At 35.5% G+C, this 61,247-nt stretch overlaps 1 protein-coding gene across 1 annotated transcript; it reads left to right on the top strand.

The window, feature by feature from the left end:
• Positions 1–30,239: 30,239 nt before the first annotated feature.
• Positions 30,240–60,741, top strand: LOC129261178 (transient-receptor-potential-like protein). Its single transcript, XM_054899240.2, has 13 exons — positions 30,240–30,333; positions 34,823–35,054; positions 35,800–36,036; positions 37,856–38,312; positions 43,066–43,238; positions 43,575–43,905; positions 45,967–46,081; positions 49,018–49,174; positions 53,385–53,599; positions 54,527–54,734; positions 57,822–58,040; positions 59,041–59,207; positions 59,516–60,741. Exons 2-13 carry the CDS (start codon positions 34,875–34,877, stop codon positions 60,153–60,155), a joined length of 3,099 nt encoding a protein of 1,032 aa, XP_054755215.2. The 5' UTR covers positions 30,240–30,333; positions 34,823–34,874; the 3' UTR covers positions 60,156–60,741.
• The last annotated feature ends 506 nt before the right edge of the window (positions 60,742–61,247 follow it).

Consider the following 61,247-nt stretch of genomic DNA (forward strand, 5'->3'; position numbering starts at 1 on the left):
GTTAAACTAACACTGTCAATTTAACACCGGTGTAAAATAACTGGTGTGCTCCTCTATGTACACCGGTTACACCACAGTTTTTGCTGTGTATTACAAACCCACGCTAACCTGAAGCTGATACACGAAATATGGAAGAAGATACATATCTCTCCAATGACCAAAATAACAAATTATAAACCCGAAGTGGCGTTATCGAACATTATCTCGTCCCAAGGGTGGAACCTGATTAAATGAACTTCGAATTGGCCTGGTTTGACAAAAGACCGTTGGCAGAAATCAGACGACCATAGTCCTGAATTGGTTCTAGATACTTCATTTTGTGATTTTGGAATCCGAGATGATATTTGTTTTGATGATTGCGCAGAAGAAACGCACACTCAAAATGAGTAATATTATTAGATTTGAATTCGTGTCTCGGCAACAAAAGTCAATGAATACAATCTTGATTTATTAAGTCATGTTTTATGTGAACTGACGAATACGGTATACACACTCGCCATCAGAGGCGTCGATCCTGGGGGGGGCAGGGGGGGCGATCGCCCCACCAATAAAATATTGGGGGGGGGGCAAACATATCGTTTTGCCCCCCCCCCCCCCCCAAATAATTCCGCATGTGCAAAAAATAAAATAAGATTGTAATGTTACACAGAAATCAGCAAGCGAGATTGATATACACAACTCGTTCTTTATCTAAAATCGTGCTCAAAATGTCCGATTTTCAGATTGGAATATAAAAAGATTTAGCTCGCGCTTCGCGCTCGCATCGTTTCTGTAGCAAAACCCATACTTTTCATGATTAAATAGGTGAATAGAATGTCCCTTTTTCAGTTCTAGACCTCAAAAGAACTCCCACTTCGTTTTGCAATAATCTTTTGTTGGATATATATCTTGTTCTTTATTAAAAACGTCCATTAAACTCAATTTTTTCAGATCGAAATATCAAAATTTTCAGCTCGCGCTTCGCGCTCGCATCTATTGTTTTTTAGATACCCATCTTAATCATTAGTACCAAAAATGCTTAGAATATCAAGCTTTCAGGTCAAAATATAAAGAAATTTCAGCTCGCGCTTCGCGCTCGCATTAATTTGTTGGTGAAATATGTGTCTCTATCTCATGAGTCATATATATGTAGGCATATGTGTGTGCGAGTTTGTTTGTTTTGTGTGATCGAGTGCCTTTGGAAAGTTGATTCATGATTTTGCCCCCCCCCCCCCCAATCTAAAAAATGGATCGACGCCCCGGCTCGCCATTATGTTATGTCGTATAATACTAATATTAAGTATTGCTTATTACTCATATATTGCTTATTACTCAGCCAATGTTTTATCTCTCGGTTGATCAATGCGAATACATGCTCATGCCAATGTCAATAGACAGGTCTGGTGTGTAGGTCCTATGTTCTATCGTCTCGCCAATAATCATTCTGTCATTTCAATGTTTCTAATAATTATGAGCAGGATCATTTTATGATCGGAATCAGTGAGGTTTCTAGGAAAACAGTGTCAAGTGCGACCTCTGAGATGGCACCCCCCCCCCCATATTGGCGGGGCAAAAAAGGGGGGAAGAAGGCAAAAAAAGGGGGAAGAAAGAAAAAGGAAAAATAAGAGGAGCCAGGAGGAAAACGGGTGAAAAAATAAGATTAGGCTTATGAGATTATTATATATTTTTGTTGATCTATAAGAATAAAGCTAAGAAGTTACTATTTATTTAAAGGACTACCCCTTTTAAAAAAATCAACTTCGAGCGGTCAATTGGGAAAAATATGGCTGAAAATTTTCCGTCCCCTAACCCCCTCCTGTTGGCGATGGCTGGATCTGCCCCTGGGTGTAACGATCAAAACTTTTACATTATTTCCAATGACATGGTCTATCTATCGGTTTGGAATGGATTGTGTTGATGTGACTTTACTCTCTTGTGTTCTTTTGCTGTAAAGATGAATTCGTCATCCGCGAATCAACCAAGAGCCATGATATACCTGACATTTTACCATTTGAGTCCTTAGGGGGTTTACGATTGAATAGACCCTCGCGAAGCATTATGCAAAGCGGTATAGAAAGCTCGCTGATGTGTTTGTAAATGTCACCATAAGCAGGGGCGCCTTCAAATCCAATGTAAAGAATTATCTTGGAACCAAGATGAGGTTTTCCGTTCAGGTTACGTATTATTCTGCGCCTGTGCTTTGATAATATACCGTCCCTATTGCATCAGTGTCAGCAGCGAAATGAGCTAAAAAAAATTAGTTTAAAAAATGTTGAGGAGGCGCATCATGGGTATTGGGAAACTTGCTTTAAAGTCGCGAGCGAGCGAAAATTTGACCATAATTTTGAAAATGAAAATCTAACTTTGTGACAGATTTTGACACGTTAATCAGAAAGTATACTGTCATATTTTAACCATTTCTTTTCAATTTCTTTCTTTTTCTTATTATTTGTGTTAGTGAAATTTCGGGGGCAGTGCCACCAAGCCCCCTGCCCCATCCATACGCCGGTGCAATGTGTCTATTATTTATTTATTTATTTATTTAAAAATCTTTATACAGGATAAATATGTTCAGATAAAATATACACTGTTTTTTCAACAAGGTCCTGTTGACATAGTAAATATATAACAATGTACAGAGAAAATGCATTAAACAATTTAAATTCAGATATAGTAGATAGAAAAAAAATGAGTGACATAGGTATTAACAAACATAGATATATCAAAAAACAAAAGATACATGTGCACTGGGTGATGAATACCAAATTGAAAGTTGAAAACATAAACTGGCATAGCTTTGTATATAATGGAGAGCGGAGAGAGTGTTACGAGAAGTGTGTTTTCTTATATTTCCTTTTAAAAGTATCAATTGAAGTTGCATTCTGAAGTTCCGAATCTAAACTATTCCATACATTCCCCCCTGCATATCTTAAGCTATTCTTAAAAAACTCAATGTTCTGTTTAGGTATAACAACGTTAAGCGAATTGGCAAGTCTTGTATTCATTGGATGCCTATCAAAACCCATATCAATAGAATTACATAAACGTACCGGAGCATATCCATAGACACAGTTATACATAATACATGCAAGGAAATAATTTCGTCTTTTTTCTAAAACCTGCCGTTTCAACCGCTTAATAATGTCAATACCATTATGAGGATAATCAAAATTCTTTTCTATTAAACTCTAGATTCTCCAGGTTGTATAATAACTATGAAGGGATCAAGGCAAGAATAGGCCAAGGTTGAAAATCTATATAAGATTAAAGAAGTCAGTCTTATTGATTTTAAAAAGTGTTGAAGCTAAATCTGGTTGCGGCAATAAATAACTAATGCACTATTCAGTGGTCAATCCAATTGTTTTAGTTATTGGTAGAAAAATTTTGAATAAACATAATTTCATATAATAAAATACAAAAGAACAAGTGGGGATATGACATTATCAGAGTACCTAATGAATATTCATAAAGACATGCCTAGAACTGTTTCACCGGAATAATGCAAATCTTTAAAATTCAATAACTTTGTTATTTGTTATCCGATTTTGATCAAATTTTCAGCATTTTGCTCTGTGAATTTTACTCTATTTATTGATATATTAATATTTCCAGCCTGGACCATCCCTTTAAGATGTTGTAACGACATGGAATTAACAGTGAAGATCAGTCTAAAAGTATTGACCTCGCAGCTATGTGGAATCTGCGCGGCTGATACGTTCAATTATACCTTAGATATGAGTTTTCTTTTCAATATTATTTTGCAAGTGCGATGAGTATAATTATAAATGAAAAAAAAGTAAAAAGCAAAATAGACTGGTTTAATTATATTTCGTGCAAGGAAAGGGAATTTTAGATTGGTATATATTGATATTTAGATCATTATTTGAATTCAACATAATGTATTTTAAAGAGCATATATCTGTAAAGTGCCTGCTGTCGTTTCGACGTATTAAGCACTATAAGTGGAATGTTAACAATATAATAATAATATTATTACATTGTTATCGTTACTTTTGTGACTACAGAGGTATCAATTAATTACCCCGGATAGCATATTTGTGTTTGATAAATGTTTTTAAACGCATGTGTTTTCACATTATCTACTATACACTGCAAAAACACCGGTGTTGAATTAACACCAGCCCGGTATCTATATCGGTCCACACCAGAGAGGTGTTGAAACAACACCAGTTAAAAATCAAACCGATATTGGTTTAGCACTAATTGGTGTTGCTTAAATACCACATTGGTGTTGGCCTAACGCCAAACCGGTGTTGTTTCAACACCTCTCTGGTGTGGACCGATATAGATACCAGGCTGGTGTTAAATTAACACCGATGTTTATGCAGTGTACGATTTGACGGAATTCAACACTATTTCCGTGATGACAATAAGAAATGAATCATTTTGGTATGTTTTAATCCCTAGACACCGTCAAATGGGTTTTCCCTTAATAAGGGTAAACTGCTATAGTGCAGTTATTGTGCAATGGCGCATTTCCATCATGTTCACTTTAACGTTCGTTACGTGTGTGCGATTTCATACTCGGTAACGTATAAAGTCAAGGATGTCCATAATTCGTGTTCATCGCATGTCCGACTGTTGATATTGTGCCATTATCTCCTCATATTGAAAAATCAATTAAGCGCTAATAAAGTGTATTGCCATTTTATCACCCATCAGCAGTCACGCGACAGAATGCAGCATCATAAACGTGACTTTTTAGCGTGCAATTTGCATGGATTACGAGGGTATATCGGTACAGTATAATACTCCTACAGAATGGCGACATTACTGTACAGTGCGTCCCAGAAAAAAAAAACCTCCGATAATTATCAATGATTTATTATAACTAAATCACAAATACAAAATTATTATACAGCTTAGCCTTCTTCTCTTTAATTTTATTATCCTCGGTTTCGTTTTTGTGGGACGCACTGTAAAATATTACAAGTTTTCTATTGCTCTTCATGATACTTTAGAACTATGTTGTTGGTGTACAGAGAAGATCACGTGGATCATTTTTTACACCGGTGTCAAAATTTTGGTATTAGCTCACGCCCACGAGTGTTATATGACAACACCGTTGGTTATTACCCTAAACTGTTTTTGTTACGTTGGAACTTAAGGGTGTAATTTTAACACCTTCGGATACCAACTGGTATTAAAATTAACACCCTAGTTTTTTTAATGTTAATGTCAAATTCTTTTTAAAAAATCCAAAAACAAAAATCGTAAATGAAAATTCATGACCTTAAAATCCACATCTATCTTTCGATAAGTCATTTACATTTGTCTTATTAAGATTCTTAGGGGGGTTTTAATTACATATTTTTTTGTTTAGTTAGCCTTACAGGGCCTTTTACACAATGCGATATTTCTGTTAAGTGTCTATATTTTTGGTACTAAGTAAACCTACATTTATATTATAAATGTTTTTTTTTTCTTATCATTCATATTCTATAAACTTGTGTTTATGTATAATTCATATACTATTTTCGTTCCAAATACACATTATCTTTTGGTACCAGGTAAACTAGATTTTGTGCTTTATTGATCGCAATATACAAATCGTACCATATTTCAATCAGAATATTCTAATTATTTTTACTAAATTTGGTTAATGATTTATTTTTAATTTATTGTTTGTGTGTGTGAGTTTCAGTAATTTACTTCCCCTGTCGACTCTTTTGTTTCATTTAAGAAACGTGTATTTTTCTGGAGGAACATACGGAGATTGTTATACAGATTTAACCAGCAGGTGTAGTTTAGATCCAAAATAAATAAAAAATCATTATGCCTTGCCAAAGACAGCTGAAATTTTTAATTCAAAGGCGGAAATGGGCGTCAGGAATCATGCAATTGCTTTTGATTATGGTAACCTCGATATGACAAATCATCGATCAATAAATCCAAGCACCTGAATCAGCAAAGAAAAAGACAGGTTTTCATTTTCTTACGAGCAGAGGAAAGCAATTGTCCGGTTCAATGAAGATTGTATTCAAGTTTTGTGCATAAGGCAGTGGCGTAAAGATGGGGGGGGTGGCTTGGGGTGATTGCTCCCCCCCACCCCCCATTTTTCACGAACAAGTTCTAAAAGAAAGAAAGGGGGAAAGAAAGGAAAGAGGGAAGGGTGAAATCATGATAATATTTCCTGAATGTTATGTCAAAATCTATCACAAAATTTGATCTTTTTGTAATAAAAATGGTTGAAATTTTCGCCCATTTGCTTCGCTCGCTCAAAACTTTTTATAAATTTTGCCCGATACGCCATATCCGACCCCCTCAAAGTTTTTGACTCACTACGCCACTGGCATATGGAGGTTTTTTTTTAAGTGGGACTTCTTTTGTCTGTCAGAAAAAATGTGAGTGCTAAATGACGATTTATTTCATATTCTTTGTAATTACCATTTTCATGCTGCACTCAGATACAAGGCAAGATCAATTCCTTAAATTCGCAGCACTCGAAATATCAGATCTTGCGAAAGCCTATATTATATTTTGTATATACATGTAGTTCATATATTAGTTATTAGAGTGATGGCTCTGCAATATCATTGTTATCATCCTCCTCAATAAAATAAAAATGCATCCACAAATTTTTGTACTGAAAAGGCCTACGATTATTTTATGCAATTAGAAAATACAATATAATTTACACATGATAATATATCCAACATCTTTTTAAACACTTCGGTGCTTTTATGAATATATCCTGTTGACGGCAAAGTACACTGCAAAATACGTCACAGAAGGAAATCATCATCATCCGTAAAAGTACAGTTCACCGGGTTGGTGTATCGTCGTACTTGTGATGGAATATAACCAACCCTGACGAAATTATGGCGATAAATTATATTCTTGTTTTATATCAGTGAGTTTGAACAAAATTAGGACGATTGGCAATTCTGATAATAAAAAAAGGATGCATTAAGCAATTATTATCAGAGTAGGAATGGCAGGGTGATTATCTCTACCCCCACCCCTACCTTAAAAAATTTCCTACTTTCATTCGAGTATATGAATATAAAAAAGGCCCCGCTCTATTGGAGGTCATTTCGAGAAAATCGAAAAAAAAATGGATATTTCTTTAATTTGTGCATTTAAAGTATATTTAGCCAAAAGACATCAGAGAACATCATACAACAAATACGTGTACATTTTTATGAACATTAATATTCACGTTAGTTGTTGGAGGGGCCTTTTGTCTGGTGGACTTGGGTCGTTTTCAGAATCATATGGACTTGGGTCATTCTTACATTCATATGGTAGACTTTAATCTGTAGTAGTAGAAGTAATGAGAGAGGGCGCTATGACATGAATGTAAGAAAAGCCCAAGTCCTGGACTTGGGCATTTCTTACACCCATATCAGATTTTCCTCTTTTATTTCAGGTTTACCATTTATACACAAGATGAGTAATTGTATAAGGAACAATTTCAAATATTTAACTCAATTTCGCAAAAAAAATGGACTTGGGCCATTTTTATATTCAGATACTCATTTGTCTTTCCCCACTCCCTATACCCTAAAAATGTCCTACTTTCATCTGTCTTTCCCCACCCCCTACCCTAAAAATGTCTTACTTTCGTTTGTATTTCCCCATCCCTACCCCTCGAAATGGCCTACTTTCATTTGTCTTTCCCCATCCCCTACCCTAAAAATGCCCTACTTTCATTTGTCTTTCCCCACCCCCTACCCTAAAAATGTCCTACTTTCATTTGTCTTTCCCCATCCCCTACCCCTAGAAATGTCCTACTTTCATTTGTCTTTCCCCATCCCCTACCCTAAAAATGTCCTACTTTCGTTTGTCTTTCCCCACCCCCTACCCTAAAAATGTTTTACTTTCGTTTGTATTTCCCCATCCCCTAATCCCTAGAAATGTCCTACTTTCATTTGTCTTTCCCCCACCCCCTACCCCTAAAAATGCCCTACTTTCATTTGTCTTTCCCCACCCCCTACCCTAAAAATGTCCTCCTTTCGTTTGTCCCCCCCCCCCTACCCTAAAAATGTTCTTCTTGCATTTGTCTTTCATAATTATACCTACACCCAAAACGTGTGTCACATTTGGGTATGTTCGCGAGATGCGTTACACTTCGTACTATCTCTCAAGAATGTTTGTCCGTTAAGCACACTGAAATAAATGTACATTTACAAGTGCGATCTCCTTCCGGAACGGACATTGAAACAAGTTAGTGTTAGACAGAGAGATAGAGAGGGGGTGTATACAATAATATGGGGCCTGTGACAAAAAGCTTAGAAACCATCTTAGAAGAATATCTTTACGATTGATTGCATTGACTACAATGTACAATTCATCGTAAAAATCAAGCGTACGGTTAATCGCTAAACATTGTGTGACGGGACATCGTCATTATTTCGGGACAAGAGTGGGTCTAATATGGTGTGCATATCATAATATCTCATGTGATGATTATTAATTAGTCTCCCAGTTAAATTCCCAAACTAAAGTCAACAATTCAAGCTCTTTGTAGCCTTTTCCCCCCATAATTTCTCTTGATAAATTAATTTCACATACATAATGTGTTAACATATGAGTTATGTTATTACTTCATTTTCTTTTGAAAAAAAATCTGAATCGATTCATTTTGTGTTGAGATTTATCTTGAGGAAAGAAATTAATCAAACATTACTATTTATGCCTATTGTAAATTACTCTATTATAAGGAGTGTCTTACATCGCATTATGTAGTATATTTGCCACATTATTTTGTGTGGGACATCAAGAGATTGTTTCAAAACATTGCGTCGTCCGAGAGGTCTCACAACCTTTTTTTATTATTATTTTTTTGACTGGCCGAGAAGAAAGGGTGTCACACTGTTACCATGGTAACTGATGGTTAAGCCATTTATCAAGTCCTTTCATGAAACACTTCCCTGGAAACGTTGTTGCTTTTATTTTAAATAAAATTCCTCACGGAATAGACATGGATTGAAACGTACTTGTTGGTGTTTTAGGAATTTTGTTGTTCACCATTGTCATCATAAGCGTGGGCTCAATTTTTTTTAATAGAAATATGAGGTATGTTGTATCCATGGTAACACAAAAACATGATTCACGTAATGTTTTTTAAAGAACTGCGGACTTTCCGCGTTTTTTTATGGCGATAACTCCATCAAACATTACGGTTGCTTGGCGAGAAATGTCTGCGGGGAGAATGAACGTTTCTGGCAATCTTATCAAATTTGGCAATCATGATAAAACTGCTATATTTCTAATACCTCACTTGGCTTTTAAGCTAAGAGGAAGGGAATAAAATGAATTTGACAGTTAAGAAAAAAGAAGAAAATAATTGAAACAGAGTAGAGGGTTAGAGATGACAATTTTCTTCGTATTTTAAAAGTTTCAATCGATAATAAATTTATGAAACCAGGTCCCAGCGACGAAGCACGCCGTTGCAGCGGATCATCTTCCGTAGATATGGAAGTAGTAATTTTGGGGAAAGCGTTTCATGAAGGGAATTTCGCTGACAAACTGTCTCTTAGCCAATCAAATGGGACAATTTCAGTAGCTTATGACAACCGTAATCGATAAGAGGTTTCGGGGAACCAGGGCACCGTGATACAACCTGCCTCGGCTAAAATCATCTTCCAAAGATATGAACGTCTTATACCGTTTCACGAAATTTCTATATTCAAAATTCGAAATGTTCGAATTTGCCCGACAAATTTGCTTTCAAAAATTCAAATCGCCAGAGTCTCAGAACCTCATAGAAGATATTTTAGGGAAGGCCCGAGAATACACCCCTACGGCTTTGATTCATCTTCCGTAGATGTAAAAGTATTAGTATTAGGAGAGCGTTTCGTAAAATATCTTTTCACTGATTTTCGCTGACTAATTATCTCTAAGCATATCAGATGAAGACATTTGTGTATTTTGCAATCAGGTGGTGGTATGTTACACTATAAAAACAAATAAGTAAAAAATGACTAGTTAATAGGGTCAGCTGGGTGCAACTGTTATTTTAGTCATATTTGACTATTTTCTAGTCGTATTCTACGAGAACATAGTTATTTCTGACTAGAGTATATGTCAGAAATGTGACAAGACAAATCAGTTGCACCCAGCTGACTAATGGTTTAGTCAATTTGATTAATTTGTTTTTGAGAGTGTAGTTGTTGACAAAATAAAGCTATCGATATATTTTTTTAAATAAGGCCTCTGGAAATGTAGGAAGTCATATATCGTAGAGATATGAAGGTATTAAATTTTCATGAAAAATTATTGTGACTTTTTCTGACAATATTTTCTAAGCCAGTCAGATGTAGATGATTCAGTAGCTTAGATCATTCAGTTAAAATACTTGGCTCTTTTTTTACTACGCTTCGCTCCACTTCCGTTTTGTTTCCACATCCTAAAAGCCGATTCCCTTTCATGGCTATCAGCTTATCCATATAGGTGATTCCAGGATTTAGCAAAAAGGGGCGAGCCCACGAGGCCACCCCCCCCCCCCCATCACCCTAATTGAATTCACCTAAATGTGCTCTCTGAATTACACGACAAACCATTTAACAAGGCTATTTTATTGTCTCGCAGGGGTATTTCTATTGATAGACAACTGAGGCGGTATTATACCAGAACTGTTTAATTCCAAATATTTTTTGGTTATTTGCTTGTTTCGGGGTTTTTTTTATACTGAATTCATTTGTGACCTTTAAGGAAATTGGGCACAGCAGAAAATGTGCGATGATTCGCTTAATTTCACCACTTATTTTTCCCCTTCTCGTCAACGAAACGCTAGCCGTATTTTCGTTGAAGTGGAACGAAATGTTAAATTTGTTTTGTTGCTGCTGTTGTTATCTCCCTCATCCCCCTCTCTTCCTCTATCTCTCTCTCTCTCTCTCTCTCTCCATATCTTGCACGGAAGGGAAGTGACGTCATGCAAAGGTGTCAATCTGCCCCTAATACAACAGTAGAAAACTTAGAAGAGATGGTTCGTAAAACATAGGTGGGCCTATCCTATTTTTCTTATGAATTGTAAAATGTATGGATTATGAATGGTTAGCCTATACTTTAGATGTTTCTTTTAATGGAGGCTCTAGGCCAACCAAGTCGAACAATAAGCAGGCCTAAAACAATCTTCTTCATTATCATTATATTTCATTATTAATACACTATTTATACATTATATATATATATATATATATATATATATATATACCCTTGCTTGCCATGTGTATTGTCCCGTTACACGAATCTTTGATGGTGCAGCGTTTAGTTCTGAATCATTAAATTGTGGTCATAATTTTGATGTGAATAAATATATATAATTATATTCTTGACATATAAATGAAATGCCCCCGATGAAATGATCTGAAATCTTGTTCCATAAAGTCAATAAAAAGTCACTACTCCATTTGTCTTTACCTGTTTAGCGTGTGTAATTCCTTGTGCAAATGGGACAATATTATGGCAAGTGATGGTTATATATTCTCTAATTCATGATAATAACGATAATACCCAATATTTATAACGCGCTTTTCCTTTCTTCCTGAAACGTATCGTCAAAAAGTAAAACACAACACCTTATATAGTCTAAAACTTCCAGAATTATTAAACATTAAACAGATCCCAATTTGTTTTTAAATCCATGAAATCCATCGTACATTACCCACCAATTTTGTATGATTTCTTTTATAATATTACCATATCATACGGGTGATTTGTCGGTTCTTGGCAGAAAGGTTCTGTTGTGGCCGATGCACTAAATCATTCCCCGACATGGCATGTTAATATGCCGCCTGTTGAGTCGCTAAAGAGGAGAAGGGAATCTGCAGTTTCCATGACGACCCATCTACTTACGCAGACACGTTGTTATCGGGACTTTTGATCGAGCCAATGAAAACAAGACTATACGATGTGTGTAAACGTCTCGTGAGATATAACATCGGGTTATTACGGTGAAAGTGATACACCTTTTACGACTAAGTAGGATTATTCAATAGAGAAAAGGCGAAGAGAGACACAGAAGGAGATAGCTAGACAGAGAAAGAGAGTAAGTAGAATTATTCAACAGAGAAAGAAGAGACAGGGGGCAGAACAAGACAATTATGTAGAGAAATAGACTAAGAAGAATTATTACATACATAAACGAAAGGAGACACAAAAGGAGACAGCTAGACAGAGAAAGAGACTAAGTATCGAGTGCAGAAAGAAATGACGAAAGACAGGAGAGAGGAGATAATGAGACAGCAAGACAGAAAAAAAATAAGACTATTAAAACAGTAGAATTATTCAATAGAGAAATAGAATGAAATGAAGAGAGGGATGAGACAGGGAGGCAGAGTAAGACAATTAGACACAGTAGAAATATACAATAGAGAAAGAAGAAAAAGAACTAAAGAGACACGGGGACAGAATAAGACATTAGACAGAGTAGAATTATTCAATAGAGAAAGAAGGAACTAAAGAGACATGGAGACAGAATGAGACAATTAGACACAGTAGAAATATACAATAGAGAAAGAAGAAAAAGAACTAAAGAGACATGGAGACAGAATAAGTCAATTAGACAGAGTAGAAATATTCAATAGAGAAAGAAGTAAAGAGAAATGGAGACGGAATAAGACAATTAGACAGAGAAATAGACTAAGTAGAATTATTCAATAGAGAAAGAAATGAAGAGAGGGTAACAGGAGACAGACACAGAGGGAGGCAGCGAGACAGAGAAAGAGACTAAGTATAAATATTAAATAGAGAGAGAAATTAAGAGAGACGGAAAGAGACAGTGAGACCAATAAAGATAGTAAGTAGCATTATCCAATAGGGAGACTGGGAGACAAAGAAAGAGACATAATGGTGAGGAAGGAACAATCATAAAGAGAGCGGGGCGGATGATAGAGAGAAAGAGACAATGGAAGTGCATAGGTATATAAAATGAGGTGAAATGGCATGTGATCAAGGGTGTCGATCCCGGGGGTGGGAGATAAAGCCCCCCCCCCCCAATATTTCAGAGTGGAGGATGGCCTGTGTTATCATCCCCCCCCCCAATAATTTAAGGTCGAACATTATATTTAAATATGATGAATCATATGACATATATGATAATAATAATAACAATAACAATAAAAATAATAATGACGATGATGATGATAATGACAATAATAATTATTATAATATAATAATAGTAAAAATAAATAATAATGATAATAAAAATAATAATGATTATGATGTTGAAGGTAGTGATGGTTATATTTGGATGTTTCCATAAATATGGGACTCATCCATTGGTATCTACCACGGTGGGGGGGGGGTGGTGGGGGATATATCCTCCCATTTTAGGTGGGGTGGCGTGTGTTATCACCCCTCCCCCAATAATTTACCGTCGATCATCATAATATTCATGACGAATTATATGAAAAGTATGATCAAAATAAGAAGAGTACATGCCGACGGATAGTAATGGTAACATTGATTGTCGTACATGCGCATGATGACGATTTTTTTTTCTCTCTCTCTTAATTTACTTACGTACAGTATAATGTTATTGAATAAAACCATTCATTTCAGATATTATTAGAAACAGATATAATGGAGGGAAAACCCAGGGTGAAATAAAATAACATGTTCATGTTTTTATACATGATATTATCTTTTTAAAATTCATCCCTCCTCGCAACCAAGCGTTTGGTGTGTGCCCCGTATGTTACACCCTTTTGAATTTCGCTTCATTTTTCGGTAGTATTCTTTATCCCGGTATATGATGTAAAATAAGTGGAGAACATTATAAAAGAAAGTAGAATCGAAATCTGAAAGAGTTTATAAGGGCTAATAACTCTGAAAACAGACAGAGGGGCAGTTCCCCACCCCCCCCCCGGAATAAAACAAAATAAAAATTTTGTACAGAGAAATTTCACAAAATTAATCAAAAGTGTGCACGAAAACCTTCAATTTCACTTGAGAAAATGCAAAAGCACCCCAATATCAAGCTCGGTTGCGTTTTGCTCCCTTGCTTTGGAGTTTCTTTGAAAAATTTTACGCGTCTAACACCCCCGGAAAAAAATCTGCCTACAGCCATGTCAACCCTCAACCCCCCCCCCTCTCCTCCCCAACGATGAACACCGATCGACACCCATGAACGTGATATTTTGGGAAGAAATTTGGGGGGAAAGGGGGTTACAAATTACAGATTCGGTAACACAACGCACAGAACCAAAAAAGGGGAAAGATAGAAAAAGAAAAGAATCAGGTGAAATGTGATGACAAACTATATCACGAAATTAGATTCAAATGACAATTTTTCGAGAAACTTTGCCCCATACGCTGTGTTGTCCCCCTCAAAACGTTTAGCTTATTACGTCACTGATGATGAAGACCAGGTGTGAAAATAAATTATATGATCATACGAAGGAGACAACATAAATGCGGACCGTGGTACTAAATACATGTCTCATGGTAATAATAATTGATAATAATAATGATTATAATAATAGAAAGTCAAAAAGGGGCCTAAGCTTTCGATCCTAGCAGAATCTTCGTCGGAGGCAAAATGACAAACATATAAAGTGGAACAACCATAATATAAACCACAAACAAGCTACAGCAACACTAGAAACAAGGAGACAAAAAGGACATTAGTGAGTAGAGAAGACCAATCAGGTTAGTGAAGGGGATGAAAGAAAAGGAGTAGGCAGACACAAAGGGAAGTTAGTGTAAGTAAGGCCAGTAAAAGACCTCAAGCCAAGAGGGATTAAAATAATGAGGCAGGCAACATCAAACAGGATCTGGAACAAAACAGTGATAATGGGATGAAAAACAAGAGAATTAGTGAGAGGTGGGTCAAACAGGTTACAAAGAAAGGCTTAATAAACTGGTGCATAAGAGTGGGGGAAAAAAAGAAAAAGAATGGGGAACAACTGATAATGTGCAAAAGACATAAAAGTATATATGATAAAGCATTAAACAAACTAAGAGAAGAAGGTAAGTGTAAATATGTATCTATAAGTGATATGTATATAAATATATCCAAAAAAGAAATGTATATGAAAAAATATATAAATACACATATGGTGTAACTGATATTGTAATCCGCTAGGTGTGACGGGAAAAAAACCAGAAGATTATATAGTAGGAAAAAAAAAGAAGAAAAAAAAAAAAAAAACCTGTATATGTGAAAAAGAGGAAGCAAATTGCCTAAAAAGGTAAAAGCAAATATAGAAGAGAGGGGGTGTATTATGAAGAAACCATAGTATACATGTAAATAAGCAAATGTGGTAAATCTAAAAGAGGTGAGTGGAGGAAAAACAAATATATATATATATATATATAATTATTATTATATTGCCTGAATAAGGAAGGAAAAATTGGAGCTGAGCTTGTATGAGATATGGGAGGAAAGTAGAGTAAGAAACTATAATGTAACTATTCAAAAGAGCTGAGGGGAAAAATTATATGTATATATAAATTGAAAGTGGATAGGAAAGAAAAATCAGTCGTTCCCCTCTTGGATGTTCAGGCCATGAGGTTGGGTGGTGCGAAGTCGTCTCATCCAGAGCTTCTCCCTGCTAGTACGGACTGAGTCAGGACGGGTACCTAAAGATTCGATGCCCTGTAGCATCATGTCAGTGATGGAGTGGTTGGGGAGGTTAAAATGGCGGCCAACTGGAGTGTCCAGCTTTGCTGTGTTGACGGTGGATCTGTGCCCGTAGAATCGTTTCTTGAGTGTGGTCTTGGTTTCCCCTATGTATTGTACCCTACAAACTCTGCAAGTGATGAGATATACAACATTAGTGGTAGTGCATGTGATGTTGCCCTTGCTTTGGTGAGACAGGCTGGTAGAGTTGCTGGTGAAAGTATCGCCCTCGTGAAGGTGTATTTCACATATGATGCACCTGTTGCTGGTGCATTTGAAGGTGCCATGCTGTATGGGAGAAGAATGGTTAGTGAGGGAGGGCACTTCAGCACGAACAATGAGGTCCCTGAGATTCGGTGGGCGTCGGTATGCTAGAAGGGGAGTATCGGGAACGGCCTGTTGGAGACGATCAGAAGTGTGTAAAATGTGGTGGTTATCAAACAGGATTTTGCGGAGAGGGGGTAGATTGGGATGGAAGGTGGTCACAAGCGGTATTCTGTCGGTGGTCTCCTTGTCACTTTTTGGTTTGAGAACTTCAGATCTGGGGAGAGAACGAACTTTGTTAATTGCCAGTTGGACTGCCCTGGCCCCGTGGCCCCTGGCACAATATAATAATAACAATACTTAAAATGATAGTAATAATAACATTTATATAACACTTAATACTTTATGCGTAGTTCCAAGCGGTTTACATCGTATTTATTGGAATGATGATTACGTTCGTGTAACTACGATAATTGAGTAACTCCGTAATCAAAATTAGCTCTTTGATCAATAATGCCTTGTCAATAATTACATATGGCATGAATTAAATGGCAAATGGAGAGAAAATGTATTTATGTAGAAAATGTAATCATGCATGTTGCTATACGCTCAGAGAATACACTCGATCAAACTCATTCAATTGCACTGAAATGATTATAATTATATGCGGGTGGGCAGAAATTATGAGAATATAACGGGTCGAGTAATATTTTGACAGTGCATGCTATACCGTCAAAAAAAAAACAAGCAGAAGTACAACTGAACGAAAAGCCCAAATGTGAAATTCTGGATCCGCCCCTGCAGTGGGTGTCTGAAGAGGTATACAAGATAAACAACGAAGCATACAAAGAACAAACTAGTCAAATCAATATCAATCCACTTGCAAATATAGATATGCCAAGACGAGAAATCATTTGACAGTTTAAACTTATGAAACCGCAAGATAAATTGTCAAACCCTCCTGTATTTACAAAAACTCGATTCTGCCGTCTGCATGGATCAACAAGACAGAACTTAGTAAACAAAAATGAGGGGTGTTTTTGAAGTGTGAAGTAGCAAACTATGTTGTATCAATATGCTTGAGAAGATCTTTTATAGAGACATTAATATCATGAATTCGCAGTTATCAAAAATAATAACAGCTTTAAAAAATGATAGTTATTAAAAATGAAAAAAACAATTTACCCCCAAAAGTACATGCATAGTATACCATCTGATTTTCTGGAATATATTTTGCACAGTCTTGTATGAGGCGCCGAATGTACCAATATTATATAGAACAATTATTTGTTATATAATCATTATTTATTAAATAATAACTATTATTTATATATAATTTACATTTTATTTGTAAATAACTACTATTATATAAAATATCATTTCTAATTATTTATATATAATTCCAAGTAATACTTCATTATTTGTAAATAATAATAGTTCGACATTCCATTATTTATAAATAATGATTATTTGTTTTTCATTATTTACAAATAATGATTATTTGTTTTTCATTATTTATAAATAATGATTATTTGTTTTTCATTATTTACAAATAATGATTATTTGTTTTTCATTATTTATAAATAATGATTATTTGTTTTTCATTATTTATGAATAATGATTATTTGTTTTTCATTATTTATAAATAATGATTATTTGTTTTTCATTATTTATAAATAATGATTATTTGTTTTTCATTATTTACAAATAATGATTATTTGTTTTTCATTATTTATAAATAATTTGTTGAGTTTTCCATTATTTATAAATAATGATTATTTGTTAAATAATGAAAACGTCTACTTCATTATTTATAAATAATTTTTTCGAGTGCTAAATTATTCTCATTATTTATAAATAATCATTATTTAATGTTCGAGTTTTCCATTATTTATAAATAAAGATTATTTGTTAAATAATGAAATATCTACTTCATTATTTATAAATAATAATTTTGTTTCAATATCCCATTATTTATAAATAATCATTATTTATAAACAATTTTTACAGTTTGCCATTATATACAAATAATCATTATTTATATACAAATAACCATTATTTATTAAATAATGCCATTATTTATTAAATAATGCCATTATTTATTAAATAATGCCATTATTTATTGAATAATGCCATTATTTATTAAATAATGGAAAACTCGCTATAACATGCAAATGTGGGACCGCCCATGATATGAATATTCATGATGCGATTTCCTTTTTCGTGATTTTCTTCACAAATTTTTGTCCATTTCCTCTTCATAATAACATTTCTTGAAGCAATTTTCTAGGGATATGGTCTGATTGTAATATTCTTCATTTTCTATATAACTTCGTCTTCGTAGAAATATCAAAAAGTGTAATTTTATACGATTTTTCCTACAGTTCACAATCCCCATAGGCGCGCGTGTATCGTAGGGACAACCGGTGAATCGGCGGAGTGCTCTTCATCGAAATACTACGTTGGTTGGTCCCCGGAAGTGGCGGGCGGAATTTAGCCCGAATCCTCGATGGAAGTCGATCAAGTGCATATGAGCTGAGAGAGTGAAATATCAGTGTACTTGTACAGGCCCTTCTACTTTTTATAAATATTTCTTGTTGCTTTTTTTGTTAAGTTAATTTTTCCTGGTGTAGAGATAAGTTCCAGTTCTAATAATGCACTTCAAATACATTTTGGAGTGTCTGTTTGAGGCGTTTGGGGCGATTTCACCCTGGCCCCAAAATGCTCGCAACGACAACGGGGGCATGATGACCCCTAAATTTTTAAAAACTTATTTTTCTATTGAAAATTATCACAAAATTCACCAAAAGTGTGCACGAAAACCTTCGTATTTCACTTTTAAAACTCCAAAAAGTGCCCAAATGACAAGCTTGGTCGCTTCGCTGTGTCGCTTTCAACTTGAGAAAGTTTACGCGTCTGCTTCCCCCGCCCCCCCCCCCCCCCCTCTCCGAAAGAAATTCTGTATACGGCCATGCTCTAAAGAGCCTGGCACATTGATTTATGTATACTTTCATTTTCATTATTTTTATCTCATCATCAACATGGCCTTACGCAGAATTTTTTCCAGGGGGGCCGGGGCCAGAGCATGACGCGCGTAAACTTTCTCAAAATCTTGAAAGCGAGACAGCCACGGGACCAAGCCCAAATGACAAGCTTGGTCGCTTCGCTGTCTCGCTTTCAACTTGAGAACGTTTACGCGCGTCTGCCCCCACCACCCGAAAGAAATTCTGTGAACGGCCATGCTCAAAAGAGCATATGGCACATTGATTTATATGTACTTTTCATTTTCATTATTTTTATCACATTATCATCATGGCCTTACACAGAATTTTTACCGGGGGGGGGGGGGAGCAGCTAGGACGCGCGTAAAGTTTCTCAAAAAAATCTTGAAAGCGAGACAGCGACGCAACCAAGCTCAAATGACAAGCTTGGTCGCTTCGCTTTTTCAAGATTTTTATGAGAAACTTTACGCGCGTCCTAGCTGCTCCCCCCCCCCCCCCGGTAAAAATTCTGTGTAAGGCCATGATGATAATGTGATAAAAATAATGAAAATGAAAAGTACATATAAATCAATGTGCCATATGCTCTTTTGAGCATGGCCGTTCACAGAATTTCTTTCGGGTGGTGGGGGCAGACGCGCGTAAACGTTCTCAAGTTGAAAGCGAGACAGCGAAGCGACCAAGCTTGTCATTTGGGCTTGGTCCCGTGGCTGTCTCGCTTTCAAGATTTTGAGAAAGTTTACGCGCGTCATGCTCCGGCCCCGGCCCCCCTGGAAAAAATTCTGCGTAAGGCCATGTTGATAATGAGATAAAAATAATAAAAAATGAAAGTATACATAAATCAATGTGCCAGGCTCTTTAGAGCATGGCCGTATACAGAATTTCTTTCGGAGGAGGGGGGGGGGGGCGGGGGAAGCAGACGCGTAAACTTTCTCAAGTTGAAAGCGACACAGCGAAGCGACCAAGCTTGTCATTTGGGCACTTTTTGGAGTTTTAAAAGTGAAATACGAAGGTTTTCGTGCACACTTTTGGTGAATTTTGTGATAATTTTTAATAGAAAAATAAGTTTTTAAAAATTTAGGGGTCATCATGCCCCCGTTGTCGTTGCGAGCATTTTGGGGCCAGGGTGAAATCGCCCCAAACGCCTCAAACAGACACTCCAAAATGTATTTGAAGTGCATTATTAGAACTGGAACTTATCTCTACACCAGGAAAAATTAACTTAACAAAAAAAGCAACAAGAAATATTTATAAAAAGTAGAAGGGCCTGTACAAGTACACTGATATTTCACTCTCTCAGCTCATATGCACTTGATCGACTTCCATCGAGGATTCGGGCTAAATTCCGCCCGCCACTTCCGGGGACCAACCAACGTAGTATTTCGATGAAGAGCACTCCGTCGATTCACCGGTTGTCCCTACGATACACGCGCGCCTATGGGGATTGTGAACTGTAGGAAAAATCGTATAAAATTACACTTTTTGATATTTCTACGAAGACGAAGTTATATAGAAAATGAAGAATATTACAATCAGACCATATCCCTAGAAAATTGCTTCAAGAAATGTTATTATGAAGAGGAAATGGACAAAAATTTGTGAAGAAAAATCACGAAAAAGGAAATCGCATCATGAATATTCATATCATGGGCGGTCCCACATTTGCATGTTATAGCGAGTTTTCCATTATTTAATAAATAATGGCATTATTTAATAAATAATGGCATTATTTAATAAATAATGGTTATTTGTATATAAATAATGATTATTTGTATATAATGGCAAACTGTAAAAATTGTTTATAAATAATGATTATTTATAAATAATGGGATATTGAAACAAAATTATTATTTATAAATAATGAAGTAGATATTTCATTATTTAACAAATAATCTTTATTTATAAATAATGGAAAACTCGAACATTAAATAATGATTATTTATAAATAATGAGAATAATTTAGCACTCGAAAAAATTATTTATAAATAATGAAGTAGACGTTTTCATTATTTAACAAATAATCATTATTTATAAATAATGGAAAACTCAACAAATTATTTATAAATAATGAAAAACAAATAATCATTATTTGTAAATAATGAAAAACAAATAATCATTATTTATAAATAATGAAAAACAAATAATCATTATTTATAAATAATGAAAAACAAATAATCATTATTTATAAATAATGAAAAACAAATAATCATTATTTATAAATAATGAAAAACAAATAATCATTATTTGTAAATAATGAAAAACAAATAATCATTATTTATAAATAATGGAATGTCGAACTATTATTATTTACAAATAATGAAGTATTACTTGGAATTATATATAAATAATTAGAAATGATATTTTATATAATAGTAGTTATTTACAAATAAAATGTAAATTATATATAAATAATAGTTATTATTTAATAAATAATGATTATATAACAAATAATTGTTCTATATAATATTGGTACATTCGGCGCCTCATAGTCTTGTTCACATTATTATCATTGCCATTGCGTAATAAATAAAAGGAGTGTGGAGAGATAATGAAGATGGGAAGGTCGTTGGGGAAAATGACGAATCGAGGTGGAAGGATAAATAATTGGGGCGGGATTAAATTGGCGGTTTTCTCCTATGCAACAAAACAATAATGGGTGAAGGTATAAATACAAATTTAGACAAAGAAATAAGAGGTGGAGTGGATACTATTAAATCAGCCTCCCTTAAGAATGATAAATTTCACCTTGGTGAATAATTGTCACCCGCTGAGACATTAGCTTTTAAAAATAATTACAGCTATCAAAAATTAAAAAAGTAATTTACCCCCTACCCCAAAAAAGTACATTGATAGTATAATTATTATCCAATCTTTCAGGAATATATTCACAGTGATGTTAACAAAATTATCATTACCATGACTGGGTAATAAATAAAGCAATTGTGGAGAGACAATGGATCGAGGATGGATAAGGGTCGTGATTGAACTGACCGTTTTCTCCGGTGCAACAGGGACCCGTTTCACAAAGAGTTAAAATTATGGTAACTTTGGCACTATGGCAACTACCATGGAGACCTTGATTATGATTGGCTGCTGAGCCCTGTTACCAGGCATGGTAGTTGCCATAATGGCAAAGTTACAACAGTTGTAAGTCCTTTATAAAACGGGCCCCTAAAATGATAACAATGGGTGGAAAAAATAATGAATTATGGCAACCACACAAATTTTGGTTAGTCGAAATATGAATTTACGTATTGTGTTTTCATGATGATACAGAATTGCATGTAATAGGGATTGAGAACTATTTTCACCAATAACTTGTTATAGGCAGGGTGGTGCCTTTTGATGTAGGGCAGGACGGCCGCCTTTTATGGGTTGTAAAAAAAACAGAAAATGCGAAAGGGGCAGGGGAAAAGGGAAAGGGGCATGTAAAAAAATAATCTATTTTATCTCTTCTTAAACATTTGAACAGCATTTTTGCAGTGCGTTTTAATGTTGGTATGTGTTATTTATCTTTTCTGCATATTTTGAACTGATTTGTGTTAAGTCATGGTCATACCCCACCTACAAGTTTTTCCTAAGACTTTCAGGGGCTCACAATCCCATGTTTTATCCAAATTTGTATATTTATATAGATATATATCTGTATATATATATGTATATATATGAGTGTGTGTGTGTGTGCGATGGTGGGTGTGTGTGTGTATGTGAAGGCAATGAACTGTCAAGCATGACGCGGAGTTACACCTGGTTGCAAGCTTTCGGCAACATAACCGTTGTTGGTAGATTCTTACCATCACGGGTTGAAATAAACTTTTTAAGTGTGGTTATCGGCGGTACTTTGCATCAAGAAAACGGGAAAAGAGAAAGGGAAATGATATGTAAAAGAGGGACTCCCGATGAGGCGGGAGAGGGGAAGTAAAATCAGTAAAAAAAAAAAAAACATATGATAGAGCAGGAAGGGCAAGGTGGAGCAACATGTGTAAATGCGGCCTTCTTGGGAATTACTTTTTTATCTTTATCATGATCGACGCAGCATGGTGGGTGTCAAGAAAAAGCTTTTAGTTGCTACGCGACGTGTTGTAATCTGTACATTTTTTATGGCAAAAGAACGGCAAGGTATTATCCAATTGGGTTTGTTTTGCTGCATTTGTCAATTCAGAAAAAAGCTACACAGTAAACTGGGAAACCAAAAGCAAGGAGGGTCATTCATCACACACACAAAATAACTTTGATGGAAAAGGAATTTCAAAACTTTTTATTAAAAAAATGTATAATCTTTCATAAAAAAAGTTAAGGGTTTGATTACGACCAAAATGACTCGCAGTAAGTATGGATGGATCGGGTTTTGTTCGCCAAAACCATTGAAAATCTTACTTAGCTGTAAAACATGTATGAAATGCAACACCTGCACTATTCTATTAGAAATCGAATTTATACATTCACTGCATGCAGGCGTTCAGATGATGAATGTTTTATGAGCGATAACATGTTTTGACACACGCACGTAATGAATTTGGCCCGTTTGACCGTGAACAACATGTAAAGTGTTTCCCTGTAAAAACCCCCAACCAATTCACGGCAGATGATTAATTGGTTCCGAATAGGTGTTTCTCACTGATCAGGATCGATTGCTTGCAATTTTTTAGCGATGCTTGAATTCGCCAACTTTTTAACGAGTGCTGCTCACGCTCACATTTTGTTTGCGGTATATACCCTCATCTCACTGACGGTTGGAAATAATATTTTCATTAAATTAAAAGAGCCAAACGCTTTAAATCTATAGAAAGGATTTTTTTTTAACTTTGTGATTGATTTCGAAATATACGCAAAACATTGACTTTTTTATTACAAAAAACGCTACGCGGATTATTGTAATACACGTAGTAATTAAAAGAATAACAGAATACATGGAAAAAATAAATGCAAAAGTACTGCAGCACATGGGTCCCTTTTCTCGCCATGCATCCGTGTGTAAGTATTGGAGGCAAAAGTATATTTTGAAAAGGCAATACGAGGGAGAGTAATTGTATTTCTCATAGGACTGAAAAGGCCGATTACCCCATTCTATTCCTTTTTGACATTGTCCAATTCATTTTGTACTTCATTTTTTTCACACCGCATTAGAGTTTTCAACGAATTGCCAGCAACTCTGCCCTTGAAAGCTGGCATTCGCACCTTTGCTTGCGCCATTCCTCTTACTATTTATTTGAATTCGTACATAATCCTTCATAATAATGCAATTTTTTTAACCCTATATGCAAATAAAAAAAGAACCTCGCAGCACCCACCAGTTTCCATGGTTACACAGCGGATTCATACATCACTTTCTGTCATCAGTATTCAAGGATATTTAACAGAAAGCCCCTTTTCTCTAATTAGAGGTTGCCTTTATTTCTGTAAATGCAGATGGAAACCCGAAGAATTGGACTGAGGGTAATTCCACGTTGTTCATAATACATCAAAATCTTGCTTTGAACACGCAAATGGAGTATCAATTGGAGATATACCAGTACATACATGGACACACACACAGGAGATGAATATTGTTTTAGCAAGAACAATATTCTTATATGAGAATCACATAGTTGATGATCGTTTCTTCTTGCCCCCCCCCCCCCCCATTGCTTCAGTTGTCTTTTTTAATGTTTTTTTTACACGAACTCAGCGAGAGAAGATTTTTTTTGTTTTGTTTTGTTTAGTTTTGAACAAAAAGGTACAACCCATGCTGCGATTTAATTATTATGCGTATCGTTGAACCCAACTCTCTAAAAATTAACTAATAAAACAAATATATCAATAAATCAAATATTAAATCAAATATAAAAAAAATATATGTATGAAAATTCGGATTCAAAATAAAATATTTCAAACCAACCAAATCGTTTTATTTGATGCATGTTATTAGATTTAGATTTATTTATTTCCGTTAAAAAACCCCGATGTAATCGAAGTTACAGTGTAAAAACATGTTCAAAATAATACATACAATTCAATGACATTTCATAACAAATATTAAAGATAAATTAATAAAAACATCAATTCTTATCCCTCGGCACGAAAGTATATTCTTTTAATAAATGCATCATTTTGTTTTGGAAGCTATTTTGCAATGAATGTCACTTGAGCTGCTTCCCAATACCACAAGTAGATATAGATTCTGACATAGCAACCTGCTTAATGTAGACCTATCTGCGATTTTTTACCACATCTTTCAAATAATAACTAAGTCAATTAATGAAATTGTTTATTTATTTCTTTTACCTGGCATATTTTCAAATTCTTTTTGTTTAATTATCGGTATTTTACATTCGTCGATAATTCACAAAGCATGGTACAAACGCAGTCTGCATGGAACTGAGATTACTGAGAAAATGTATTCTCTGAAACCAAGGTATTATATATTTGAAATTACTCAGCTGCATCGACTCTTAGCTGGAAGTGTATTTTTCTAACCTAAAACTAAAAAACTATCGAACATAAATCATTATAATCATGTCAAACACGCCATGAGAGGCAACTGGCAATCATCTAAAAGGGTGGGCGTAAATCCGGTAAAAATCCAGTGAAATCCGGTTTAAAATTGAACAACTCACAGCAGAAGGAAAAGTTACTTCAAGGAAAAGACTATTCTCGCAGAAATAACGTGATTCATTAAAAATGAGAGTGGGTATTTATGTAAAATTGGTGATGTCGCAAATTGAGACCTCTGTTGCTCTCTCAGAGCTTCATTTCATTTCATTTCTCTCTCTTAGAGGATGTGCGCTGTATAATGAATCAGCAAGTATTTTGAGAAAAAGATACTGAAAGTTTTTTTTTCTATTTCTTCTTCTTCTTTATGCTTGAATGTACGCGAAGCTTTTAAGACTATTGGCCTTGCAACAAAAATAGACAATCAAGATCAGTTCAATCTCGTCTTAATTTGTGCTACGAAACGGCAAATAGCCAATTTTCTATTAAAAATAGATTTCTCTTGCATATTTAAATAATGATTGAAATATGTATCTCTTACATATTTCAAATTATGATTATTCAAATACCAAAACGAAAACATATAAAGCAAGTATTATAGACTTTAACCGATGACAGTAGTAGTAGTAGTAGTAGTAGTAGTAGTAGTATTTATTTCCGTATTAAAAGCATAATTATATACAATAAAATACGGTGGATAGCCCACATTGTCTGTGCCAGTCACGCTGGTCTTCCGTGGGGCCCAAAAAACATTTAACATTAACATATAAGTTAGACAAAATAAAACCAGATTAAAATAACAGATGTACAGAAGAAAAATGAAAACAGTAACGAACATAAATGATTAAAGATACAAATATCAACAGAAAACATATGATTTTGACAGTAATATGCGCACATTGTTGGCTCTAGGTGATGTGCTCATAGCCTAAATGCAAATTTGGGGTAGTGGCAGGAGCAGAAATCCCATTAAAGAACGAATATGATTGTGTTACGTTTGGGTCATTAGCTTGGTATTAGCTTGGTTAAAATGGGTTGCTCAGTTGGCTGCTTGGATGGGCTTGTTGGTTTGGCTAGTTTTGGTTGGTTGTTTGGGCTTGTTTTGGTTGGTTGGATGGGCTTTGTTTGTTTGATTAAAGGACAAGTCCACCCCAACAAAAAGTTGATTTGAATAAAAAGATAAAAATCCACCAAGCATAACACTGAAAATTTCATCAAAATCGGATGTAAAATAAGAAAGTTATGACATTTTAAAGTTTCGCTTAATTTCACAAAACAGTTATATGCACATCCTGGTGGTATGCAAATGAGGTGACTGATGACGTCATCCACTCACTATTTCTTTTGTATTTTATCATATGAAATATGAAATATATCTAATTTTCTCCTCACTGTCAAGTGAATCAACGACTAATTCCTCCCTGAACATGTGGAATTAGCATTGTTTAACACTATATGGTTCAGTCAAGTTGGTCCTTATTGTCGAATCTGTAAAAATGAAATATTGTATAATTCAAACAATAAAAAACAAAAGAAGTAGTGAGTGATGCACATCATCGACTGTCTCATTTGCATATCACTAAGTTGTGAATATCACTGTTTTGTGAAAAATAAGCAAAACTTTAAAATGTCATAACTTTCTTATTTTACATCCGATTTTGATGAATTTTTCAGCATTATGCTAGTTTGATTTTTCTCTATTTTTTCAAATCAACATTTTTCTGGGGTGAAATTGACCTTTAAATGGCTTTGGTTGGTTGGTTGGTTGGGTTAGTTGGATAAGCTTATTTAGTTGGTAACATGGGCTTGTCTGGTTGGAGTGCTAGATGGGCTTGTTTGGTTGGTTGGCTGGGCTTGTCCTTGGTTTGCTGGATATTCTTGTTTATGTCTTTTAGCCGGGTTTGCACGATTTCTATCCGCATGCATCTGAAATGGTAAGGATCATGCTACTCATAATGCCAGGACATGCAGTAGCAGCGATAAGTTTTTATTCAGCATTACAAAGGCGTGTTTGCGTTTATATAATGAACCAATGTACGCAATCATTCAAGAATCTTTTATCTACCCATCAAGAAAGAGATAGCAAAGCACATGCCCGACATATCTACTGGCGGTTTCGAACATGGCTAAAAGTGAAGAAACATATTGTTAGTTCATCTATATGGTTGAATGGACTTGATGGTTAGGTGGCTTGTTTGGTCAGTTGGGTAGATTTTTATTCTTAGTCATGCACCAGCTCAACATTTGGTGGTTGAAAATAATAATGATATAATAGAAGGGTTGATTATCTCATTAACATTAGAATATTAACCTAAGGTTAGGATTATATCATCATTACGTAAAAGGTATAAGATCATAATGTTGTTTCATTAAAGCTGGACGTTGAGGTGATCAACTGTTAATTCTCTTTGGATTTTTTCAAGTCACAAAATATAGTTTTAAAAAATCTGAACTATACTAACAAACCCTATCAACATAAAACTAAGCTAAATGTTCAGATTTTGCATTGTCAGTATGTAAGTAAAACAACAGGTCACTGCCTCAAATTTAAAGGTCAATTCAGTTGACAAAAAAATACATATACATTAGTTTTAAATCCATTTCTTATCTCAATGTGAATGGCAAAACTCGTGAAATTTCCTTAATATTAATTGATAAAGGGGTATAAAGAAAACACGTATCAAGTATATGCTTCCTTTTATCATACAATATTTCTTTCACATGCAATTTCGAATAATATTCAAAGGATTTATCAAAAAAACAAATAGATGGCGTTAAAGTCTGAAATTAAACAAAAACACAATTTTTTTTATTGGAAGATGTGCCACCTATAAGAACTATTCACCTATTCGCATCGGCATACACGATATCCACGCGTTTCAACAGTGCTCTGGAAATTAAATAATGCTATTACTGTTCCCCATACGTAATTAATGCCAAGGCTAGCTGTTGCATAAAGAAATACACATTTTATAATCAAATTGTCGTTTGGTGGAAGATGCCGCGAACTTCGTGACGAATACGAACGCGTCCATCTTCCATCGGAATTAAAGGGTGGAAATTGAAGTTCCCCATGTGCAGTGCTTACGCGATTACCCTATAAGGTTTAAGCATTGAGGGTCTAGTATAGAGAAAAAAACATTTCTGTGTAGAATCACTAGATTACTATACTGATACAAATAAAATCATTACTTCGTTTATTTATGTTCTCAATACTATATACATATAAGGTTTAAAAAAACACCAATAACTATTCCAACAGATACATGGTTGTTGCTCAGTGTTCTTTTTTTTTCCTTTGCTAATATTTTCATGATACAATTTATTAGGCCTACTGAATGTTCTTGATAACAATGTGGACAAAATTAATATAAAAATATTGACAGAGAGTTTGGGTTGAGAGCTTTCGACTCATTGTAAATAAACAGGTTGAAAATACGTAAAACTACATTTGATTTTTCCTTTGTTCTGTGTTTCGCCCCCCCCCCCCCCGCCCGCCCTCCACATTGCTCTCTTTTTCTTTTCAATTCCCCATCTCTCCTCATGTTCTCTCTTCATCTATCTCTCTTTATTTTACTCTCTTTCTACTTCCCCTTCTCTCTACCTCTTTCTCTATTTTTTACAAGCCTCTTCTCTATTCCTCCCCCCCCCCCATATATTCATGTCCCCCTTTTTTCCCCTCAAGAAGGATTTGTATGTCCATAGTTATTAGCGGTCAGACCGTGGGTGTTTAAAAAATGGATACTGACGAGTCCGTGGCTCTTTTTTTTTTATTCATATCGCTTTAGTTGTCAGTGCTCCTCACTTTCTTTTGTACAATGATGCGTCAGTCATATCAAATAACAGGATAATGGGGCATTCTTGGCTGGTCATCACAACCCACGTTTTTACAATACAGACTAGAGGCTGAAATAATGGATTTCTCCGAGTGTACAATCTAACTCGAGATGACTCGCAAAGCCGAGTCTGCATTTAAAAAGGGTGTATTCAAACGTCTTGTAGTCTATATAGGGTGTTTTGATTTAGTTAACTATAGAATAAAATATAAATACATTATCAAAATATATAAATCAATATACATATACATACTTATAAAAAAAAAAGCACTATAACAACTATGTTCATGATATAGAGGTCCACATAAAAATTACTTATGACATTAATGTTATATTGAGTTATGGGTATAGGTCTATCTTCTTACTGATATTTCAATAAACATTGGGACATAATTATGATTAATTTATGAACAGCCCGGTATCAATTATTGTTCGAACTGTTTCGGAACATAATGGGGCCTATAGATTTCCTAACCATTGACGCATGTGGTGGTCAGAATTCAAAGGAAAGTTACACCTACAAGAACCTAGCCGTTATTAAATACAATGATATAAATTTCCACCGATCATTATTCTTTCACACGTGGAATCTTCATTTATTTATTACGACCAGAAACCATGGAATTTAAGATCTTCTTTTCCAACGCAATTCCTGAAATATACATGCATATAGGCCCCAAAATCCAAAAGTGAGCACGAAGCGCGAGTGGAAATGAGGCAAATTAGTTCTATAAATATCATAAATATTGGAACTTGTTATATTGAATTATTGTGTATATATATTTTAGATTCCAGATTTTCCGGAATCGGTCTTAGATTTAAAAAAATGAAGATTATTGTCTTGACTGTGAAACATTGGTCATGTAATATGCAGGTATGCCCCCCCACCCCCAGGAAATGTTGATGGTACGCTATGATGTATAGGTGTATATCGTTAGACTTTGTTCAACCTTTTTGTAGAGGTATGTACCAACATAACCGTCATTCGCCAATGAAAACCCTTTATTTCTTTGCTTGCCAAAATTGTTTAGAAGAAAACAATGTTCATCTCTAAGTGTAGATCTAGTTTTTCTGTTTTTGTTTGTTTGTTTTTGTTCAGCTGGGCGCCTAGGCAGCCCAGGTAAAGCCGGGGTAATGATAATAGCAGGACCCGCTGGGAGAACAGTTTTCAGAACTGATGTGGCTTCCCTGGGTAAATATACCTATATTATTATTATTATTATTATCATTATTATTTTGTCGCTTTGCTTGTCCATTTTTTCTTGACAAAAATATTCATTCGGGAGTGAAGACCTGTTTTATTGGGGGTTTTTTCTAGTCCGATTTTTTTTTGGTCAAAAATAACTTTCATCAGTGATTGAAGACATTTTTTCTCATCAATTTTTTCTTCACAAAATCGTTCCCAGGCCCCTGGCACTGTGATACCTTTTAGGTGGAGTCTGTGTGTGTGTATGTGTGCTTTTTTTATAGTGTGCTATTAACAAACACATGCACATGTCATTGTATTACGCCAAACGAGCCATGTGAATAATCTTCTAATCACTAGGCCCTATGACAAACCAGTCATATGCAATAATTTTGTCTTCCCGACGAACGTTTCATGAGCTAATAAAGCCTTTTTGAAATTTCAGTAACAGGTCTTTGGTCTTTGCACTCAAATTCTCATCAATTCAAGGGTCCGCTGGGCCGGAAGATATTTCATTAGTACATCCCTATCATAAGCGAATTTGAAAACGAAGCAATCTGAAAGCGTACACGTATTACAATTTTATGATTAGGTTTTAGACATTACGCACTGAGTAATTACAGCAAAAGCACACGATATTGTGGATACAATTCATATTCCGTTCAGTTGACTGGCAATGAAAGATGCTATTTATTCGGTTCGTTGTCTATATCGCACTTAAAATTAACATCAATATTTATGATTAATAAAATTGCACCGAAATTAGTGTAACTTTTGCCGTCGAAATAACAAACCAATAACAAAGCCAAAATCAACGAACAATTTTGTTTTTTAAAATGATCATGCCATCACGTCTGGTGTGAATATAAAATTATTAAGTCTTACTACTCGTTATTTTGGAAGAAAATTGATTAACAGCCTTTTCGGTCGAATTTTAAATCAAATACACTATACAGTGCGTCCCAGATAAAACGAAACCGAGATTAAGCGACGATTTATCAGAACTTAATCACAAATAAAATAGACAAATGACCTACCAATGTAAAGCTTAGAATCTCCTCTTTCATCTGATATTATTTAGATTATTCCTCATTCACGCATGAGTGAGCAAAAACAATTTGAAGAAAGGATACCAAAAACTCATTTGGCGGGGGTATCTGAATTACAAAAAGAAAATCACATGTCTAAAAAGTTCAATATCTGCTCTTTCATTTGATACCTTAATCACAAAAAATGGTCGAGAAGTAAAAAAGTTATGTTCCCCGAAACAATGCTTGTATTTCCATAATTTCATTAAATAAACGTGTTTTCACCGGTTTCCCACAGAAGCTATCGTATGGTTAACAAAAGCATGGCTGATTGTCAACAAAACGGAGTGTCGAGTGAGTTTGAACGCTAGCCTGTAAAGCCTCTTCATTTTATGAAATTATTGAAATTCAAGCCTTATTTCAAATAACCAGAACTTTGTTATTTCTTGACCATTTTCTGTAATTGAGGTATCAAATTAAAGGAGAATGAAACTCTTGGAGCAAGTTAGCTTTTGTGAAAGCAGAAAAATCAAAGAATAAGATCAACAAAAGTTTGAGTAAAATAGGACTAGCAATAGAAGAGTTATGAGCATTTGAATGTCGAGATCACTAATGCCATGGAGATCCTCCAATTGGCAATGCGACCAAGATCTATGATGTCACAGATGAACAACTCTCCCCTTTTGGACACTGAAAATATACCCCAAAACATCTCTTTTTGCTCATTCTAATCATATGACAAACAATTCAATTCAATGATATAATGTTGTGAAACCTCTGTACTTGTCCTCTCATAAAGAGAACACCTCACCTTGTGATAGACTCTATAAAAGTGAGAATATAAGTGAAATAAGTACTAAAGTAATGAGGGAGTTGTACGTGTGTGACATCACAGATCTTGGTCGCATTACCATGATGGGAGGATCTACATGGCATTAGTGATCTCAATATTCAAATGCTCATAACTTTCTTATTATTAATTCAATCTTCTTCAAACTTTCAATAATATGTTTCTTTGATTTTTCTTTTTGATATGGATTCAGCTGGTTGCAAGGGTTTCATTCTCCTTTAAAGAGCAGATATTGAACTTTTTAAAAATGTGGTTTTCTTTTTGAAAACCAGATACAGCCCGCCAAATGACTTTTTGGTATCCCCTCTTCAAATTGTTTTTGCTCACTCATGCGTGAATGAGAAATAATCTAAGTAATTTCAGATGAAAAAGGAGATTCTAAGCTTTACAATGGTAGATCATTTGTCTATTGTATTTGTGATTAAGTTATGATAAATCATCGATAAATCTCGGTTTCGTTTTTTCTGGGACGCACTATATATTCATGAATATAAAGAGTATAGCCATGACATTTAATCTCAGTAGCTTAATGAGTCCTAAAATTTAAGAGGAAGACATATGGCGTCTGGAACAAAATCTCTACAAAGTTGCGAGCGAGCAAAATGTTTTGTTGACCCTTTCACCTTTTAAATGCATAAATCGAATTTTGGTATAAATTTTCATATAATATCAGAAGAAAGTTATCATACCCTTTCCTTTTCTTTATTTTTCCCTATTTTTTATTGGTCGAGAATCTTTGCGGGCCATGGGGCAAAATTTCCAGATAGCTGCAAAAGAGTGAGGCGCCGAGCGATAAAACGTGACCTTGATTATACAGCTGTAATTTTTTGATAGAATTTGACATAATTATTCAGAAAATGATATTATGTCGCACCTTTTGTCCCCTATTTTTCCTCATTTCTTTTTGTTGTGAAAAAAATGAATGGGTCTATGACCTGCCAAGCCCCCCCCCCCCCTGCACCAGTACGCCAGTGTGAAAAACAGGCTCAAATTTTCGCACTAATATTCAAATTGATCGTAAACAAAAAACAGTGTTTGTGAAAGCACCTTTTGGCGGCATTACGCTCCACCACAATATATACAACGAAACCAATCATTCCACAGAATTTATAAGAGGCGGTATTTTCCACAACTATTTTACCTTTTTTTCTACGCCCACAACCCTCTTTTAAAATTATGAATGCGCATAATTGTGGTTTCAATGCGTGCTTACATATTCTGTACGTATCATTAGATTGATATTGTTTCCTTTACTTAGAGTTGAAGTACATATCTTTTCAACTTTCAGTAATCTAAGCTCAATTCAACAACGTATCAAATAGTTTCTGATTCCATGCCCAAGATGAAACACTTTGCCTAAAACACATCGACTAATATTAATAATAATAATAATAGCTAGTTTATACAATATTGTACACCATTGGCACCAACATAACTTACTGATAAACAAAAATGGTTTCAGTACGCTAATGCTATTCGATAAAGATTATTATGGCTGTGTAATTTATTATATACCAACAAATTTTAAAATGTTTCCATAGCTCTAAAGAAATATATATGCATCAAGAATACTAATGAAGCATATAGGCTCATGACAGGAAATTCATAAATGTTTGATTACGACAATGGTATGACATCCCCCCCCCCCCCAATCACACACCCTCACCAACCCACACACACATGCTGGCAAAATTCTAATGGAGTACATCACGTACATTGAATTATTGGTTGCGTATTTAAAATTCTGGATTTGAATGCACGAGAGATCGAAAGCCAGAACAGCATGAAAATCAGCATTTTTGCGAGAACCAATTTCTGCGAGCTTTATAAAAATAGGCAGTGCTCACCCAAGCGTAATAATCGGGCAATAATCGTACTGGCATCTGGTGGAAGAGACCTATGCCCAAGAATTTATGTGGAAATAAAATCCCCATATTGTAAATTTAAAAATTGAGGAAGTGTTAACTTTTTCATAAGCACTGTGTAGCAAGTTAATTCTGCTTGTTGATAAGTCGCTTGACCTGGAAAGGAGAAGCACGAGACCTAGTCGTCATACTCTCAGTTGTCGTGTGGGCGTCCACATGAAGAATAACAAGGTTTTCAAAGAAGCCACATTGTCATAGACTGGTCAAGTACTCGCGGCTTTGCTACTCGGAGCCTACAATTTAGTTTTGTAAAACCTTGTTCCCACTGTCACGATCGATTTGTGCCATGATTCAAACGACGTAGGCCTACTTTATCGTGGAGTAAACGTAGTCATTTTATCAGATCGGTCGTAGCAATCGTTTTGATCGTCGAATAATTTTGAATGGTTGAAAAAATTTCGCGATCAGTTACGAAAGGCTTTTGTAAAGGATCGCGCGACAGTGGGAACGGGGTTATAAAATAAGGAATGTTCATTTACATGGTATTAAGGCTGTTGAAGGGTTTCAATAACAGGAAATTGCTAAAAGCGGGAGTGATATTATATTTTTTTATTTTATTGATCTGTAGACGTACCCACACATGTACTGTCTCATATATTGTTTATGAAGCAATAGTACTGTCTGTCATACTGTGCAAATATGCACAAGTTTGTTCACTCCCTCTCTCTCTCTCTCTCTCTCTCTACCTAAAGGAAAGAAACTTTCACTCCTGGTGACCTGAAATCATCATCTCCGTCATCCATCATGCATTCGACATCGTCGACCACGGTACTCAACCCCCATCGCCTGCCGACCCCGGCTCAGACACCATGCCGGCATCACAACAGTCACCTACCCGGATACCTATCCGTACCGGGTCTCACGGCCAATGGTATCGGGTCCGATCTTTCACTGATATCCGGAGTTAGTAACATTCCCTTACAGGTGATATACGAATTTCTGTAAATTTGATTTCGCAAAATATTTGGCAAGCGAACATTCTTTAACAGTTGATTGGGTTACCTGTTGCGCAATATTATAGTAACTGACCAATCCCGATTTCACATCGAAAGCTCGAATTTTCCTTAAAACATTCGCATATTTGCTGCAAAATTAGATAAAATAAAAGAAATCCAGGAACTGAAATCATTTGATAAAGCGGCCTGCGTCCGTGTATTCCATTATATCTATTCGTGAGGATTACCTTCTAAAAACAATTTATCAGAATGCGAAGAGATTCCGGGGACACTACCGTATATAATGTTTTCTTTTTTTCTTCTTAACAAAGTAGAAGACTCGTCAAGAATGAGAAGATACTTGTATTTGAAAAAGGAACGTATAAATTACTTAAGGTAGATTAGGTAACTATCTAAATCTGAGTAGATTTTTTTAACAGTTCGATCTATCCACACATGAAAATAAAATTAAACGACATGCTGTATCAGAAAGCTTTTGAATATTTCATCATGTGGCATGATTATATCCAAATATATTCCTGGCCAAATCGCAGTGAGGTTTTATAAGTTCATAAAAAATGAATATGAAATTGTAATATCCCTCCTCCCCCCCCCCCCAAAAAAAAGGGGGGGGCATGTGGTAATTTTTCCCTACGCAAGATATAAGTATTTTAGATCATTTCTACAGAGCACCTTTTTATCTTCAAATCTTATTCATGGAAATTTTTTTACAGCTCTTCAGCGAAGGGCAGCGCATCACCGTCAAGGAGCGGGAATTTCTCGAGGCTGCGGAGAAGGGCGACAAAGCCACCATAGTTCGCTGCCTCCAGGGAGAGAATCCAGTCAACGTGAATGTCAGTAACCTCCTGGGGCGCAGCGCATTGCAGATGGCGGTAGATAATGAGAATCTGGAGATCGTTGAACTCCTGCTTGCACAGCCTGATGTGGAGATAGGCGATGCTCTACTCCAGGTAAATTGAAAGACAATATTAGGCTCTCACGTGAAATATATTTCAATCTTTTTCCACCAGCCATTATTAAAGTCCTATAAATACACGCGAATTACAGGGTTTGAGGGCATTTTGTCTTAACGTGCGTGGAAAAGGATGAATCAAATCATGAAACCATTGTCATGGTTACAGAAAGACTTCGAGTTGTGATCATATCGCGATCACCCATTCAGCAACAAGAATTCATGAATTGCTTTTAAATTGTTAGTATGATTGAAATACAACCCTTTATTTAATTGGCCTTGTATTGCCTTTCATACCATTATGGCATTCTTTTTTAATAAAATTTCGCACTAGACCTCAATATTTCAGTCCCCAGATTATTTTTTGAGGACATAGCTTACCAACATCTGAAAACACACGCACACAATGCATCTTTACGTTTGACATCAAAGAAATGTTTTTCAGAAAAGTATGTCACTACATAATCGAGGACCACCAACTTCATACACAGAGGATTATTTGAAATTTTACTATACAACCGAGGACATCTCATAATATCGTGAAACGAGGAACTGTACTCATAATGGGAGAAAACATATACATGTAATTTTGTACCGCGGACATCCACAAGATGCTCACTTTGTTATGTGTCCTAGGTCTAAATGTGAAATTCGTGTGTGTGTTTGTGCCCTCGTTTTCTATCATTATGGTAGAGCATGTCCCCATACACACATCCTGGACGCACCCTTTTTTCAATGCCTCTCTCTCTTTCTTCTTCCTGCTCTTTTCTTCCTCTTTTCAATTTGTCTCCTTTTCCACTACTTGATTTGTGCTTGTTTTACAGTTTTACATTGTACATAAATATTTCATACATTTCCACTGGCATAGGGGTAGTCGTCTCCCTGCCCTTCACCCCCCCCCCCCCCCATCAATGTGGCGCCGCCCCTGACCTACATGTTTCTCACATGAAAATTTCCAGGTGCTCTTCTAAGTCGGTAAGTTAGTCATACCTGAAGCCATATCTCAGTCTCATATTGTTTTTAGAGCCAACAAGGGAAATTTGTATGTAGGGGACGGAATATGCATTACGAAGACAATAATGAGGAAGCTAGATGTACATAGGGCATGGCAGAATCTAGGATGAAAACACGCAAGGGACGATCATCTAGGCCAAGGCGACTTAAGCATGGAATTGATGAAATTGATGAATATTGTATCTCGTGATAAAAGGTAGTAAAAAGATATGCGATTAAGAATTCGGCACGTGATCACTAATTTCCCGCGAAAAGTAATATATTTTCCCGCGCAAAGTAATTGCTTATGATTTAAACATCTTCAATGCTAATTTATTGACGTATTTTTCCTTGAGGGGCGTCTGAGGCAGAATGCATTTGTTATCATGGAAACGAATCTCGTTAAAAGATATCACTTCAATCAAAATGGATTTCCGTATGCGAAACTGATATATAACGTCAATCTGATATTTAACGATATGAGCGACTTCGTAACGAAATCATATACTTCTCATTTGCCTGTATGGCGAACAAATTAGCTGCACTATCAAACGGTCTTCGCTGAAAATTACAGTTGAGTTCAATATGTGTCTTCATTAATATTTTCATCTTGAGGAAGGCAGGAAAATTAAAGAATCGATTTTATGTGAAATCGAGGCTGTCGACAAAGTTCTGATAGATCTGTATGGAGAACGAAAGTGCGCCTAGATTTGTCTTCCGATGTATGTTGTTTGCTCTCTTCATGGATAAAGTCTGGAAGATTGCTGGAATATCAGAATGAAATGCTCATTTTTCTAAGCAGTTGCTTTCTTATTTTGGTGCAGGCGATACGCGAAGGAGTCTACCGGATGGTGGAGATGATGGTGAACCACCCGAGTATTTCCCGCCAGATGCTCGGGGAAGGATGGGCATCGGCCAACAAGTCCCGCCACCAGGAGAGCTCGGACTACTCGCCGGACATCTCGCCGGTGATCCTGGCGGCCCACTGCAACCAGTTCGAGATCCTCCAGCTTCTCCTCACCCGTGGCGCCACCATCTACAAGCCACACCCGTGCGTCTGCGCATGCGCGGTGTGTGAGGAGAAGCAAAAGCAGGATAGCTTGCGCTACTCGCTGGACCGCATCAACACGTATCGCGCCCTCGCGAGTCCGGCTTGGATCTCGCTGACAAGTTGTGATCCCGTTCTCACTGCCTTTAAATTGAGCTGGGAGTTGCAACGACTGGCCATGCGGGAAAATGAATTCAAGGATATCTATTTGACGCTCAGTGAGCAGGCAAAAGGTAAGACTAGATCATGTGATAATGAAGATAGAAGCAACATTGCTGTTGTGATGACGTAATGACAATAATACCATATAAGAATAAGAGTGGAGATGATCAAAATTACGATGACGTTGATAATGATGTCGGTGATGGTAATGATAATGGTGTTGATAATGATGAAGATGATGATAATTATAAAAATGAAGAAAATTTTGACGATGATGATGATGATAAAAATAAAAGTGATAATAATGAACAGGATGATAATCATGATAACGATACTAATGAAAAAAACTAAGATGTTGACGAAAATCATAATGATAATACTGAATAAGATGTGTATGGTGATAATGACGGTTATGATGACGAAGATGTTTATGATGACGATTTTAAAGGGATGGTCCGGGCTGAAAATATTAATATCTTAATACATATAGAGAAGAGTTCACTGAGCAAATTGCCGAAAATTTCATCAAAATCGGATAACAAATATTAAAGTTATTGAAGTTTAGCAGTATTTTGTGAAAACAGTCATCATGAATATTCATTAGGTGGACTGATGATGTCACATCCCCACTTTCCGTTTTCTTATGTTATTACATAAAATCATAATTTTTTTCATTATTTCATACTTGTGTGAATAATGAAATAAGTTGCAGCAATAAATATCTAATGCACTAAATCAGTTGTCAATCCAATTTTTCTAGTTCTTGGAGGAAAAAATTTGAATAAACCTAATTTCATATAATAAAATACAAAAGAACAAGTGGAGATGTGACATCATTAGCCCACCTAATGAATATTCATGACGACTGTTTTCACAAAATATGGCTAAACTTTAAAATTCAATCACTTTGTTATTTGTTATCCGATTTTGATGAAATTTTCGGCATTATGCTCAGTGAATTCTACTCTATTTATAAAGCTATAAATATTTTCAGTCCGGACCATCCCTTTAATGATGATGATGGTGAATGGTGGCGATGATGATGATGTTGATAATGATGATAATCATAACAATAATTATAACTCTGGCAGTCTCGCCTGCATCATTCACAAAAAGCACCATTCATAATTATGGTGATAAAATACTATGTTTATTGACCCTAAATGACAGTTGACCTTGATTGTGATACCGAAGACTGCGTGCAAGACGATCAGTGATACTTGATTACCCTTATGTCCTCATTTCATGAACTAGATCCATAAACTTTCAAATTTATGATGGCAATTTACAAATACCTACAACACGGTCAAAGTTCATTGATCTTGGTCATGTGACCTGAAACTCCCAAATGATGTTCAGTGATACTTGATTACTCTTAAGTCCAAGTTTCATGAACCAGATCCATAAATGAATACGATGTTGTTGTTGATGATGATGATGATAAAAATAAAAGTGATAAGAATGAACAAGATGATAATCATAATAATGATGTTGACGATGATGATAATGACAATAATGAATAAGGTGATGATGATGATAATGAAAATGAATAAGATGATGTTGATGATGATAACAATGATAAAAACGTATAAGATATTGATGTTGGTGGTGATAATTACAAAACTAAGAGGTTGATTATGATAATATTGAATAATATGTGTATGGTAATGATGATGACGATAATAGACCTTATACCATTAAAATAATCGATAATTGTATCAATTCCATAACGATAAATTGATTATTACATGTATATGAAGGTTGACCATGCAATATCGTCCAACCCTGTCTTATCACATCATTTAGCAATACGATGGTGCTATTACTGGCGTATAAATGGTCAAGCTTGAGAGTCATGCCCCCCCCCCCCCCACAGGAAAAAAAATTACAACCAAGGAAAAATGGAAGGAAAATGAAGGAAAAGGATGAAATATGATATCATTAAAAAAATATTCGCCCTCCCTCATGAAATGAAGAAGTAAGCACCAAAAAAAATAAAGTTAAAGGGTTAAATTCTGAAAGGAATAGAATTTGACAGTGTGAAATGAAATATAACAATTTTGAGCAAAGATATCGTAAATGAAATTAATTGATTGCAGTTTTGTTCATAATACAACGGGTCATAAACTTATGATGACACAGTCATTTTTGTTTAATCGACACATATAGCCGTGTACACAACGCAAATATAAACATGTAGATATACTCACTTAAAAGAAAAGTTATTATTTTGATATTTCTCAAAAAAATAAAATAGTAAAGAATAAAAAAGATGACGGAACGGAAAAGAGAAGGACAAAGAAATAAAGCTGTGAATGTAAAAAAAAAGAATAAGGATTCCAAACTAGCGCAATAATGATGTGGAGCTCATCCGGCATCGTGCAACGAAATTTAACACAATTTTTAATTTCAGCCCAGTTGACACTGAAGTGAATTATATTGGTGACATAAATTGAGGAAACAGAATTGAAATTGATGAAAAAATGACAGAGAAGAAATTTTCGTTTTGAAAGATATGCATAAATTAGCCTATTTAATGAGTTTCAAAATTTTGTGTTGAAATTTTGTATCCCCACCTAGAGCTATCATATAAAGCAAACAAAATTGAAATTGATCAACAAATGAAGGAGAAAAAGCATTTTTTGTGATTTATGAAAAAACTTTGCATAAATTAGAATAAATAATTTTCTAATCAAAATTTCAAAATTGTGTATGGAAGTTTGATGACCCTCATGTAGCTCTACCATATGGATGAAAATAATTTTTGAAAGCTTTTTTTGTGCTTATGAATAGATTTCGCAAAAATTAGCATAAATAATTTTCTACTCAAAGATTCTAGATTCTGTGTACAAGTTTGGTGGACCTTATGCAGCTCTACCAGATGGAAGAAAAAAAAATCAAAATAGGTCAACATATAAAGAAGAAGAGGCATTTTCTATGATTTATGAATAAATTTCGTACAAATTAGCATAGATAATTTTCTACTCAAAATTTCAAAATTCTGTGTAGAAATTTGGTGAACTTTATGAAGCTCTACCAGATGGAAGAAAAAAAATCAAAATCGGTCAACAAATAAAGAAGGAGAAGCATTTTTTGTGAATTTTGAAAAATGCGCATAAATTAGCATATTTAATGAGTTTCAAAATTATGTGTAGAAGTTTTGAATCCCCCACCTAGTGCTATCACAACAAGCAAACAGAATTGAAATCAGACTTGAAATGACGAAGAAGAAGCATTTTGAAATTGTGGACGGACGACAGACGACGGACGCCACGCCATAAGCTCATCTGGCCCTTCGAAAATTCCGCCCAACAGGTTGATACAAGCCGGTATACTCCTCTGAATTCGATTGCATAAATCATGTTGGAAAATATATTAGGGACATTTAATTACGTCTGTATTCTGTGATGACAGTCGAGCTTATTTCCTCATGATACTAAATCTCATAAATGATCTACATATTGTTCACCTTGGCAAAAATCAACAAGTCATGGTGGTACCGTAGACATGATAATATCACGGTACCATTAATTTAGTAAACAGCTTATGATTGGCGAGGAAACTTCGTATTCAGCTCGCGCGGTAAATATATCACTTGTTTTGCGCATGCTATTTTGACCAATTAAGTTCGTCACAAGAAAGTGCGTTGCAAAATATTTAAAACTGACTTTAAAGGTGGGGGTATATATCCACCCCTTCCAATCGCCCTCCCCCTTTAAAAAGTCAACCTTCGTGGTGAAAACTTTCTCTTTTTTTTATCACTTTCGCCTAGTAGGCCTACGTGATAATAACTCCCTCCCCGCCTTCACTTTTTCTTTTGAATGCTTTATTATGAACGAATGTAACATAATAGATTCATTATAGAAAAGGGAAATTTCTTAAGTCTGAAGACATAAATCATATATGAATTATTGTCATTTTTATTATCATTTTATAAATATTGTGAAAATCCACGTAAAGGAAAGGAAAAATTCCATTAAAAGTCACATCAACAGTGAACAAGCCTAGGTTAAACAGAATTAATTACAATGAAAGTCATGGGCGGCATTTAGGGTATTTACTCTGTGATGATATGGCCCAAACATGACTTTAATTGTTTCTTAAGATAGGAAAGTTTTTTTTTCTTCATTCGACTTAGTCACATCTATCCGTACTCTTTCTGTTATCGTCGTTGCATAATTTTTTTTTAATTTTATAACCTAAAAAATCAAAAGGGCCGTTGCCCTCCCCCCCCCCGTAGCGCTACCCATGCTTTATAATTCTGAATTGATGCAACGAACCAAGTTTTCCCAGACAATGTCAGTTTCCATGCTTGCATAAGTCTTTGTTTGTGATCTTTCTTTTTTTCTGTTGCCATATTTCGTTCATTTGATATCCATGTTCCCTGATCAATCCTGTACTACTTCCGCCACATAAATTTTCAAATATTTATTTTCCTGATTAAGTTCGCAAGGTTGAATGGAGTCAAACCGTTACACTGTGTGGGTGTGAGGGTGTGTGTGTGTTTGTTTTAATCTACCTTTTTTTGTTTACAATTTTAAAAATTTTCTATGTGAATCAATTACCTTGTACAAACATTTGTAATTCAGTATTTCGCTGCAAGGAATATAAAATGTACTGGTATCAATGAAACACATTATTATTTTCATTTCGTTTAATTTCCACATTCAAATCTTAAGATAAAAACAAACATAATCAGTATATGACAAACAAGCACATATTTCACATGAAATATGACAAAAGCTGAAAATGATTAAAATGGAAGAGGGCTACATTTCTAAATTAATAGAATCTCTTACTTTCTTTTCTCTCTCGTTCGAGCAGCCTATGCCGTCGATCTTCTCGAACAATGCCGAAGCTCTGAGGAGGTCATCGCCCTACTCGACAAGCAGAGCTCGGAGGACGATGACGACGAGGGATACGGGTCGGACGAGATGAACAGCGGGAAACTCACTTTATCCCGGCTCAAACTAGCTCTAAAATACGACCAGAAACAGGTCTGTCTTATGCGTCTTATTTGATTGAGTATTGTTTGATTTATTGTAATGTCGCATTATGGTTTATAAGCGCGATTGCCATTTTATGACAAAGAACCCCATTTCTTATAGAAGAACAATGACACGTGTTAATGCCGCTGAATTCGGATTTCCGCCACATCATGCATTTATGGTTGGTTTTGAACATAATTCATATAGATTTTATTTAAAAATATAACAATTTTAAAACAAATGATCACTCTAAAAGTGAAGACTCTTTCAATTTACCAAGACACAATACATAAATATATTAATATAAGCTCAAACGACTTACATTAATCTTCCCTTACCCTTCAGTTTGTAGCACATCCCCATACGCAACAGCTCCTGGCATCTATTTGGTACGAAGGTCTACCGGGATGGAGGCGGCGTAACTGGTTCGTCAAGAGCCTTATCTGCAGCGCTTTGATCTGCCTCTTCCCCATCATGGCCCTCTACTATCTGATATTTCCTCGGACCCCGATAGGGACGTTGCTGAGGTCACCGTTCATGAAGTTCTTGAACCACAGCGCCTCCTTCATCTTCTTTCTTCTCCTCCTCGTCATGGCGTCGTCGGCCGTCAGTGTGAGCTCGGACCGGGGTCGCGCACCGGACACGACCGAAGGCTTCATCCTTATCTTCGTATTTGGTAACTATTTTGATATCAATCTTGGTTAGCACTTATAATACATGAATCTGACCTGAGATGGCTGTAACTAATGGCGACCTTCACTGGGGTCTTCCCAAGAAGACAAATTAAGCACTCTCAATGGATTATGCAATGAGCCAGGTGTGTTGCTACGTTAGTGCTTATGTCATCGTTTGAATTCCCCCGGTTGGATTCCTTCAATTCCAAAACACCGACATCCTTTATGAGACGTCTCTGTACAAAGGATGACCTAAATACGCGCGTCTGATTGGCTCAGAGGCGTCAGAGAAAATTAGTCAATGACATCACTGGCAAGATGATTCATGAAACAATCTACCGGGGGTCGTTTCATACATATGCTTACAACTATGGTAACTCGTGGCCCTGGAAAGCGGGGCGGGGGTGCTGAAGCATCCCTAAGATTTTCCTCGGGGGTGCTACGATTATTATTCTCTGACTACAGAGGCAGCACTCCAAGATGTTCTGGAAGGTGTGTAAAAGTGGGAAATGTAATCAAAATGACCTTCATTTTTTAGTTAAATCCTTTTTTCTTTCTTTCTTTTCAAATTTCTCGGGACCAATTTGACATCCACTCTGTATTGAAAACTTCTTTGGACTAAAATTACCTCAATTTTTATTTTCACATTTTTTGAACCACAATGAACTCGATTTTGTAGTGAAAACCTTTTTTTAAAATCAAATTTACATCAGCACCCCCAGTCAAAAAAAAAAAAAAAAAATTGCCATTATGAAAACTATTGCGATAGCCTTGATTTTTATTGGCTGCAGAGCCCTGTTACCATGGTAATTGCAAAAGGGACAAAGTTACAATAGTTGTAGCTCTGTATGAAACGGACCCCTGGGGAGCATTTCATGAAAGGACTGATCTGACGTTTTATTCGACACGTCCTGTTTTATCCGACTGTTAACACATTAAAGCGCTTCTCAGCCAATCAAAATCAAGGGAATTAGTTTTCAGATCTGACAACTTGTCGGACGATAAATGTTCACGCTCCCCGAGCCTGGACCCTGTCTTACAAAGAGTTGAGATAGATTCAAATCAAACTGCGATTGATCTGGGCCCCATGTTACAAAGAGTTACGGTTGTGGAAATCCATCAGCGTCATAATTTTTCCTACAGAAAATTTGCACTATGTCCTATGTAAACAAAGAGAAGCACAGTGAATTTACAAGAAAACAATGAATTCATGAATACACATCATAGTTAGAAAATATTTTGAACAAACATGCATGATGGATGTTGATGTTGCTGGCCATCCAGAGTTGTGATTGATCGGATCAATCGCAACTCTTTGTAAGACGGGACCCTGGGGTCCGTTTCATAAAGATTTACAACTCTTGTAACTTTGCCATTGCATTATGGAAACTACCAGGGCTCAGCAGCCAATCGAAATTAAGGTTACCATGATAATTGTCATAATGGCAAAGTTACAGCAAATGTAACTCTTTATGAAATAAAGCACACAAAGTTAGATCAATTGCAATTTGAGTTTGATTTGAGTTGAACCTATTAGTAAGACGAGCCCCTTACCTGGGCCCCGTCTTTCAAAGATTTATGATTGATTCAATCAATCGTAACTCTATGGAAATCCATCAGTGTCATAATTTTTTCTACAGGAAATTTGCAAAATGTCCTTTGTAAAAAAAAAGAACACACCAAACTGTCAAGAAATTAATGAATTTATGGATATACATTCATATCTAAAACATTTTTTATAAACAAACAGGCATTTTTTTGTTGACTTTGCTGGCATTCCATAGTTGTGATTGATCCGATCAATCGCAACTATGGAAAGCCAGCAATGTCAGCATATAAAAATGCATGTTTGTTCATAAATTTTTCTAGATATGAATTTATATCTATACATTCATTGATTTCTTGACAATTTGATGTGTTCTCCTGTGTTTACAAAGGACATTTTGCAAATTTCCTGTATAAAAAATTATGACACAGATGGATTTCCATATAGTTACGATTGATTGAATCAATCGCAACTCTTTGTAAGACAGGCCCCTGGTCTACTGTTATTCATATTCCAGGTATGATCTGGGCTGAATGCAAACAGCTCTGGGAGGAAGGCCTTCGAGCTTACATTAGGCAATGGTGGAATTGGCTAGACTTCATCATGCTTTCATTGTACCTCTGCACATTCAGGTAAAGTATACTGGGAGTTATACCTCGGTCACATTCTCCCTCCGGCGGCCATACGGTAGTCTGCAGGCACAGACTCTGATTGAAATTTTGATCAACGAGTGTGTATCCACGCAAAGACTAGCACATACAAAACTGAGGGCCTTCAGTACACAAGGCATGAGTAGGCTGCAATTCAGGCACTTTACTCGAGTGAAGGGTTTGCACAGCAGACTAGCCGTACGGCGAGTCGAAAACAGCCGTTTTAACATTTTTTTGTACCGCGGCTACATATAGGTGGTTTGAATAAAACTAAATATAACGGCCGTTTCGACCGCCGTACGGCCGCCGTTGGGGAAATGTGACTGATTATAATGCTACAAGTTATATAAGGGAGTTTTCGCTATACAAGACGGTGGATGGATTCAAGAACATAATGTAGAACATGACTTGTGTTTTTTGTCAAATGCCCGTCATGATAAAGAGCGAACATTTCATTTCGTTTATTTCCGTTTCCAATGATTACAATATATGTCATTTCGTACTTCTTTAGAATCGATAAAACATAATAACAACCATTGACCAAGAAGTCTTTGTCGAAATTTGGTGAATTAAAATGGCAGTTAATTCCTTTACTCTGGACAAAGGACATAATTTTGCAATTTACATCAGCATTGAAACCTAAAACGAAACTGGTGGCCGTTCCATAATGCTGTTCGTAAGTTAAGAGCGACTTTAAAAACGACTGGTGAACCTTTCTTACGCGCTTAACCATCGCCAATGAATATACCATTTACCACAAGAAAGGATCATCAGTCGTTCTTAAAGTCGCTCTTAACTTACGAACAGCTTTATGAAGCACCCACCAGCTGTCCCGGTTCGCCAATCGACAAAAATATCCCAGCTGTTCAATACCATTTGACGGGCATTTTCAATAGATTTACTGTGATCTTGAATCCCCGTACGTCGCGGAGCAAAAGTGCTTTATTGCAATAGCAACGGTAAAATGTGAGTATTTTTTTTAGCAAGATAGCAGTTCATTTAGATATCAAGTTTTCAATTTCTAACAATAATTTTAAATCATTATTCAGGAGTTTTAGAAATAACATATACTATAGGCGCCGCTTTCCCGACGGCGGCGGCGTCGTCAACATTGAAATCTTAACCTAAGGCCCCTAAGGTTGAGTTTTTGAAATGTCGTCAGAACTGAGAAAGAATATGGACCTAGTTCATGAAACTTCGATATAAGGCCAGGGTAATGGTGTATTACTAAAGATCCTGCCTGAGTTTCAGGTCACATGACCAAGGTCAAATGTCACTTGGGGTCAACGAACTTTGGCCATGTTGCGGGTATTATTTTGTGGAATTGTCATCATAACTTGCAAAATTTACGGATCTAGTTCATGAAACTTGAACATAATGAGCAATTAAGTATCCCTGAATATCCTGTGCGAGATTCAGGTCACATGAAGCTCAAAATGTCATTTAGGGTCAACGAACTTTGGTAATATTGGGGGTATTTGTGGAATTGTCATCATAACTTTAAAAGTTTATGGATCAAGTTCATGAAACATAGACATAGGGTAATCAAGTATGGATGATTGCTTTGCACACGTCTTAGGTCACATGATCATGGTCAAAAGTCATTTTAGGTCAATGGACATAGTATTTTATTATCATATGAATGTTTTGTTTTGTGAATAATTATTAAATAGCTGTTTTCAAAGTCAGCACTGCTGCTACTAGTATATCGAATCGCGTAATGCAGGCGAGACTGCCAGCGGCGTTCCACTTGTTCAATTTTACATTGAAAGTCACAAAATTTCTGTTAATATTTATCATTGTTATATTCGGTCTTTGCATGTAGTTATGCAAAAAGGTATACAAACATGTCCACGAATAATTCCGTATAGTAATCATTTTCTAAAATCAATTATCAATAAGGAAATAATTGCATAATTTATCAGCAATTCTTCCAAAGTTATAAACATGGTCACACGAAGATGAAATATTATATTGAAATGGTATTTTACAAATAGCAAAGGTATTTCGCTGCTTGTTTTTATTTTGGGGGGGTTTTATGTTCTTGTTTTGTTTTAGTTTTACTTCTGACGATCACTAATGATAGTATCGGCGCGTGATTCGTAAAAATACAGTTTGCTTTTTCATTCTCAGTATGGTTGTTTTCTATCATTTCTGCAACTGAGAAAATTGTACATTATATATGAAAAAATGTTTGCGGAATTCTGAGACTTGCACAACAACCATGTAAAGTATAAACTTTTCTTTGAATAAATGAACACCGGAGACCGCAATCGTGAGTGGTTAATCTTGAAATTGATTGCGGCCTCATAAAATAATTTCGTGATGTAATTTATAAAATAAGTAATGATGCATTACACTCGCTTGATTAAAAAATACGTCTGGAAATATAAAGAAATATCACCAAAAAATACACCAAGCGATCTGGAATAAAACTATAATGATATATGATAACCTCCTCTTCACGAATGATGTTTTAAGATGATTAGGTCATTGCACGCTGAATTAATTCTAAGGGAATAATAAAAATGACATGTTTATTCTATTTTATTTGAAACAAGATATTCATATTGATCTGTTGATATTAACAATTATTGTGCATATAATAATGTCCCAATAACTATAGCCATTAATAAGCCTCTCCAGTATAAATGTAAATGACTAAAGACTAATTATTACGATTGTTGAATCATATTAATTGTACGACAAATGTGTAAAATTGCAACATTGGCGTGGCAAGGGTTAATAGATAAAGTGTCAACTATTTTATTTATGCATCCGGATATATTATCTGCGATGCTGCCATTTTAAGCCTTGCCAGGCTAGAGGAAGATGCAATTTTATTTATTTAAAAAAAAACTTGTTCCAGATTTTTAAAAAATAATACATTTCCTTCCCTCTTGCTGATCAATGGATAGTCTACGCTTGGTAGCAGCAATCCAGTTTAATCGTGGGAAGTACAATGACGGTTTGACCCGAGCCGACTGGCCTGCCGCCGACCCGACCCTCCTCTCCGAGGGCGTCTTTGCCATCGCAAACGTGTTCAGTTTTGCTAGGATCATCTACCTCTTTCAGGTATATATGTGCAGTCGGACGCGGCACCGAGGGGGAAGGGGGGCAGGGGTGGCCACCCCCACGATATTCCAAAAAAAATTGTGTCGTAGCTTTGTTACGATTTTCCATGTAATGAAGAAAAAAATGTCTCGGGTCGTGGGGTTGTTGCTGGGTTTTTTTTTTTTAGGGGTAGTTCGAAGGACAGAGGCCCTACATGGGAGGTGGACATCAGAAGGCAACCATCCTATTGCTTTAAAATGTGGGGGGTATTTAAAAGGGGAAGAAAATGGAATAAAGAAGAAACATAATAACAAAAGAAAGGTCTGGACCGTGTACTCCTTTGTTTATTGAGAATGAAATAAAATTATTATTGTATTATTGATAATAAAATAAAATACCTAGGCGCTTCCCCTGCATAGAGTGAATTTCTTTGCAAAAATTATACCAATCATATCATTCATCATGAATTATTATAAATTTGTAAATTATGGAGTTATACTTTTTTTTAAGAGTCAACGATGTATTTCTATGGTATTCTGTTTTGTTTATCAACTATGATTTTTTTTTAATATTTTGTTTTGCTCCCCCTTCACTTTTGCGCCTTGAGCATCTCTTACGAGATGGATTTGGCGCCTAATAAATTGCATTTATCATTATTATTATCATCATTATTATTATTATTTAGTTATTTATTTATTTATGTATTTATTTTAAACACCAAAATAAAATCAGGGTGCACCTCTTTTTACTGTATTTTTGGGGAGGGGAGGCAAGATAACGAGTTGAATAAACTTAGTAAGTCGATTTGTTTGAGACAAGATGACGAGTTGAATAAACTGATCAAGTTGATTTGTTTGGGACAAGAAGATAAGATGAGGAGTCGAATAAACAGAGCAAGTCGACTTGTTTGGGACAAAATGACAAGTTGAATAAACTTAGCAAGTTGATTTGTTTGGGACAAGAAGACAAGAATGATGACAAGTCGATCGAACTGAGCAAGTCGACTTGTTTGTGACAAGAAGACAAGATGACGATTTGAATAAACTTTTTAAAAAAACTTAGCAAGTCGACTTTTTTGGAACAATACAACAAGATAACGAGTTGTTGAAACTCTGCATATCGACTTGTTCGGGACAAGAAGACAAGATGGTGAGTTGTTGGAACTTGACAAGTCAACTAGTTAGTGCAAGAAGACAAAATTTGACTTGTTCGGGACAAGAAAAGGTGACAAGTTATTGGAACTCTGCATATATCGACTTGTTTGGAACAATGAAACAAGATAATGAGTTGGTGAAACTCGGCAAATCGAGTTGTAGTCCAGTCATTTTAACTTATCACTTGGAACAAATTGCAACAGAATTTCTTCCAATGCAGAACATTTCTTTGAGGTCCATAGAAGACCATAGTAAAAGTCCTTAGAAAATCCAAATAGGGGAAAGTGTTCTAATTTTCATAAACATAATGGTTAGTTTTGGTCATATTCGCTCATTTAGTTTACGTAGTAGACGACGCTAGTGTATACTATTTACTCAGACCCGATTGCAAATCAAATCAATTCCGGACTCGATACTACTTTAAATATTGGCTTTCTCAAACTATATAGCTCTATTATAAAAATGAGTAAGTAAAGATTTATACTACAAGAACATTGTTTCTATCAACATTAAATGCATAAATTCGATTCTGTTTGGACTGTATTATTGTTTAAAAGAAAGGGTCTAGGCACGGAAACTATTTTATGCTATGGTATACAATTTGTCAGGAGTTTTGATTTTTACTTTTCCATCCTGTGTCCAGACCTTTTTGGTGACGTTGTACACCCAAATATGGCATTTTCTGCCTGCTCGATTTCAGAGTTCAAGAGAAAAATGAAATGTAGCCGTTGGACCGGTCATATACTATTACTATTATTATACTACCGAGGTCACCCACCCGTTTTCCGTATGTTATCAATTTTTTACATATAGACGAAACCTATTATTTCATCTCTAAGTGGTTTCAAAAAATAAAAGTGACTTCACTATATAGCAGAAATGCCTTTATGCCTGAATGGGGGGGGGGGCAAAAACTGTGATTTTTTTTTAGGGGAAATAGACAAAAGGGTGGGGAGACTTCGGCAACCCCTGAGGGGTAGGCTTTGCTGTGCCAGCACTTCTTTATATTTAGCTGATAGAGGAAAATCTATTTTTCGGCCCCAAGTGCTTACAAAACAATGAAAGTGGTTTACTGCCTCAATGTGGCTTAAAAATGGCAGATTTTACAACAAATTGGCAAAAAAAGGGGGTTGGTGACTTCGGCAGCCCCCTGAAGGGGTAGGATTTGCTGTGCCATCACTTCTTTATATGTAACTGATAGCGAAAAGCCTACTCTTTTGCCTCCAAGTGATTTAAAGACAATAAAAGTTGTTTTCTGTAGCAAAAACACCATTTTGTCACATTAGATAAGGGCGGTACCTTCGACAGGCTCTTGCGGGATTATGCTTTAAGGTGCCCGAACGTTATTGCATGCAGAGCAATGCTTCCTCTAACTTTTCCAAGAGATTTTATTAACATAAAAGTTGTTATATAGAAAATGCAATTTTCCCACATACCCATCTAAGTAATACACGTTTCTATCGCTATGCACATTACATGTATTTCTTCGTGTTAGTCACATCAATTTAATCTACGATATCAATAGTGTGACTGAGACACGGAGGTTGGTTTTTTGGTGTAATTTTATCGCAATATCGAGTAATACATTCGGAGGTATTTGCCCTTTATCTAAGCAAGCTAAGACATTGAAGGGATGGTTCGGGCTGAAAATATTTATATCTAAATAAATATAGTAAAATTCACAGAGCAAAATGCTGAAAATTTCATCAAAATCGGATAACAAAGTTATTGAATTTTAAAGTTTATCAATATTTTTGTGAAAACAGTTATATGCACATCGTCGTAAATATTCATTAGGTGGGCCGATGATGTCACGTCCCCACTTTCCCTTTTCTTATGTATGTTATAACATGAAATCATAAATGTTTCATTTTTTCATACATGTGTAAATGATGTGTCTCCATTATGATGAAATAAGTTGCGGCAATAAATAACTAATGCACTTAATCAGTTTTCAATCCAATTGTTTAAGTTCTTGCCAGAAAATTTTTTAATAAACCTTATTTCATATACTAAAATACAAAAGAACAAGTGGGGATATGACATCATCAGCCCAGCTAATGAATATTCATAAAGACATGCCTAGAACAATTTCACCGGAATAATGCATATCTTTAAAATTCAATAACTTATTATTTGTATATTGTTATTTGTTATCCGATTTTGATCAAATTTTCAGCATTTTGCTTTGTGAATTTTACTCTATTTATTGAGATAGAAATATCATGAAGCATATCAATATTCTCGTTACTATATCCCCTTTCGTGTCGAATGCTGATATTTTGCATTAATTATTGATGTTAATGATTAAACAGAAAGATATCAATGCACATGCACATTTTTGAGCAAATGAAAATTTCTGCATAAATTCTCACATTTTTTGAAAAAATATTAACCGGACATTCCAGAAAACGATTGCAATCTATTTCTAATATCTAAATCATCGTGAAATGCGTATTAATTTAAGATTTTCCCATTGTCTGTGCAAAAAAATATGACAAAATATTAAGGATAAGGCATATCAATTAATTTTGGCAGCCATCTTCGATTTATGCAAATTAGATGCCTTTCCCCTATTCGGATAGTTTGGGACTTTTAGTATGTTGTAATAGGGACCTCACAGAAATGCATTGTGGAAAAAAAATATGTTGCAATTTGTTCCAAGTTAGGCAAAATTTTAAGCTAAAATGACTTGGCTATTGTTAAGGACAAGAAGGCAAGACGACCAATTGTTAAAACTAGGAAAGTCGAATCTAACAAATCCTCATCTTATCTTTCTCGTCCCGAAACAGTTGAGTTGCCAGGTTTCAACTACTCATCCTGTCTTTTAATCCGTCTTCTCATCCTCTTACTTCGTCATCCTAAGCTTCTTTACACTGATCATTCGCGGAGACGTCTCGGCTTTATTGAATGTTTCGGGAACTGCGTTTATCCAATGTATATAGCTCTTATTCATGTACCTCAATTATACATGTTAAACGATGTGATAATATTTTGTAAAACAAACATACTTTTGTAATCGACGATTAATAAATACGAAATTAATCGAATTCCACTAAATTTTATTTTTTCCACAGGCTAATCCTTACTTGGGTCCTCTCCAAATATCACTCGGCTGCATGTTAATAGACATAGCAAAGTTTCTCCTCATTTTTTTCCTCGTCCTATGTTCGTTCGCATGCGGCCTCAACAAACTTTATTCAGACTATCTGAGCAGTTTCAAAAAAAGGTGTACGGCCGAAGAAGAAGAGGGGGCGTACTGTTTGGCATTGCAAAATAACGACTTTGACGGGTAAGCAAGGGGTGTTTCGCAAACCTTCTTGTCTGATTTTTTTTATATAATATAATCAAATTTTTCTTAACCCAGGGGCAGCAGAACGGTTTTGAAAGTGCGAGGGGGGCGTGCTGAGCCAAAAGTGGGCGGTTGATCATGCATGCAAAAAATCACAATCAGATGTTCATTTTTACGTTTTTGTACACGTTTCCGCAGCCCCTGTAACCAATCAGATGGATGTATTTCTATAGCTTATAACAGATGTCCGTGAAAATTACTGGCACGGTGCTCCCGTGAAATGGATGTAAATAGCGGAGGCGTAGAAAACATCACCTTTTAAACTTTCACACTCTACATATTCTTGTAAAAACATGTCAAAACATTACATTTATTATATGATAATCGATTTGAAAAATAAAAAGAAACTGTCATTGAATTTGCAAAAATTCAATTGACAACTTTCTTAAAGTCGAGGTGGGACAATGACTTTCTTCCATACCTTATTCGAAGGATTCCACTACTGCATGGCCTTCTGATTTTTAGACCTTTTAATAAAGCGATTTCAGCTGAAAGAGTATTTACCACATTCATCCAATATTTTGTGATTGTCTCAATAATAACTAAGACGTAATTATCCCATTGTTATGTTCAAGTTTACAGGCTAATGTGTAAATTGCATTTTTATTTCGAGAAAATTATCAGTCTTTGACTGAATTGGGATCAAGTCTACAAATTTTGGAAAAGGAAATACACTCGTACGTCTATTTAACACTTCATGAGAAGAAAGCCAGTTATGACTTTAAATGAATATGATAATGATGACAACAATAAAACTAATTCTTACCGACGAATCCTAATTTTCAAATATATTTGTTCACATCACATTTCAACTTCAAACCGTACTATTTTCTTTGAAATGTATATATTTTTTCCTCTTTTAAACAGACTCTCTAGAACATTGTTAACTCTTCTATGGGCGCTGTTTGGCTTGGTCCAGAACACAGCACCAAAACTGAACAAAGAGGATTCAGAACGAGATTATTTTGTCGAGCAAGTTGGAGAGTTATTGTTCCTGGTATACCACCTCATGTCAATCATAGTTCTTCTCAACATGCTGATTGCTATGATGAGCAACTCTTTCCAAATTATCGAGGTGAGGAAGTGAATGATGTTCAAAACCTTTTCAGAGTGGCAAAGCTATTGGTTTCAATTCAGTTAAATTTCAATTCTATTTGATTTCCATTCAATTCAAATTAAATTGAAGCAAATTCAATCCAATCAAATTCAATTTAATTCAGTTCAATTGTTTAACAAGTTGGAGAGTTATTGTTCCTGGAATACCACCTCATGTCAATTATAGTTCTTCTAAACATGTTGATTGCTATGATGAGCAACTCTTTCCAAATTTATATTGAGGTGAGAAAGTGAATGATGTTCAAAAGCTTTTCAGAGTGGCAAAGCTATTGATTTCAATTCAGTTTGATTTCCATTCAATTCAAATTTAATTGAACCAAATACAATCCAATTAAATTCAATCCAATTAAATCCAATCAAATTCAATTCAATTTGATTCAGTTCAATTCAGTTCAATTGTTTAACAAGTTGGAGTGTATGTGTTCCTGGTGGGTGTTTCATAAAGCTTTTCGTAAAGTTACGAACGACTTTACGCATGACTGGAACATGTTCGTATGTCTTAACTCAATTACACAGGGATATCACATAGCACAAGAAAGGATCACCAGTCGTGCGTAAAGTCATTAGTACCTTACGAACAGCTTTATGAAACACCCACCCGGAGTACCACTTCATGTCAATTATAGTTCTTCTAAACATGTTGATTGCTATGGTGAGCAACTCTTTCCAAATTTATATTGAGGTGAGAAAGTGAATGATGTTCAAAACCTTTTCAGAGTGGCAAAGCTACTGATTTCAATCCAGTTAAATTTCAATTCAATTTGATTTCCATTCAATTCAAATTTAATTGAACCAAATACAATCCAGTTCAATTCAATCAAATTCAATTCAATTTGATTCAGTTCAATTGTTTAACAAGTTAAAGAGTATTTGTTCCTGGTGTATACCACTTCATGTCAGTTATAGTTCTTCTAAACAAGTTGATCGCTATGGTGAGCAACTCTTTCCAAATTATCGAGGTGAGGAAGTGAATGATGTTCAAAACCTTTTCAGAGTGGCAAAGCTATATTGATTTCAATTTAGCTGAATTTCAATTCAATTTGATTTCCATTCAATTCAAATTTAATTGAACCAAATACAATCCAGTTCAATTCAGTTCAATTGTTTAACAAGTTGGAGAGTATTTGTTCCTGGGTGCCATTTCATAAAGCTGTTTGTAAGTTAAGAGCGACTTTAAGAACGACTGGTGAACCTTTCTTTCGCGCTAAACCTTCGCCAATGGTGTATAGCATTTACCAAAAGAAAGGATCACCAGTCGTTCTTAAAGTCGCTCTTATCTTACGAACAGCTTTATGAAACACCCACCAGGTGTACCACTTCCTGTCAATTATAGTTCTTCTAGACGTGTTGATTGGTATGGTAAGCAACTCTTTCCAAATTTATATTGAGGTGAGTGGGAGAATGATGTTTAAAAGTTATTCAGTTGCAAACCTATTGAATTCAATGTAGTTAATTTTCAATTCAATATCAATTCAATTCAATCTCGTTCACTACAATTTGATCCACTAATTCAATCCAATCCAGTTCATTTAAATTAAGTTCAATTCAAGTCAAGTTATCCGAATCAATCCAATTCAATTCATTCCAATCCTATTTGATTCAATCCAGTTCAATCCGATTTAATCCAATCCAGTGCAATCCAATCTAGTCCAATCCAATCCAATCAAACTCAATTCAGTTCATGTCAAGTCAATCAGACTCAATCCAATTTAATTCAATCCAGTCCGATTCAATAATTTATCCAATCCAATTTAACCCAATTCAATTCAATCCATTACAATTCAATCCAATTCAGTACAATTCAATCCAATCTGATTCAATCCAATCCAATTCAATCCAATCCGATTCAATCCAATATGTAATTCAGTCCAATCCAATGCAATTCAATCCATTATGATTCAATCTAATTTAATCCAATCTAAAATAATTCAATCGATTCCAATTCAATCCATTACAACTTAATCCAATCCAATCTCATTCCATCCAATAAATTCCAAGTCAATTCATTTCAATGCTATGCAATCGAATGATCACAATTCAATGCAATCCAATCCAATTTATTACAATCACATTCAGTCCAATCCAGTCCAATTCAATTCAAGCCAATCCAATCGAATTTGAATAACTACAAAAAACAGTGGTGTGAAAACTACATCACCAGAGTTTACAGAGGACTGCATCAGATAGTTTAAACCAGTGTAAATTTTGAGGTTCGTCATCCATAGATGTTATTAGAACCCATTATTTCAACACCATTGGTGTTATATTTAAACTCCACGGCATATTTTTAACACATGAGGGAGTGGTTCTATAAGAACCCCAACTGGTTTTGTTCATTCGCATATTTCTCATCTTCAGAAAATAACCAAACTAAAAACAAAATCATTTTGAACACATAGTTTTATGAATTCATACAGGAAAATATGTCATATTTTTGTAAGCTGAAGTGTAGAACCATGATCATCCCTAATGAAAGTTAACTTTGTGAAGTCTTATTTGTAGATTACAGGTCAATTTCAGGTCCCTAAATCAATCATAAATCTTGTAATTAATTACAAATTTGCAAATGATCACTGGTGCGCTTCTTGTATCAACAAGTAGAAATTGGTTTGCTTTTAGTTAAACTTGATCTATCACTTGTAAATTTGCAATTGATTGCAAATACATTTGTGCAACACCCCTTAGACTAGAAATTTATGCTCTCGCACAGGTATATCTCAACTTCATAAAGTAGACATCAATTTAATACTCTCAAAATATGAAGGGCAATTCCATAAAATAAGAACGTCTGACCAAACATACACGGAAGAGTAACCAATCTGAAATTATTTGTCTCAACTTTCTGGTGTATATGAAAAGTTGTACTGCTCAGATATTATTGTGCCTTGAGCAGCTCATGATGTGATGTGAGCATGAAATAAAATTGGGATCGGACATACTAAAAGAAGGTTATTCTATGGAATTGCCCTTCATGAAATCATATTGTATAGTCTGTTTTTCAATATATTTGTAATACTATAATTTTGTTGTTGTTGTCGAAACCTAGGACCATGCCGATCGGGAATGGAAGTTTGCTCGGTCTAAACTTTGGATGAGCTACTTTGATGAGGGGTCCACACTTCCCCCACCCTTCAACCTGATCATCAGTCCCAAATCAATACTCTATGCCGCAATGGCTTGCAAGAGGATCTTCTCATTTAGAGGCACAAAGAGCAAACACAAACCCAAACCAAGGAGAGACTGTTCCATGAATGACTCCATGAAGGTTAGTACATGTATATAACCTGGTATAATCTGCCCAGAACATATTTTATTTGTGAGCAAAATATGAAGCTGCTACTACCACTACGACTGCCAATACTACTATTACTACTACTGTTGCTACTACTTCTACTATATAATACTACTACGTTGTGGATGACGGCTACTATGACTACAACTGCTTCTAATACTACTACAACTAATACTAATGTTACTCCTACTACTCCTACAACTGCTACTAGTACTACCACTGTGACTTCTACGACTATTTCTACAACTTCTACTACAAGTAAAACTACTACTTACTACTATAACCACTGCTACTACTGAGATGATGAAGACAATGACTACTACTGCTACTGCTACTAATACTTCTGATAATAAATACTACTACTACTATTACGAGCCCATGCAATTCGATTTCATTAGATTTTTGCTACCCCTAGGGAGGACGAAGGCCGTTTTACAAAATTCAAGGCGGGCATGTCTCCCACCCATGACTACTGCTACTACTACTACTACCACTACTTCTACTACTTCTATCACTACTACTACTACTATTACTGATATCATTATCACCATCATGTGCTACTGCATATGGACTTCTACTACTTCCCTTGCTTTTGATATCAAAATATTTCATTTCTACTATTACTGCTACTTACTACTACTACTACTACTACTACTGAGATGACGATGAAGACAATGACTACTGCTACTGCTACTACTACTTCTAATAATACTACGACTACTACTATTACTAGCCCATGCAAGTCGATTTCATGAGATTTTTGCTACCCCTAGGGAGGACGAAGGCCGTTTTACAAAATTCATGTCTCCTACCCATGACTACTGCTACTACTACTACCACTACTTCTACTACTTCTATCACTACTACTATTACTGATATCATTATCACCACCATGTGCTAAGTACTGCATATGGACTTCTACTACTTCCCTTGCTTTTGATATCAATCTCAATATTTCATTTCTGTATTTCAGAATGTAGATGGGTCTATCGAACCGAACAACTCCCCTGAATACCGGTATCAAGACGTCATGAAACGGTTGGTGAATCGCTACATCCATCAGTGTAAAGCAGCTCGAAAAGCAGACGGCGTAAACGAGGATGATCTCAATGAAATCAAACAGGACATCTCCAGTTTGAGGTTGGTAATTTTTTCTTTATCCATTTTATTTTCTTTCTTTCCTTATATTCTTTCAGAATTTATGGCTAGATTGTACCTCCAAGCGGTTTATGAGACTAATAATAACACTCAAAATGAAATGTTTTTAAAAACTCTCTCACCAATAAGGTTTTGATAAGTGAATTGGGGACAAAAATGTGTGAACAAATTTTATTTTTAGTATAATGGGACTGATTTTTAGTATCCTAGTTCTCATCTCCCTTAAATGTGTACTCCAACCAAGTTTACACGTCCAAAGAAGAATTTCCAAATATTTTCATCTCCTTTAGATATGAACTCCGTGAGGACCGGAAGAAAGAGGAAGCCCGCGGAAGTTCCAACATGCACAACATCCGACGAGATATTATACGTATAGTAAGAAGCACGAGCTCAACAACTGAGCCAACGAGTACAACCTTAGATGTCCGGTCTCAATCCGGGAGTGCTACCAGTACAGAATCCCTACATAGTCCCAAAAAGGACATGAGTAGCACTGGTGCGTTAAGGCCAATTCTACTTGGAAGCGGGCAAGGAAGTGCGTTTAGACGATTTGAGGGCGTGGCTGGACGTGGAGGTGGAAATACCAATCCAAGCACTGTCAATATTGCATATGCACGTGACGACGGTGGACTAGAAGAGCTGGTGTCACGTGACGATCTCGAGACAATGAAAAAAGACATTTTGAGAGGGATACAAACAGAGGTGCAGCAGTGCTTGCGAGAGGTACTCCTAACGCAGAGGCATCTCGGGCACCGCCCATCCATCGATGGGCTGACGTCACCTCCTCCCCCAGTACCTCCACCGCCTCTTGATGTGGAATTCACCGATTTACCTCCCAATAATAATGGACAGTATTTTTCATACAGGAATGCAGCCTTTGAATATGACGAAGAATTGAAAACAAAGAATCCGACTTTGACTCAGCTCTGAACACAGCCATCAAGAAAAACTCAATGAATGATGGATAGTGGACTTATGAAGATAAACTAGATTCAACTAATATTTTTATTATGAAGTCGTACTGTATAATAAAGCATTTTTTACTGTGTTGTTGTTCATCAAACATCAAACAAACTTCTTTGCTGCGTTGATTTGCCACATATGAAGATTGAAACATTTAGGATAAATATCTAATAAGAAATCTTTGAACCCTATGTACCTTGGAAAAACTTCTACAGTGAATTGATTAGCCAAGTCATTTTGTATATTTTATCACAAAGGAAATCTTTGAATCTTATATTCATTTACCTTGAGGAAACTTCTTCAGGGCTTGGTTGTGCCACTATAAGAAAATTGAGCCATTTTGAAAGTTTTCTCACAGGAGAAATCCTTAAGCCTTATGTACTTTGAGAAATCTTCTTGACTGGATCAATGAATGAATTGAATTGAATTGAATGTGCCACATTGGATAATTGAACCATTAATGAATACCTTTTGACGAAGGAAATCTTTGAGCAGTACATACCTTTAGGAGACTTCTTTAAAAGAAAATTGAACCATCTGGAATGTTTCATCAAAAAAAAAATCTTAAATCCTATGTACACTTTAGAAAACTTCTTCAATGCACGGATATACTACATAAGAAAATTGAGCCTTTATTTTATGTTTTATCACAGTAGAAATCCTTAAATCCTATCTACTTCGAGAAAACTTCTTCAGTGCATATATATATATATATATATATATATATAATCGCATAGAAAAATTGAACCATTCAGGATCCTTATCACATAAAAAATCCTTGAACCTTTTACAGCGTACACCAATGAACGTAGAGGGCACCAACACACGGCAGTGTTGCTGCCCTCTACGTCCGTTAGCGTACACCTTAGGACGTTTCTTTTGTTCATTGATATGCCACATTTGAAAACTGAGCCATCTTATCACATAAGGAATTCTTACATTCGATGTACATTGAGGAAAATTGTTTGCCAGTTTGATGTCTTGTGTTATATGTGAGAGTGCAAAACTGTGTATGTAATTGTCTTTCAGTTATTACAAAGGACCAATATAATCCTAAGG

The sequence above is a fragment of the Lytechinus pictus genome, chromosome 5, assembly GCF_037042905.1.
Source record: "Lytechinus pictus isolate F3 Inbred chromosome 5, Lp3.0, whole genome shotgun sequence".
Classification (NCBI taxonomy): domain Eukaryota; kingdom Metazoa; phylum Echinodermata; class Echinoidea; order Temnopleuroida; family Toxopneustidae; genus Lytechinus; species Lytechinus pictus.

Bases quoted from the DNA above. Each gene is read 5' to 3' on its own strand.
- LOC129261178 (XM_054899240.2), top strand. From the start codon at position 34,875: ATGCATTCGACATCGTCGACCACGGTACTCAACCCCCATCGCCTGCCG. The intron at 38,313-43,065 runs GTAAGACTAGAT...TCGTTCGAGCAG, and splicing joins GCTCAGTGAGCAGGCAAAAG to CCTATGCCGTCGATCTTCTC. The intron at 54,735-57,821 runs GTGAGGAAGTGA...GTCGAAACCTAG, and splicing joins ACTCTTTCCAAATTATCGAG to GACCATGCCGATCGGGAATG.